This window comes from Sapajus apella, unplaced genomic scaffold (assembly GCF_009761245.1).
Source record: "Sapajus apella isolate SASKATOON/1434 unplaced genomic scaffold, GSC_monkey_1.0 scaffold142, whole genome shotgun sequence".
Taxonomy (NCBI): domain Eukaryota; kingdom Metazoa; phylum Chordata; class Mammalia; order Primates; family Cebidae; genus Sapajus; species Sapajus apella.
Window position 1 is genome coordinate 2,167,280 of NW_022437082.1, and position 72,089 is coordinate 2,239,368.

A 72,089-nucleotide genomic window follows, 5' to 3' on the forward strand; every position below is an offset into this window, starting at 1 on the left:
TGTGAGTCAATGAAACCTTTTTCTTTTGTAAATTACCCAGTTTCGGGTATGTCTTTATTAGCAGCATGAAAACAGACTAATACAGTAAATTGGTACCAGTAGAGTGGGGTGGTGCTGTAAAGATACCCGAAAATGTGGAAATGACTTGGGAATTGGGTAACAGGCAGAGATTTGAACAGTTTTGAGGGCTCAGAAGAAGACAGGAAGATGTGGGGAAGTTTGAAACTTCCTAGAGATCTGTTGAATGGCTTTGATCAAAATGCTGATAGTGATATGGACAATAAAGTCTTGGCTGAGGTGGTCTCAGATGGAGATGAGGTACTTCTTGGGAACTGAAGCAAAGGTGACTCTTGCTATGTTTCGGCAAAGAAACTGGAGGCATTTAGCCCCTGATCTAGAGATTTGTGGAACTCTGAACTTGAGAGAGATTATTTCAGTATCTGATGAAATAAACTTCTAAGCAATAAAGCATTCAAGAGGAAGCAGAGCATAGAAGTTTGGAAAATTTGCAGCCTGGCAATGCAATAGAAAATAAAAACCCATTTTCTGAAGAAAAATACACACCTTTTTACAGAAATGTTCATAAATAACAAGAAGCCAAATGTTAATCACCAAGAAAATGAAGAAAATGTCTCCAGGGCATGTCAGAGACATTCCCTGCAACTGCTCTCATCACAGGACTGGAGGCCTAGGAGGAAAAAGTGGTTTACTGGGCTGGACCCAGGGCCCTCCTGCTGTGTGTGGCCCAGGGACTTGGTGTCCTTCATCCCAGCCACTCTAGCTGTAGCTAAAAGAGGCCAAGGTACTGCTTGAGCTATGACTTGGGAAGGTACAGGCCCAAAGCCATGGCAGCTTCTACATGATATTGAGCCTATGGGTGCACAGAACAGATTTCATACTGGGGCACTGCCTAGTGGAGTTGTGAGAAGAGGGCCACCATCCTCCATATCTTGCACAATGTACCTGGAAAATGTACCTGGAAATCACCTTGCACAATGTACCTGGAAAAGATGCAGACACTCAACACCAGCCCACGAAAGCAGCCAGGAGAGAGGCTACACCTTGCAAAGCCACAGGACAGAGCTGCTGGAGTCCATGGGAGCCCATCTCTTGCCTCAGCATGACCTGGATATGAGACATGGAGTCAAAGGAGATCAAAGATTTGACTGCCCCGCTGCATTTTGTACTTGTGTGGGTCCTGTTGCTCCTTTGTTTTCACCAATTTCTCCCATTTGGAACAGGTATATTTACCCAATGCCTGTACGCTTTTGTATCTAGGAAGTAACTAACTTGCTTTTGATTTTATAGGCTCATAGGTGGAAGACACTTGCCTTATCTCAGATGAGACTTTAGACTGTGGACTTTTCAGTTAATGCTGAAATGAGTTAAGACTTTGGGAGACTGTTGGGAAGGCATGACTGATTTTGAAATGTGAGAACATGAGGCTTGGGAGATGCCGGGGTGGAATGATACTGTTTGTCTGTGTCCCCATCCAAATCTCATCTTGAATTGTCATTCCCATAATTCCCATGTGTCATGGGAGGGACCTGGTGGAAGGTAATTTAATAATGAGGGGTTGGTCCTTCCCGTGATAGTGAATAAGTAAGTCCCATGAGATCTGATGGTTTTATAAAGAGGAATCCCCCTATAGAAGCTCTCTCTTGCCTGCCACCATGTATGACATGACTATTTTCCTCATTTGCCTTTCACCATGGTTGTGAGGCCTCCCTAGCCACCTGGAGCTTTGAGTTCATTAAACCTCTTTCCTTTATAAATTACCCAGTTTTGGGTTTGTCATTATTAGCAGCATGAGAGCAGACTAATACAGTCAGTGAGAAAGATTTGTGAGAAGGGAAGGGATTTCTGTAGTTACCTCAGACTCTCAACTTGGTTTACTTTCAGATGGGATCAACAAGGGGAATTTTATGCATTCTATGCCTTTAATTTTCTTATCTCCTGGTATTCTGGAAAGAGCATCCTGGGGTCAAAGGGTAACAGCCAATTAGACAGTAGCAAAATCCAAAACCAGAAAACATCTCTACATCACTTAGGGAGAGGTGAAGGGCTGCTGCTGGATTTTGGCATAAAATAGAATGTGCCAGGCAGTGGGATCAAAATAAAAAGCAACCTCCCTGATTTTTCAAAACTCTGATGAGTGAAGATTTTTATTTAATAGGGATAAGCAGCAACCACTCCCTGTATGTATCATTCTCCGCATCATTGTGTTTCCAAGGCAACTGGATTACCAGGGAGACCTGGGGAGTGCGTGTTGCTCAGAAACTGTGTTATCAGGAGTGGCTCCTGCCCTTGCATGGCTTTTGAAACCATAAAAAATATGGAATGGGTTTGTATTTTCCCAAATGCATTCAACCAAGGTCTGTATTCTCCAGTGCTCTGACTCAAATTGTTGGTCAGAAATAAATCAGCTTGGATAATGTTGTCCCCTTTCTTACAGTTACAACTTGCATTGACACAAGATGTTAGTATTTTGGCTCAGGCTAATCTCCAGTCTTGAAGCTGGAAAAATAAATGTAAGATGAGACGAGAAGAGATCAGATGCTCCCAGATGGACCAGGATGTCATCATTCATTGTCAGACCATCTTTTTCTTCCCCTTCTCTCTTCGTCCAACTACAGGTCAAGAATTTCTGCTGTTGGATGCTTGACTGGCTGGTAATCAGGGTAGACATTGATAAATTCTTCCTCTCATGCCTTGGACCCATCACTTCCAAAACTAGTATCCCCTTCTCCTATCTCATGCCTTGGACCCGTCTCTTCCAAAACTAGTATCCCCACCTGAGCAGTAGAGGAAGTAGGGAGACACAACAGCACATTAGACAGAGTGAACCAAGTATGTGAAGACATACATTTCAGAAAACTATTCTGAAATAACAGTGTGGCAGGAGAATACAGTAGAAACAAAGAGACAGGTATGAAATTAAGCTGGAAAGATAGGCATTGGAGCTAGCCATTGAAGGGCTTTATGTATGGGAGCAAAATGATCTAATTTGTTATTAAAAAGAATTACTTGCTAGACGGAGAATGGATTGCATTAGGTAGAAGAATGGAAGCTGAGAGACCAATTGGAAGTCATTTGCAGAAGTCTAGGCAGTAGATAATGGTGGCCTGGAAAGGGATGATGTCAGTTGGCATGGTAAGAAGTGGGTGGATCAGGGAATGTTTAAGGAGTACAATTGATAGGACTTGGTGGTGTATTAGACATAGTAGGCAAGGAAGGGTGAAAAGTCTAGCATAACTGTTGTTTTTCTGGCCTAAGGAACTGGGTGGAAGGTAGTGCGGCTTACTGAGATGGCCAAAACTTGGTAAGGGGTTTGCTGAATTGTTTGGTATATTGGGAATTAACTTACAATTAACCCAAATCTTTCATGTTTGTCTTATCATCAACAAGAAACATGTGGTCAGTGTCCATGAAAATGACTTTCTAAAACCAGTTTGAAAGCTTTCTTCTGAGTCAATTATTACTAAAAACAGCAAACCTATTTTCTTCAAGTGAGGCCCGCCTTACCTACATATTCTTCCCAAGTCCTTGTTCTGCAATTTTTTCTAACCCAAAGTTTATAACTTTTTCACCACTAAAACAACAAGACCCAGTGTTTCTCATTCTGGAGATAAACTGACTTTGACATATTAGCTCATTCCTTCATCCATTCAGTCAATGTTTGAAAACCTGCTTTGTGTCAGGATATCTGCTGGGCATTAGGGATATATAAAAAGATGATATGGGCCATCATAACCATCCATCTAGCTATCCATCATTCCATCCATTTCTTCCTTCAGTCACTCTTACTTCTCCATTACATCGTGTTCTATTGCCCAGACCCACCAAAGCAGAGAAGCTGTGGCTCAAAGGCAAAAGTGGGTAATGAATGGGGTGAGGAAAAATTGGAGAGTGACACAGAAGAATGGAAGATTATCAAAACAAAATTAATTGCTTAGTAAAAAGTCATAACCTATGGGGTTCATTCCACTCCAGTGAACTAATAACATCTTGTGTTTAGACCATTGTGACAGCCACCCCATGTGTACTCTCAGCCCTTCCAATCCATTATCCTCACAGGAGCCAGAGGGATCTTTTAAATAGCTAAACCAACTTATCTTTCTCTTGTGCTTAAAAGCTTCCAGTGATTTCCCATCACACCACAAATAAAATCCACATAACTTTTCATGGTCTTGCCAGGCCCTTCCTGCCTCTACAGTTTCACCTGTCACCAAAATTCCCTGAGTCACTCTACTGAAGCCTTCAGGCCTTTTTTCTGCTCAAAGAAGCCAAGCTTTTCCCTAGTGATTGATCATGCTGTTTTTTCTGCTTCAAATCTGTTCCTCCTGATTTTTGCAGGGCTGTCTCTTTCTCATCACTTAGGTTTCAACTCAGATGCCACCTCCCTAGGGAGGCTTTCTGTGATGACATTATGTATTTGTTCATTATCTCCTCTAATAGAAAATCCAATATGATATATATTCTTTTTACTACTGTATTCCGCATTCCTCCACAGGACCTGACCCAGAGTAGGTACTCAATACATATTTGTTAAATGAATGAAGATGTAAATGAACAGATGCCCGCCCCCCTCTCCCTGCCCCTCCACAGTTCTCTCTAAGAGGTAGTTGTTTGTACTATACCTCCACTTCACTGATGTGAAGACTAAAGAAGTGAAGCAACTTGCCCAGAATTGGAACCTAGATATAAAGCTAATGGCAGGCAGGAGGTCTGCTTCCCCAGTGCTTCATGTCTGACAGAAAGATTTTTAGTAAGGCTCCACCAAGCTCCCTTCTTTTCCTTCTCCTGCCAGCTCTGCCACTCCCCGTGAGGCACAGAGGTTAGTAACCAAATTCCGTAGGCCACTATGGACAAATTACCCAGACCCAGTAATGAACCCAGAAGGTGTTAGCCAGCATCCTCACAGTCATTTAGAATGAGAGGTTGGAATAAGCAGCTCATCACTTGCCTGAGCACTTCTGGTCATGTATGATGGTTGCATTATGCTCAGAGAAATTGGACATTCGTGGAAGAGTTAATCAAGTCAGTTATGTAGCAGCATGCAGCCAATGGAAAAAAAGGATATTTGACCAAATACAACTAAATCCAATAAAATTAGTTTGTAAGTAAGGACAGAATCTTTCATCTTTGTAGGTAATTCTGTTGTTGGGGTGAAACTGAATGCCACTGGCCAAATATTCAGTGGTGATGGCAGGACCGTTCGGGCCAGCTCACTGTCACATCCATACCTCATATGCTTATGCTCCAGATGGCTGAATTCCCCAGAACAAGGCCTGATTGTAGGCTTAAAAGGGCCTAAGCTAGAAAAAAATTATTCCACTCTCCCATATATAATTAAAAGTATGGTTTTGCTATTGTATAAACCACAAATTAAGTGTAAAACACAGTTCTGATTTTGCCTATGGTAATAGCTATCTACATGCTTTGTCTTTTAAATGTCTTTTTTAAATTTAATTTTAAAATGTTATTTTTCTTCTTGTTTCCTTTCTTCCTCCCTCCCTTCCTTCTTTCCTCCATTTTTCTTTCTGTCTCTGTTTCTCTCTATCTCTGTCTCTCTGTATCTGTCTCTGTCTCTCTTTCCCCCTGCTGTCCTTACCCTCCTAAACTAGAGAAGCCTAAGAGGTTTGAGTCCCCTCGTTGTACTGATGGAACTTAGCTGTGCTATGATGGGAGTCAGTGAGAAACAGAGGCTGTAAAAATTTGTTAAAGGCCCAATTATATACAGTCTTTAAAGAAAAGTAGACAATTTATTTTCATTACATAAAACTCATAGATTTTCATAGCAAATTAGACCCAAAATAGTAGCCTGGAGCCTTGATGCTGACTCTGATGCAAAAATAAGCCCTGTTAGTAAATAGCATATTAATTTCTTTCCAATGATGGCTGTCAAAAGGCTTTGCCCTTTTGCAGGCTCTTCCTCCCAGCGTGTCAACGCTTTCCTCCCAGGGGAGCCCTAGCTCAGTCTAGGAGGCAGGAGTATTTGTGGAGGTTCCATAGGAAGTTACTGTTATTCTGAGATATCTGCCTGCCCAGCCTACTTACCTGGCCTTTTGTTTAGCTGATAAATGTAAACAGGCAAAGAAGTTTCCTGACCAATTTCTTGAAAAGATAAACAAGGCCTTCGTGACCTTTTCTCTCACTTAAAACTTAGCTGGTGAGCCTTATCTACAGCCACTCTTCACCACTAGTCACCTGGGACTTGGGTGACATTGGACTTACTGCCATTGTCCAAACATGCTGCATATTTCTAGGCCTTTGTGCAAGCTTCTCCCTTTGCTGGAAAAGTCTCTGTATCTCTTTGCTTGATGCCTTCCAACTCAGGTTTCGAGACCCATCTCAGTGTCACTTCCTCTGTTAATTCTTCTGAAAAATCTTAGTGATTAATTTCTTCTCTGTGTTCCCACAGTTCCCTGTCTATCTTTCTATTATACCCAACTGCAGTATCATCACCTATGCTGTTCTGAGTAGAAACTGTGTTTTGTTCCTTATGTATTCTCTTTATTTTCTTCTTATCCCCCCATACCCAACTCCAGTGCCTAGCACAGTGATTGGTGCATGGGAGATTTTCAGTAAATGCCCACTGACAAGGTGAGTGAAGGAATGCTCTCTTGGGGAAACTCCTGGTTGAGAGCCTTGCTTCTCAAAGTGTAGCCCCAGACCATCAGCATCAGGATACTTAACAACATCTCAGATCCAACCCCCGGCCTACTGAGTCAAAATCTGCATTGAATAAGATCCCCAGGTATTTCTTATGATGATTAAAATGTGAGAAGAACTGAGATTTGATAGAAGAAGAGTAAAAGCTAAAAGAAAACAGTGTGTTCATGATCTTCTGTTACAGGAATGAACCTAAAGGTCAGAACAGGTTCAAATACAAACAAATGGGATGCTCAGATTGTTCAGAGCAGCCTAGGAGAGCAGCGGGCTGACTGATTCCCAATGATCTCCAGATTCCTCCAGATCATATCCGTCCCATCAGGACCAAGCAGAGGGCGCCATGACTGTGAAGTTTCACAGACAGTGTACAGCCAAGTGCCCTCAGAGCTTGCTCCTTGGCTAAAGTCGGCCAGCCAGTGACCAAGGCCAGCTTGTTACATCATCAAGCCAGTCTGTCCTAGCACTTTGCATTTGACCTTGTTTTGGCCAGCTCTGAACCAAGTCATAAAGAATACAAATCATTTTCACTAAATCCTCAGGTTTCTGTTAACTCAGCCAATTTCTTTTTTATTATATGCATATATTTTTAGAAAATGGAAGCAATTTTAGCTCAATTAATGCCATTATACGTATGAAAAGCCCCAGTCATTTCGAAGAAAATGAAAAAGTCACTATGCTCCAAATCACATGCATACTTGGTCCAGGAGACAAAAAAAAAAAAAAAAGCCTTCTTTCGAATTAGTCATTTGTGGTGCCTTTTTCCATTTGAAAATATTCTTTCCATGTAATTCTCCTGGGTTCCAAGTATTAACACCCCTTTTCCATCTCAAAAGGACTTGAGATTTTCCAAGTTCACTTATCCACTCTCTGCTGTCAAATTTTACCTGAGGCAGGCCTCCTGGAAGCTGTCAGCCAATGCCAACGAGCAGACAGATGTGATGCATTGTCCAAAAGCTCAGATGCTGAAACTCCAGCTAAGATACCCCAAGAAGACCTCAGATCACATCCCCTGACCATGTGCCCCCATCCTTTTACCTCACTCCCACTGAAGTCACTTCTGTTTGACCACAGACAGATCTCTAGCCACTGGGTGTGTCCCTTTAATCTCAGTGCAGCAAGCTCTCTTCCTTTCATCACAAGCCAGTCCCCCATAAATGATGGATCAGCGGAACAACTCTGTCCCCATAACTCTTGATCCTTGTGCCTTCACCTTTTTCTTCTGCATCCACTCAACAAAATTCTATCCCTGGATGCACTAATAATCCACAATCTTATTTCTTTGCTTTTAGACCCAGTTCTGAGCCTAGCAGGGGCAAATCGCACACAACCATGATTGGCCTCATTATAAATCAGAGCTTGTCCTCAACTTAGCAATCATTACCACAAGGGAATATTCTTCCATGGCCACAGTGACCTTCTCCTCCAGTTTTCATCCAGCAGATAAGGCTGGACAGTTAGGTTGTAAATGAGCAATAAGTTCAAAAAGCCTTGTACAACTACAAAGAAACTGACCAGCAAGACTTCTTAAATGTTTACATTAACCAGTCAGTACAATAAACACTTTCTGCTTTCCTCAAGCCTCCTAAAAATTGTCATCTTTCTTGCCTATAGAAAACAACTTTGCTCTTACTTCCTTGAAAACATGGAGGCCATCAGAAATTAAATCTCTCAAATCCCTGACTCTGCCCTCCTATTGATTTATGAGTCTCCCTTCTCTGATCACTTCTTCTCCAGACTCAGAGGTGTCTATCCTTCTGTTAAAGGTAAGCATTTCTCCCGCACTTATATCCGCATGTCTTTAATCTGTTCCTTTTGTCTCCTCATTGCTTTTTCATTCTCTCTCCTGTTTGTTCATGCTCCTTTTCTCTAAGGTCTTCTCCAAACTTTAAAACACATTCAAATCGCTGCAATATAAAAGAAAAAAAGATTCTTATGATTCTTTTTTTTAAAACTCATATCTCTATGGCCTATAGTTTTTCTTTTTAAATCCAGCTTTATTGACATATAATTACTATACAGAAAAACTGCACATAATTAATGCATGCAATTTGGTGAGTTTGGATATGCATATACACTGGTGTTATCTTCCAGCCACCATATCTTTCCCCACTCCCTCCACTGTTAAATTCCTGGAAAGAGACATGTATGCTTATTGTTTCCAACCCTCACCAACCTCCCACTTGCTTATCAATCTACTCTACTGATCTGGCCTCTGATCACTACTCCATAGAAAACCACTCATGTCAAGGTCAGCAATGACATCCAGATTGTCATTGCTGACCTTGACATGAGTGGTTTTCGTATTAAATCCATTGTTAAATCCATTGTTAAGTCTCAGCCCTCTTTTTACTTGACCCCTTAGTAACACTGAAGACTGTTGTCCGTGCCGTTCTTGAAATACTCTCCTCCTTCGACATATAATTTCTCTTTGGGGTTGCCACTTCTTTAACCATCTGTCAAATGTTACACAACCCAGGGCTCCTTTCTTAAGGCTATAACTTTTTCCCTGGACAGTCTTATCCACTATCAAGTTTCCACCTACCACCTCTGAGCTTAAGATATTCCTCCCCACAAAAACTTTTATGTGTAGCTCATAGCTCTCCAGAATTTCTAATACGTGTAATAAACTATACACTCAACATCTCTAACTGCACATCCCACAGACATTTCAAAAGCAGCAAAGCCAAAATGAACTCATCACCTCTTCCTTACCCTACCCCATGTAACTTAACTCCTTCCCTGTGCTTATTTCACTGAATGATTGCATCATCCTCACAGTCACCAGTGTAGTGATTTTTGGAGTTATCCAACTAATCTCCATATCCTGCTGACTTTTGTTTGATTAACATTTCTCAAGTCTATCCCTAGCTTTTCATCCCACTGCCATTATCTTAGTCCAGGTCTTTTTATTATTTTTTCTCTTGACTATTACAACTACACCACAAGATGCAGCTTACCAAGGCATGGGTTATTGATTATAACCTACTCATTTTAGTATCAATGGCACTTTGCAGTCTGTAAGTAACTTAAAAGTAGAAAATACAACTCTGACTCACAGATTTATTGGCCATGTTATTGATTTCACTTTGTCTGGATAAATGTCACAGGAGCTTGGGCAATGTCTCCAATCTATCTCCAAAAGAGAAAATCTGTAAATAACCCATATAAGAAAGAGAAAACTTCCTTTCCCTACCATAATATTTTATAGTCTTTTCCAGGTTTAGCCTCATGCCAACACTGTAATAACTCACATTACATTTCAAAGAGAGAAGAGAAAAATCAACTGCTGCCAGAATGAACTTTACCTTTACATTGCATATGTGATTCTTCGGAGGTCCTCTCTATCTTCTTGTGAATTCTTAACATTTTGTGACATTTTTCAGAAAAGTATTGAAGGTACAAAACTTGACTGGATACCTTTGCACATACAGTGTCTCTAGGTTACCCTCTCATCTATGGCATCACTATTAATTCATTCAAAGTTATTAATTGATTGACATACAAAGGTCTTGCATAATCTGGCCCCTGATTTCCTTCCCATTTGCATCTCTTACCACTCTCCTTGCTTTACTCCTTTCCAGTTATATTGACCTGTTTCCTGTTCTTTGAATAAGCTTCTTTCAAACTCAAGGCCTTTACACTTATTGTCTCCTTTTCTTAAATCACTTTCATCCAAGAACTTTGTATGATTTCTTCCTTCAGATTATTCAAGTATGAGCTCAACTTTTAACCCTGGAGAAAGTCCTTTCCTACCCATCTTATACAAATTAGCTAGCATCCCCACACTCCAAACATTATCCCATTACCATGTTTTATTTCCTGCAAGCCATCATCATTATCTAATATTTTTGTTTATTTATTTGTTGGCTTATTTATCATCTGTCTCCCCACACTACATTTTCAATTTCATGGTGGCAGAGCTATATCAATCCTCTTCACCACTGTAGTACGGAGCCCAGTAGGTTATCTGTAAGTGGTTGCTGGATTGATGAGTAAATGTCCACATGACATAGACCTGGTATATTAATCAAGGGAGAGGCAAAGGCAAAAGAATTCTAGGTCATTACAAGTTCAGTAAGTATTACAGTGCAGGAGTCTGAGGAAACAATGGCACAAAGAATACTAAGCAAATAAACTGTAACTCCAGATCCTCTTTTCCCCACCAGCATACACATGAACTCAGGGAAATGTTCTCTAATTCTGACAGAAGACTCCCTTAGAACACTCACTTCTAAAATGTTGTTGAGGATGTTGTTCACTAGGTCCATCTTGTCCTCTTTGTGAAGATCCCTAGAAGCAATTTATTTCTCATATATTATTGGAAATAGTTTTGCTTCTATAAGCCAGTGGCTGGTTTTTGTCTTTCAAACCCTGAGGATCACGTAAAGGAGAATTTTTTTCCTAAAACTGGTTGCTAAAAAATTATGGAATTTTCTAAGCCAAAAGTTCAGGATCCCATAGCATGCATGGTTTGTACAAACTTAGCCCTGGTTCCATCTTTTTTTCCTAATTTTTATTTTCCTTGAACCCTGACACCCTGATCTTTAAAAAATCCAATTGTATGAAAGCTCTTTAAATATTTTTCCAAATTCAATTTTTAATCCAGGAGAACTATGAAAAGAAAATACTCTACTGAGCTTATTTGACAGGTAAACTTTGGTCATCTGTTGTTGTGACACAAATGTCTTGTAAATGTAGCAAGTGGATGAATCAGGAGATTCCAACTGGTTGGTCTGTATCAATTAGGGGATCTTGAAATCTTTATTACTCACACTAAGGCTATTTTTGACAGTTCACTTTCCCTTCTGTGAGGAGGAAATCTGAAAGAGCCAGCAGCTAAGGGAAATCCCTCACTTGCTGCCCTGGCCCCCATCTGGTAACCAAACACTGGCAACGGTTTCCTCTCCCACCCATCCCACCATCAGAATGCAAACTAAGGTAAGAACTATATCTACTAGGCTATGGGGAGCTCTTTAAGAGTTTTATAAAAAAGTTATCCTAAGGCATATTACTCTGTCTGCAGTGTTAGGAGCAAATTAGAGAGAAATAGAACTAGAATCAGGGTGACTTACTAAAAAGCTGTTACAATAAGCTAGGCTAAAAGTAATAAGGGCTCTATAGCAGTCAGGGTTCAACCAGAGAAACAGAAGCCATTCCAATTTTTTATATGAGGATAAATGTAATGCAGGGAACTGGTTACATAGGAGATGGAATTACTGAGGGGCCAAATTGCATAAGATCAGTCAACCCAGACATAAGCAACAGCAGGAAATCACTACCAGTCCTTGGCTGGAGAGACAAAGAATGGAGCCAGGGTTTCCAGAATCCTGGGACAGGGTCACCCGGTGGAAACTGGAATCATGGAGTGTCTGTTGGTGGGAGATGGATTCACAGGGGAGACGGACACAATTAAAAACAAAGAGAAGAACAAAATATATACCCTCCTGGATTTCTCCTTCCTTTCACCCTCCAATTTCCCTCCAGGAGGCACAAGAGATGAGAAAATGCAGTCTGAAAAACAGAGTGGAGCAGAGGAAGGGTAATGAATAGTTCCAAGGGAAAATGGACCAGCACAAGAGCCTGTATCAAGATGGTGGCAGTGGAGTTGGAGATGTAAAGATGGAGTCAGAAGTTATTTAGAAGTGAAATAAATGGAGTGGTGAGCATTTATTTCCAATTTTGATAACTGCTGTATTAAGCGTGGTACTCTAGTATGGTATCACATGAGATGAGGCTGGTTTGGGTCTTGTTGAGACTGAGATTCCTGTTAGGCCTCCAGGTAGAGGGACCTGGGAAACAACCATATACTCAGCTCTGAAGCTCAGGAGAGAGACCATACTGGAGAGAGAGAATGGGCGATATTAACAAGGGAATGTGTGGTGACAGAGAGGAGAAGCTGGGAGGGTTTGGGGCACAGTCCTGAGGAGCACCCACACTTAATGGTTGGACAGAAAACTGAGGGGCATCAGCCAGCAATAAGAAGAGAGTCAGAAGAAAGGGATCTGTGAGAACAATAGAGGAGTATTTCATGAAAGAAGGTTCTAGGTCTTCTATCTCAGTGACTTTCGACAAACCCAGGGCTCTTTCTCCTACATTCCCTTCCTCCCTACCACCAGCCTCTGCTTGTCTCTACAATGGCACTGCCAGGCCCTGCTGCCACCATGGGCAGTGCCAAACAACAAAAACTGAGCACCTCTCCTCCTCTGTGCCAAGCAGCATGCTGGATAACGTTGTCAGCCAGCAAAATTATTCTGAAGCAGTCATGAACTGATATTCTATCTGATGGGCTAAGTGAAGTATCTGCCTGCTGACAGCTACTCTTATACAGAATCACATCCTGTTATACCAGAGCATAAGAAGACAGATATGTGAGGCCTCAGAAGGAGCTGGAGAGGGGTGGAATTCTCCCAGTTGGTGAATCTCAGACAATGCTGAGAAGAAAACATGAGTCTGAGAGAGGAGGATAGAAGTGGTACAAAGAAAGCTCAAGAGGCATTGACAACAGGGAGAAATAGGGCCAAAGTTGGAGCTGGAGCAAGGGATTCAAGCCAGGGCCAGCTGGAGGCCAGGAAGTAGGAGAAGACAGCTAAGGCTGAGAATGGGATATGAGGATCTGAAGGTAAGAGGCCAACTGACCTGCCCTTCTTGCATTATGGCCTGGTGTGCTGAGCATTTCCACATGTGCTATTCTGCTATAGCCACATGCCAACCCTAAGCTCCTAGCATCCTAGCTAAAGCAGTCCCCCACCCCCAGTACTTCCCACCGCTTTTCCTAGTGAATCTCCTTTGTAGCATGGCATAATCTACTGTTGTTATTTATTTATGTATTTTAACCCTCCTCCCTCAATAGACTATGAGCTCCTTGAGACTTTATGCAACTGTCCCCTAGTGCTTGGAACAATCTAGCACAAAATCGGTAAGCACTAAACATATGTTGACTGAACGAAGTCTAGAAAGGGTTTGCAAAGTAGTCCAAACTATACAGCTGGGAAACCAAGGTCCAGAAAAATAAAGTGGCAAGGCTGCATAGGCAGCAAGGGGCCAAGCTGGAACTGGAATCACTCCAAGTATTCTGATTCTAATTTTGCCCCATCACCATGATGCCACAACTGCTTCCTCACTCCTAGAAGGAGACTCCAGGCCACCTAGAGAGGGAGGCTCATGTGTAGTGGCAGGAGCCCAGGTTCTGAAATGTAAGTTATGGTTCCAATACTGGCTTTACTCCTTAGTGGCATGTGACTTGCAAGTTACTTCACTTTTTTGAGCCTCTATTCTTGAGCACGGCAAGCTGCACCTCTCAAAACTTTTGAGAAGACTCAAGGAGTCTACAGAAACATACTGAGAAGAGGGCCCAGGCTCCCAGCTTGTGGCTTTTGGTGGTAAGGAAAGATGAGTCTAAGAGAAGAGGTTGGAAGTGCTATGAACTAATCTCCAGAGGCATAGAGGCAGGGAAAAGAGGGCCTGAGCTGGAGCTGGAGTTGGAGTTATGGATTCAAGCCAAGCCAGCGGACGGCCAGAGGCAGGAGAAGTGATGAGCGGGGCTTTCCATCAGGAAGACAAAAGCTGATCCTGGGACTTCTCAGGGTATTCCCCTTCCAGTCATTTGGGGGTGTGTGAGACCACAAGGTCCTCTGTCTGGCCACTGAACTTTAGTAACCATTGGCACTGACCCTGAAGGGGTGGAGAGAAGTTGGCAAGACAATCCACATGGCCTATGCAGAAAAATAGAGCAAGCTATTAGACTGTCATCTATAAGTGCCTCACCATATTGTGCTCCTAATCCCCATGGTGTCCAGAGAGGATCACTGTAGTTGAGCTGCAATGCGGCAGAGCATGAGACTCTTGCATCTAGCAGTGGATTTAGGGGCTTCTGGAAAAGACAGTGCCAGAGAAACTAGTGGAAAAATGTCTTCCTTCACCAGGCTTACCAAGACTTTTGTCTGCAACACCCCAGTGCTCAGAGTGTGAATACAAGATGTCAAACAGCCTGTCACTTGTGGTTCCCATGTGGCACCTGGGTGAGGAAATAAAAGGTTACTGACTTTGCTCTTGATGTGCCTTCCTCAGGAAACCTTTAGGACCAAAGTCCAGATGTCTGGTGTGTAGAGTAGACTAGGTGTTCTGCTTCAGTCAGGAAGCAGTACGTGGGTCATGCTAAGGAAGCAGCTGGGTGTTGGGCAAGGCTGAAATTCCTGGATCATAACCACAGAAGGGATGAGTCACTCATCTGAGCCAGGGAGGCCAGGAAAGCAGAGGCAGACTTGGAGGCAGGGAGTGCACAAGAAAGGGAGGGACATCCTGTGACCAAGCCAGCAAGCTGGCCTTCTATGATATTACCAATCTGGTTTTCTTCCTGCATCCTGCCTGTGTGTGAGAGTAACTGTCCCTCTCTGTGCCTACCTGCCTCTGTTGGAAGGGAAAGTGTTCATGGTTGGCAGATGCTCACTTCAGCTCACCGCAGGTCACTTTTATTGAAGGGATGGTTTGACAGCAAAATAATAGGAAGAAACTTTTGGGGATGATGAATATATTTTGCACCTTCACTGTCATTGTGGTTTCATGGGACTATGTATTTGTTAAAACTCTTAATTGTTTCTCAGTATTTCAGAGAAAAAGTAAGCAGAAAACCAGGAAGGATACAGATGACCTGAACAGCACCATTAACTACTCTGACCTAATTAAAATAGTAATAAAAAAAACACTGCATCCAACAATAGCAGAATAAGCATTCCTCTTGAGCGTGAATGAAATAGTTACCAAGATAGACGGTATTCTGGGTCATCAAACAAACTTTATAAATGGCAAGAATACAAATAATATAAAGCATCTTCTTAGACCATAAGGTAATTAAGCTCAAAAATCAAACACCAAGATGTCTGAAAAATGCCCAAATATTAGAAATTTTAAAATATACTCCTAAATAACCTATAAGCCAAAGAGATAGTCTTAGGAGAATTTAAAAAATACGTTAGGTTGAATGAAAATAAAAATATATGTACAGAAATTTGTGGGATTCAGCTAAAGTATTTCCTTGAGGAAAATTTATATCATAGTTTAAATGCTTATATTAGAAAATAAAATCTAAAATCAATCACCAAAACTTCCACCCTAGGAAACCAAAGAAAGAAAAGCAAATTGAAATTAAAGAAATCGAAAAAGACCCTACCCCACTCCCTTCCCACACCCTCACCTTTTCCCTCCTTTCTCCCTTCTCACCGTTAGAGAGCACACAGAGCCACACATAATTTTACAACAGGTTCACTTTATTTTGATCACCATGGGGTGTACCCTGTGGGGTGTAAAGTGTACTCTAGACCACACATTTGACAAAATTACTTTTTTCCAGGAGAAAACAGAAGAAAAATTTGTTACCTGGGGTTGTGTTTTAGTCAGCTTTGGCTTCCATGACAAAATGCTGTGGATTATGTAATTGAAAAAACAAATTTATTTATTTATTTAGTTTTGGAGACTAAAGGTCACAGATAAAGGACTGGAAGTGTTGGTTTCTTATTCCTGGACCCTTTCTCATTACGTCCATTCTTGGCATTTCCTCTTTGTGTGTGTATGGAGAGAGAGAGAGAGAGAGAGAGAGAGAGAGAGAGAGACAGACAAAGAGAAGGCGGGGTGGGAGAGAGAGAGAGTGCTCATACAACCACAAGAGTGCTTTATTGTGTCCCTTCTCATAAGCACACTAATTCTATGGGATCAAGGCCCTTACCCTTGTGACTTCTTTTAATATTACTTCCTTCCTTAGAGGCCCCTCCTCCAAATACAGACACTGGGGCCGAGGGCTTCAAAATATTGAATTTGGTAGAGAACATAAACATCAGCAAAGAATAGACAAATAGATTAATAAAACAGGATAGAGCTTGGAAACAGACTGGCACAAATATAGTCAGGTGACGAAGGCAATAATGATAAAAGTATAGTTTTTCCAACAAATGTTGCCTGAACAATTGGAAATTTATACACAAATAATAATAGCCTAGACCTATCCTTACATATTTCAAAAAAAGTAACTCAAAATACATCATAAACCTAATGCAAAATGCATCATAAACCTAGTGCAATATGCAAAACCATACAACTTCTATATGAAAACATAAGAGTAAAACTATGTAATTTTCAGTTTGGTGTAGAGTTTTAAAATTCAACCAAAAGCATCGTCAATGAATGAAAAATTTGCCAAGTTGGACTTTATTAAAATAAAAATCTTATGCTCTTCAAAAGACAGAGTTAAGAGAATAAAAACAGAAGCTACAGACTAGGAGACAAACATCTGTAGTACACATATGTGATGAAGAACTCGTCTCTACAATATACATGAATTCTTAAAACTCAATGATAGAAAATAAATAAAAATAGTCAAAGATCTGAATAGACACTACACCAAAAAAGATATATATATATATATATATATATATATATATATATGGCAAATAAACATGATAAAAGTGCTGAACGTCTTTTGTCATTAGAGAATTGTGTACTAAAATGAGATACCACTACACACGTAATTAGGATGTCCAACATAATTTTAAAAAATACCAATTGTTAGTGAAGAAGTGGAGCAAAGGAAACTCTCATTCATTAATGGTGGAATTGCAATATGGTACAGGAACTTTGGTAGACAGTTTGGCATTTTCTTAAAAAAATGAACATAGTCTTTTGATAACATTGAGCAATCCTACTCCTAGGTATTTACCCAACTAATTTGGAAACTTATGTCTACATTAAAAATTTGTATATGAATGTATACAATAGCTTATTTTACAATCACCAAAAACAGGCATCCAAGATGTATTACATTTAGTGAATGGATAAAAAAACACAAAGATAAAAAAACAGAATAGAGCCCAAAAATAGACCTGCACACATATAATCAGGTGATTTATAAGAAAGGCAATAATGCTGAAAGTATAATTGTTCCAACAAATGGTGCATGAAAAACTGGATATCTATACAATAATAATAACCTAGACAAATCCTTACGTATTTCACAAAAATTAACTCAAAATACATCATAGACCTAATGCAAAATGCAAAAACTATACAACTTCTATAAGAAAACATAAGATAAAATCTGCATAACTTTAAGTTTGTTAAAGAGCTTTTAAATTCAACACCAAAGACAAAAGTAGGAATGAGTACACCTACCACTCAGATGTAGATTTCTAGAACCATTTCCCATTGAAAGGAACCAGATCTTTAGAAAAATGGCTTAGTTAGGACTGGGGCAGGGTATAAACCTGATGAGCCTGAGGGATCTTGTAGCCCTAGAACTTAAGGGCTAAAGAATATGATAAAAGACATCATAGTGCTTCATTCAGCCAAATCCAGACTATGGAAAACTGAAAAGAGCACAAGATCTGTTTCTTTTCAACAACAACAAAACAATGGCAAGAAAACAGGTCACGTGGAGAGGGCCTACAGGTGATAGAAGATTTAATTACAAAAAGTCACTATGTAATACTGTATTTGGGTACTCATCCAAATAAATAAATAAAACAGTTGAACACTTGATAATCATTTATTTATTTTTTAAAAATGAGAATTATATTGGTTTTAATAGAATTTCCTTATCTTTTAAAAATGAATATTGAATTATTTAGAGATGAGGCGGTATGATGTCTTTGATTTGCTCCAAATTATTCCAGCAGCTGAGTTGCAGTTAGGTGAGTGTTTAACTGGAACCGGATTTGCCATGTAGGTAAGGTTGTTGATGCTGAGTGTCAGGTGTGCTGGATTCATTATATTAGTCTCTATTATTCTACATGTGTGAGGCTTTCCCTGATAAAAACGTTTTTTATAAAAGTGAAATTATTTTGTAGAAATAAAATAAATAAATGACCAAATTGGTCCAAAAAGAAAACTTGAATTAAATGACACAAACTGAAACTATACAATATTCAAAGCTCAAGCCACCCTCAAACATTCCAGGTTAGTCAGTTTTGGAGGCTGATTCTACCAAATGATCAGGAAAAACTAACCACCATCTTATCTCAACCCTTCCAAAGCACACAAAATATAGATAATTTTTCAATTAATTCTCCCAGACTAACCCCTCCTGGATTCAAAAACCAGGTGAGGACCATCCCCTATTTCTGATGGAAGAAACACATAAAGCAAGCTCTCTTACATGGCAGCAAATACTTTATGTAAATTATTAGAATATTAAATGTACAAACAACTCTGCCCAAGGAATGAAAATATGATTCAACATTTGAAAAAAAAGTTTCATTGTAATTTTTTACATACTAAATAGGTTAGAATAAAATTGATCACATCAATGGGAACAGGAAAAGCTTTTGAAAGAAATTCAATATGAGTTCATGATAAAAGTATTTAGTTAAGCTACATTGACAGAGAACATCCATTTCCTAAAATCAACAGCAAGCATATTTAAATGTGACAGGTTCAAAGAATTATCATTAAAGGCAGGAACCAGAAATAGATGTAGGCTATTATCTCAATGTTTAAAATCATCATGGAGAAAAAATCAGAGTTATAAGCATCATAATTAATAAGGGGCATGAATATTGGTAAAACACATAATGTTTAGTGATAATACCCTTATCAGCCTTGAAAATTCAAATAAAAAGGGACGTCGAACATTTAAGTGAATGGGTTTCAGAACCAGGTGTACAACAGATAACTTTGCAAAATCGAAATCTCTGCCACACAATAGCAATAACTATTAGAATTAATTTCCATTAGTTAGAACAATTAATAGAAAATATACCATTTGCAATAGTAACAAAATCCAAGAGTTAACAACAACAACAAAAAAAAAACCCTAAGGAAAATGTGTAAGGTCTTCCTAGAGGAAACTGTCAAAGTATACTGATAGATCCAGGTAAAGGGAGTTTGAAATAAGTAGAGGAGCATAACATATTCATTGATGGGGAGAAGAATATTTAAAAATGTCAATTCTGCTTAAATTATTTGCAATTTAGTGTCTTACGTATAGCTGCCAAAATTACAGTCAAACTTAGGCTGCTGTTCTCTGCTTCCCAAATCAATTCTGGAAAATTATGGAAGAGAAAAAGAAAGAAAAAAAAACAACAATATCAGCAATAAAATCTAAGTAACAAAACAGAGAAAGCACTAGGTGAGAATGAAGACTGTGTTGAACTGGTACTTGTGTTTGGGGCGGTGTCAATTGGAAGAGGGTTGGTGGCAGGGATGTTGAAGATGTCTATAGCCTGCCTAGACATCAGATGACAGAACGAATAGGATGAACGTTTAAAATTTCTACCTCACTGCATTGCACAATCTGAGGCAGCACCTTAAAACACGGTGCCAGAAGCCCTAGGGTAATAGCAGGACACCAGGAAAATTGGGTTGGTTAAGGCAGCATGGTTCCAGAGTTTTGCTAATGACAACCTGAAACCAACTTAGTGGGTAAGAATTGACATGTTTAAATAATTCTTTCACCAGAACATAAACAATGGAATAGAAGTTGAATAGGATGTCAGAGTGAATCATGCATACTAAGGGTAAGTATTCTTTCATAGAAATAAATATATATATAGCTACCTACATATATCCTTGGAAAATATGCAAAACATATTTCTTTGAGGAAAAAGGGTTTGCAAAGTCCACCTCTGGCTGGGGAGGAGCCTCCGGGGTAAGGTATGTATATTCTCCCAGAAGTCACTACAATCACAGGTGCTGCAGCAACCCAGGGAACACCTCGCCTGGTACCAGCAGCCATCTTCTGCAAGGGGTACTGCTGGAGATAAATGCTCAGATGAGATAAACAGAGCACGTCCAACCTATCACTTCAACAAAGAGCTAGGACCCAGGAAGAGGACCCTCTTGAGTGAGGACGTAGGGTCCACCCTCCCCCACATAGAGAAGCCACAGAATCCAGCTTAGCTCTTCCTGTCAGTCCCCGAAGACCCCAGCAGCCTTGTCGCCCAAGGACACCTGTCACCCCACTGCCACCTCAGGAGACTTGGAGTCAAAACCTTGGTCTGAAGGGAGCAGACACCACCGGCAGAGAACAGGGGTCCACGCTATGCCAGGAATCAAGGTCAGAACTCTGAGGGAGGACTGAGGGGCACCCCCACCCCAGGGGCACCCCTACCCCAACCCCTACCCCCAGGATCCCTTGTCTCAACCCCACCCCAACTCCCACCCTGGCAGAATCTGGTTCCCCTCCTGCTGTCAACCCAGGTGTGACATCACTGACCCGGATGTGATGTCGTGACTTGTGCATTGGGGATCAGAGAGAAACGAGGTTGTCAGTTTGACCAGAGCAGCTCGAGATGCGCGAAGGGAAGCGGGCACACGCTCTGTGACGAGGCAAGGGGGGTGGCAGGCTCTGCCATGCATCAAGTCAGGACCCTAAAAGAGGGTTGAGGGTCCTCCACCCGCATCCCCATCCCCAACCGCATTCCCATTCCCTTCCACACTCTCAACGCCATCCACACCGCCATCCTCCAGCAGCACCCGTATCCTCCCCAACCCCCCACCACCGTCATACCCTCATCCCTCACTCAAAAACCCCATCCCCCCACCACCCTAGGGCAGCATCCAGTTCCACCCCCGCTTTCAACCTAGGGAAGCTCCAGGTGCCCAGATGTGACGCCACTGACTTGCGCGTTGGGGGTCAGAAGCAAGATTCCTGGTCTGGTCTGACCAGCAGCTTCGGATTGGCAGAGGGAAGGCGGCCCAGGCTCTGTGAGGAGGCAAGGTGAGACGCTGACGGAGGACTCAGGAGGCCCTCACCCCAGGTAGATGATCCTAAATAATCTGGCACCACTTCTGCTTCTAGCTCTGGGCCACTTATGGGCGGACTTCTGAGTCTGGGAGGGGACCCACTACCTCACTGCCCCTTAAGCTGCAGGGGACTCTGGAGTCAGAGCTTGGTGTCATCAGTGCAAGACTGGTGGGGGCAGGTTCTGCAGTTATCAATGTCAGGACCCTAGGAGAGGGCTGAGGGTCTACCACCCACATTACCATCCCCTACCCCGTTTCCATTCCCATCTGCACTCCCAACCCCATCCACACCCCCATCCCCACCGGCACCCCTATCCTCCCCAATCCCCCACACACTCATATTCCCAATCCCCACCCTATAAAAACCAAGCCCCCGTGAACCTAAACCCACCCCCACATCCAAGCAGAATCCGGTTCCGACCCCACTTTCAACCCAGGGAAACCTCAGGTGCCCGGATGTGACGCCACTGACTTGCCCATTGGGGGTTAGAGAGAAGGGAAATTCTCCGGCTGACTGGCAGCTTGGGATTGGCGGAGAGAATAGGGTCAGGCTCTGTGAGTAGGCAAGGTGAGACGCTGACAACCCCAGATGGACGACCCAAAATAATCCAGCACCACTCCTCCTGCCAACCCTGGGCCACCTGTGCGCGGACTTCTGAGTCTGGGAGGGGCCCACCACCCACTGCCTCTTAAGCCCCAGGGAACTCTGGAGTCAGAGCTTTGCAAGACTGGTGGGGGTAGGATCTTTCAGTACCCTAGGAGAGGGCTGAGCAATCCCCACTCCCCATTCCCATCCCCAACCCCATTCTCATTCCCATCTGCATTTCCAGCCCCATCCACATCCCCATCCCCCACCAGCATCCCTATCCTCCCCAACCCCCTTCATCCTCATATCCCCATCCCCCACTCAAAAACCCCATCCCCCACCTCCACAGAAGCAGCATCCGGTTCAGCCCCCACTGTCAACCCAGGGAAGTCCCAGGTGCCCGGATGTGACGCCACTGAGTTGCGCACTGGAGTTAGAATTGAGATTCTCGGACTGACCCACAGCTTGGGATTGGCAGAGAGAAGGCAGGCCAGGCTGTGTGAGGAGGCAAGGTGAGACGCTGACAGAGGATTCAGTAGGCCTCCACCCAGATAGACAACCCCAAATAATTCAGCACTAATCCTGCTGCCAGCCTTGGGCCACTCGGGGGGGAACTTCCCAGTGTAGGGGGACCCACCTCCCCACTGCCACTTAAGTTGAAGGAGAATGTGGAGTCAGAGCTTGGTGTGGTCAATGTAAGACTGGTAGGGGCAGGTTCTGCCAGGCATCAACATCAGGACCCCAGGAGAGGGCTCAGCAACCCCCATCCCCATTCCCATCCCCTACCCCGTTCCCATTCCCATCCACCCTCACATCCCCCACCAGCACCCCATTCTCTCCAGCCCCCTACCACCCTCATAACCCCAATCCCCCACCCCAAGACCCCCACCCCCATCCACGCAGCATCCGGTTCCACCCCGTCACACCCACGTGCCCGGATGTGACGCCACTGACTTGCGCATTAGGGGGTTAGAGAGAAGCGCACTTCTTGCTCCGACCAGCAGCTTGGGATTGGCGGAGGGAAGGCAGCCCAGGCTCTGTGAGGAGGCAAGGTGAGACTCTGAGGGAGGACTCAAGAGGTCCCCACCCCAGATAGACGACCCCAAATAATCCTTTACGACTCCTGCTGTCAGCCCTGGGCCCCTCGTGGGTGGACTTCTCAATGTCGGGGGGGCCCACCACCCCACTGCCTCTTAAGATGCAGGGGCCTCTGGAGCCTCAGTTTGGTGTGATCAATGCAAGACTGGTGGGGGCAGATTACCAGGAATCAATGTCAGGACCCTAGGAGAGGGCTGAGTGTCCCCCATTCCCATCCCCCACTCTATTCCCATTCCCATCCCCATGCCCCACCAGCACCCCTACCCTCCCCAATTCACCACTACCGTCATACCCTCATTCTCTGCCCTCATCGCCATCCCTGTGGAATCTGGTTCCACCCTTGCTTTAAATACAGGCAGGCCCTGGGTACCCGCATGTGATGCCACTGACTTGCACATTGAGGGTTAGAGGGCAGTGAGGTTCTGGGTCTGAGGGGTGGCTTGAGATAGGCGGAGCTCAGTGAAGAAGCAAGATGAGACACTGAGGGAGGACTCAGGACACCCGCATCCCAGGTAGAGAGTCCCAGCTCTGGACCACCCTTCGAGGGCTGACTTCTCAGGCTGGGCCACCAACAGCTTCCTGCCTCCCTTCTACCGGTACCCCAACACCATCCATGCAAGTGACTCTGGAGTCAGAGTGTGGTGTGGTGTGACCGGGGAAGGGCTGCTTAGGAGAGGGCAGCATCCAGGCTCTGCCACACATCAAGGTCAGGAATTTCAGGGAGGGCTGAAGGCCCCTAAGAGCCCATTGTAATCCCCACTCCCACGAACTAAATGCCACTTCATTGCCATTCCCACCCCTATTCCTCAACCTAGATCCTCATCCGCTCTGCCTTTCCACCCACATCCCTCTCACCGAACCCCCACCCTCACCCTGGACGATTACGGCTGCTGCCCTTGCTGTCAATCCAGGGAAGCCCGCTGTACCCGGTTGTGATGCCACTGGACACTGACTTGCTTATTGGGGATTAGAGAAAAGCGAGGTTCTCCTTAGGGGCAGCTTGAGATCAGCAGAGGAAAGTGAGCCCAGGCTCTGAGGAGGCAAGGTGAGAGGCTGAGGGAGGTCTCAGGAGGCCCCCGCCCCAGATGGAGGGCCCCAAGTAATCCAGCACCACCCCTGCTGCCAGTCCTGGACCACCCAGGGGCAGACTTCTCCGGCTGAGCTCCCTCCCCGGCCCCCACCACAACGCCTTTGTTTAAGCCACAGGGGACTTTGGAGTCCTGGAGTCAGAGGTGGGTGTGATCAGGGAAGGCTTGGTTAGGAGAGGGCATGGCCCAGGTTGTCAAGAACCAAGGTCAGAAACCTGAGAGGCAACTGAGGTCCCCCAAGATCCCACTCTAACCCCCACTCCCACAAATCCGCCACTGCCTCGCTGTCCCATTCCCCATCTGTTGCTCCTCACCCACACTGGGCAGAATCGAGTTCCACTTCTGCTGTCAATGCAGGGAACCTCCAACGCTGTTGGGATGTCACATTGTGGGCCAGAGAGTATTGAGGGCATGGTTCTGAAAGGCCAGTTGAGATCGGCCGAGGGGAGTGAGCCGAGGCTCTGCGAGGAGGCAAGGTGAGACCCAGAGGAAGGACTGAGGAGGCTCCCATCCCAGATACAGGGCCCAAAATAATCTAGTGCAGCCCCTGCTGCCAGCCCTGGACCACCTTTCAGGGTAGGCTTTCCCACTCCCAGTGTCACTAAAGCCACAGGGGAATCTGGAGTCAGAGCTTGGTCTGCCTAGGGCAGGGCCGCTTAGGAAAGGGCAAGGCCCAGGCTCTGCCTGGTATAAAGATCAGGACGCTGAGAGGGAAATGAGGGCCCTATACCCACACCTCAACCCAACATCCCCACCTTCATTCACATCCCCAGGCCCATCCTCAACTGCATTTTGCAGAATCCATTTTTGCTCCCTTAGTCAACCCCTCGGAAAACCTGGGAATGGTGGTCAGGAACTCGGAGCCTGACATCTAGATCCAGGACTAAAGGAGGGAAGGGGCTTGGTATTGTGAGCAGAGCCTCAGGGGAGCAGACAGAGGGCCCTGGCCCTCCTGGGAGATGAGGGAGGCCTCAGGAGACCCAGCACCTCATGGCAGGGAGCCCTCCCCCCTGCTGTCTGAGAATGAGGTGCCTCCTCTTTCAGCCTCGGGAATTGGAGGGTTGGAGAATCAGGTCAGCAAAGGGGTGGGTTCCAGCCCTGCCAGGATCAAGGAAAGGAAGAGGAGGGAGGACTCAGGGGACCTTGGAGTCCAGATCAATGGGGACCTGAGCCCTGGGAGGTCCTGGGCATGGTAGCAACATGTAGCCTATGCTTCTTGCACCTTGGAGGTCACAGAGAGGAGAGGAATATGGTCTGATGAGTGGTACTTTAGTCAGCAGAGGGAGGAGTCCCAGGATCTACAGGACCCAAGGTGTGTCCAACTTAGGACTGGGAACACCCTGGCTCAGAAAGAATGGATTCCACAGAGTCTGGCTGTCCCGTGTTCTTAGCTCAGGAGGGACCAGGGCAGGGATGGCCCTAGGTGCCAAGCTCACTTGTACCACAGGCAGGAAGTTGGGAAACCTTCAGAGAAATTAGGTCTTGGAGTAAAGGGACAATATCCACTCATCTCAGGGGGTTTGGGGGTTAAGGAAGGGCAGGCCCCATCAGGAGTAAAGATGAGTAACTCACAGGCAGCCGTCAGAACCCTCACCCCAGAACCAAAGGGGTCAGCATGCAGGGGTGACAGGATATGGCTACTTCTCACTTCTGATTGCAGATTTCAGCTAGATGAGGACCTTGTTCTCAGAGAGTGATTCAGGTCAACACAGGGACCCTTGTCTGGTCGACAGACACAGTGGTCCCAGGATCTGCCAAGAGTCCTGGTGAGGAATGTGAGGGAGGATTGAGGGTACCCCAGGACCAGAATGTAGATGGTGACCCCACAGAAATCAGCCCTGCTCCTGTTGTCACCCCAAAGAGCATGGAATTGGCTGTCTGCAGAGGTCCCTCTCTTATCCTGGGATCATTGATGTCATGGAGGGGGAGGCCTTGCTCTGAGGGGCTGGACCCAGGTCAGTAGAGGGAGGGTCCCAGGCCCTGCCAGGAATTGAGGTGAAGATCAAGCAGGTGCCTCACCCAGGACACATGGGTTCCAATGAATTTTGATGTCTCTTGCTGTCCTTCCTCAGAGGACCTAGGCACATGTGGCTAGTTATGGGATCCCTGGTGTCCTGTTCCCTATCAGGCATGTGAGGTCTTGATCGGAGTTTCTCAAGCCAGCAAAAGAGTGAGATCCAGGCCCTGCCTGGAGAAAGGTGAAGTCCCAGAGTGTGTACAGAGGGGACCATCCACCCCATAAGAGTGGGGATGTCACAGAGTCCAGCCTACCCTCTTGATAGCACTGAGGGGCCAGGGCTGTGCTTGCAGTCTGCACCATAAGGGCCCATGGATTCCTCTCCCAGAAGCTTCAGGAACCAGGCAGTGAGGCTTTGGTCTGAGGCAGTGGCCTCATGTCACAGAGCAGAGGATGCACAGGCCGTGACAGCAGTGAATGTTTCCCCTGAATGCACATCAAGTGTCCCACCTGCCCCAGGACACATGGACTACAGAGTCTGGTTTCACCCTCCCTACTTTCAGTCCTGTAGGATTGATCTCTGCTGGCTGGCTGTACCCTGAGGTGCCTCCTCATTTCCTCCTTCAGGTTCTCAGGGGACAGGCCAACCAGGAGGACAGGATTCCCTGGAGGTCCCAGAAGAGCACCAAGGAGAAGATCTGTAAGTAAGCCTTTGTTAGTGTCTCCAAGGTTCGGTTCTCAGCTGAGGCCTCTCACACGGTTCCTCTCTCTCCAGGTTTGTGGGTCTCCATTGCCCAGCTCCTGCCCACACTCCCACCTACTGCCCTGACCAGTGTCATCATGTCTCTTGAGCAGAAGAGTCAACACTGCCAGCCTGAGGAAGGTCTTGAGGCCCAAGAAGAAGCCCTGGGCCTGGTGGGTGCACAGGCTCCCACTACCGAGGAGCAGGAGGCTGCCACCTCCTCCTCTGCTACTCTGATCGCAGGTACGGTGGAGGAGGTGCTTGCTGCTGGGTCAACAGGTCCTCCCCAGAGTCCTCAGGGAGACACTGCCTTCCCGACTACTGTCAACTTCACTCGCTGGAGGCAACCCAATGAGGGTTCCAGCAGCACCAGCCGAGAAGAGGAGGGGCCAAGCACCTCTCCTGACCCAGAGTCTGCGTTCCAAGCGGCACTCAGTAAGAAGGTGGATGAGCTGGCTCATTTTCTGCTCCTCAAGTATCGAGCCAAGGAGCCGGTCACAGAGGCAGAAATGCTGGAGAAGGTCATCAAAAATTACAAGCACTACTTTCCTGTCATCTTTGGCAAAGCCTCCGAGTCCCTGAAGATGATCTTTGGCATCGATGTGAAGGAATTGGACCCCACCGACCAGTCCTATATCCTTGTCACCTGCCTGGGCCTCTCCTACGATGGCCTCGGGGGTGATAATCAGATCTTGCCCAAGACAGGCCTCCTGATACTCGTGCTGGGCACGATCGCAATGGAGGGCTACAGCGCCCCTGAGGAGGAAATCTGGGAGGAGCTGAGTGTGATGGAGGTGTATGATGGGAAGGAGCACAGTGTCTATGGGGAGCCCAGGAAGCTGCTCACCCAAGATTGGGTGCAGGAAAACTACCTGGAGTACCGGCGGGTGCCCGGCAGTGATCCCGCACGCTATGAGTTCCTGTGGGGCCCAAGGGCCCTTGCTGAAACCAGCTACGTGAAGGTCCTGGAGCATGTTGTCAAGGTCAATGCGCGAGTTCGTATTCCCTACCCATCCCTGCGTGATGCAGCTTTGAGAGAGGAGGAAGAGGGGGTCTGAGGATGAGTTGCAGCCAGGGCCGGGGGAAGGGGGCTGGGCCAGTTCACTTTCCAGGGCCCTGTCCAGCAGCTTCCCCTGCCTCGTGTGCCTTGAGGCCCATTCTTCTCTCTGAGTAGAGTAGTCAGCGCTCTTAGTAGTGGGTTTCTGTTTCATTGAGTGACTTGAAGATGTATCTCTGTTTCTTTTAGAATTGTTCAAATGTTCCTTTAATGGATGGTTGAACTTCAGCATGCAAGTTTATAAATAGTAGTCAACTATATTGCTGTTTATGTAGTTAAGGAGTAAAAGTCTTGTTTTCTATTCAGATTGGGAAATCCATTCTATTTTGTGAATTGAGACATAGTAACAGCAGTGGAGTAAGCATTAAAAATGTGATTGAATTCACAGTAAAATACGTGAGATAAAGAAATTAAAAGATACTTAATTCTTGCCTTATATCTCAGTGTATTCTGTAAAATTTAAAAAATATATATGCATACCTGGATTGCCTTTAGCTTCTTTGTGAATGTAACAGAATTTAAATCTGAATAAACAATTCTCCCTGTTCACTGGCTCATTTCTTCTCTATGCACTGAGTATCTGCTCTGTGGAAGGCCCTGGGTTGGTAGTGGGGATGCTAAGGTAAGCCAGACTCACCCTACCCACAGGGTGGTAGAATCTAGGAGCTGAAGTCACATAATCAAGGTGGCGATAAGTCCTCTAAGATGTAGAGGAAAAGTAAGAGAGGGGTGTGGGTGTGGGGCTCCAGGTGAGAGTGGTGGAGTGTAAATGCCCTGTGTGGGGCCTTTTGAGCTTTGGGAAACTACATTTTCTTTTGAAGGAGTTGATTCTAATGAAGCTTGGTGAGTCCAGGGCCAGATTCTCAGAGGGTGAGAGAAAAGCCTGGTTTAGAAAGCTGCTCTGAGCAGTTCCTTTTCGACAGTGGATGAACAGAGAGGAGCCTCTATATGGGGCAGGAGTGGAAGGTGTCTTGCACTTTTGTCCCAGTATTGCTGAACACAGTGCATGAGCTAGGTGATGGACACCCATTATTTGCAAGGGTTTTCTGTGACATAAGGGTGTGTTTCCCCAGAAGCGAGACCCAGAAACCACTGGCCAGTTGCTTTTCCATCTGGCTGGGAGAACCAGAAATATTAAAAAGGTGTTCTAATTAGGTTATCTCAAGTGCAATTTGACCAATTTTAAGCATGGGCTAGATTTTAGATGGTAACAGAATGAATGAAAATAGTGGCATGGATGGAAAAGCAGCTAGGAGCAAGGGAAGGAGTTGGTCTTTGACTCAAATTCTAGGAACTTTGAGCTGCATCTGGCTGGGGAAACCTCCCACACACCTAAATTTTGAAGCACATTCTCTATGAGGCATTTCTTACTGAATTTTATTGATGAGACTTCCTTTTTTGGTTTATTATTCTGTGCCCTATTTAGTTGTATATTCTCTGATAAGTCCTAGAGAACAACGACAACAAAATCTCAGAATGCTAGGGTCTGGGGTCAAATAATATTAGAGATAACAGCCATCTGCCATTCCTTAAACTTCTAATTTAATTCCAGGCCCTGAGCCAGGTGCTTCACCTACATTACACACACTCCAACAGTCCTACTAGACAGGGCTTATCATATCTGCTTACAGATGAAGAATTCAAGGCTCACGGGGCTTGTGAATTGGGACATAATAACAGTATTTCCTGGGTATTCCCAGGATTATGTGGCTAGTAAGGAACAGGGCTGGAACCAGACCCCTGTTCTGAATCCCTTGAAAGCCCATGCTGTTCCCATTTCCACCAGACTCAGGCTGACCTCCTGACTTGTACTTCACTTCTCTGCTCAGCACTGTACCATGTCTCAGGTGACAAAAAGAAAGACCTCAAGGTCTTTCTTACTAAAAGTAGGCTTGGAGAAGGTGGCAATGAGAATCAAACACCATTTGGGCCTGGGGTGCACTGTGTTCCTTGAGAGCTGAGTCTGCCCATGGGCATTTCCCCTGGTCACTTCCATGTGTCCTGTCTCACTCTGGAACCTTACCTACTGATCAGCTTGTTACTGGTCACCACAGAACAGCTCAGAATCACCTGCTTACCTCCTGACAGGAAGCATTCCTTCTTTCAAAAGTCCTCTGGCTGTCCCATCTCTCACCTAGGAAGTCTTATGATATCAATAACCTTTTTGATATAAAATTTCACACAGGGACAGTGACTTTTGGACAACTGTGTACCACTCTGGTTGTCTTCAACACATTCATCCAAGTGTTTTCCAAATGGGTTGAGTAGAGTCTGATTTGCCATATTATCCATCAGTTTTTGGCATGTCACCCTGAAGTTAGAAGGCGTTTGGAACCACCTTGAAACTTGAAATTGGAGTTGAACAGGGTGTGTTATTTGGATTTCACCTCTGAACACATACACAGGTGAAATGTTTAAAACCAAAGCCTCCCTCATGAATATTAGATAGGGAAAACTTTGGAAGTCCCAGTGGAACAAACATCTACTTACTGAGGCTGAATTCCTAAATCCCTGAGGTACCCTAGGAGGTGAAAAATGATTCCTTGGAATACATGTCAGCTATGATGAAAAAGCAATAATTAAGCAGCCTTCTATTACCTCTTATCTGCTTAGCTGCCCCACAGGAAAATACTGGCTTTCAGTGTGCCTAGAGGCACCTGACAGAAGTTTAGGCATGTGGTGGAATCAAATGGAAGAGAATGTTTTCAGCCTACTTAGAGGGAGCTAAATGATAAGAACTTAGGAACACAAAAAAGGAAATAACAGACACTGTTGTCTACTTGAGGCTGGGAGGGTAGCAGGATGGAGAGGATCAGAAAAGATAGCTATTGGGTACTGGGCTTAATACCTGGATGATGAAATAATATGTCTAACAAACTCCTGTGACACTTGTTTATCTATGTAACAAACCTTCACATGCACCCCCAAACCTAAAATAAAAGTTAAAAATGTAAAGGGTATTGCAAAGGGAAGCCTTCCTGCTGAGACTTTCAAGATTCTGGGACAGTTGTGATCCTACATTTGAAAGCATCAGTCACATATTAGGCACTTGAATAAGCTGAATAACTTCAAGGCAAACAAGCTGGAGAACTTCAAGGCAAATCTGACCTTCTCAGAAACTCCTCCTGAAAATGGGGTGGATTGTGTAGCACAAAATTATAGCTTTTTATTGAGCACTTACTATGTAACAGTTTATGGGGGAGACTATAGTACTCGCCCACACCTTGTCTTCCTCTCCTTCCTTGACACATAGGAACAGCACAGTTCACTTGCAGTTAGGAGGAGAAAAGTGAGAATACCTTACTGCTGAAACATGAACAGAAACACTGTATGTCACATCCAGGCATGTGAGAGCCAATGTGCCATTTCCATGCTTTCTCCTTCCTTTAAATGGCAAAAATGGCAGCTTCAGGTTGAAATGATGGAATCACAAGGTGGAAGTAACTCGGATCCCTGGGTCATGTGGGAATGGAGAGCCTCTGCCAAACCGCATCAGAACTTAGGCGTGCATAAAATAAACTTCTGTTGTGTCAAGCCATTCAAATTTCAGGGTTTGTTGTATCAGCTAGCAGTTACTTTAACTGACACAGCTGCTATTTCTGTTGTTAGGTGTAAATATTTTTTATTTAAAAGGTAATAGTTTGTATATTTTTATTGCAAACATAGAAATGTAGATAATTTACAATTTTAATATTTGCAAAACTTCTCCATGGTTTAGCCCCCTCCTCAGGGGTCCCCACAATTAACTATCTAGTGTGTATTATTTTAAAGCTGACTGTAGGCTCTTCATTGACACATAAACTATAACAATATATTATTTTTATTTAATATAAGAGAATAATGATGTGGATATTGATCTGCCACTAGTGTTTGTCACTTCATAAAATGGATATGGGCTATTCCCACAACATTACATATATACAACTCTTTTGAAACTATTTTTTTTCCCTAGGGAAAAAAGAAAGAAAGAAAAAGAAAGAAAAAAAAGAAAGAAACAAAGAGAGAAAGAAAGAAAAAAAAGAATGAAAGAGAGAAAGAAAGAGGAAGAGAAAGAGGGAGAGAGAACGGGAGTCTTGTTTTATTGCCCAGGCTAGAATGCAGTCTAAAAATGGGTATTGAAAACCTCTTTTATGCCAATAATTGTGCTTAACAATGGAGACAGGAAGGAAGAAGGGAGGAAAATAACAAACAAGCAGCCAACCAATATTTCATTGAAACCTGTGAAATGCTATACAATTACTGAGGAGTGATTTATTTCCAATTATGTAGTCACTTTTAAAGTAGGTGTGATGTGGTACTGATAAGAATGTATGTTTCGTAGATTTGGGGTGGAGAGTTCTATAAACGTTTATTAAGTTTACTTGTTCCAGGCCTGAGTTCAAGTCCTGGATATCCTTGTTAATTTTCTGTCTCGTTAATCTGTCTAATAATAGCAATGTGATGTTAAAGTCTCCCACTATTATTGTGTGGGAGTCTAAGTCTCTTTATAAGTCATTAAGAACTTGCCTTATGTATATGGGTGCCCCTGTATTGGGTGCGTATATATTTAGGACCATTAGCTCTTCTTGTTGCATTGATCGTTTTACCATTATGTAATGTCCTTCTTTGTCTCTTTTGATCTTTGTTGCTTTAAAGTCTATTTTACCAGAGGCGAGAATTGCAACTCCTGCTTTTTTTGGCTCTCCATTTGCTTGGTGAATCTTCTTCCATCCCTTTATTTTGAGCCTTCGTGTATCCTTGCATGTGAGATGGGTTTCCTGAATACAGCACACTGATGAGTTTTGGCTTTTTATCCATTTTGCCAGTCTGTGTCTTTTGATTGGGGCATTTAGTCCATTTAAATTTAGGATTAATATTAATATATGTGAGTTTAATATTGCCATTAATGCTAGCTGGCTGTTTTGCCCATTAGTTGATATAGATTCTTCATTATGTTGATGCTCTTTACCTTTTGGTATATTTTTGGAATGGCTGATACTGGTTGTTCCTTTCTATGTGTAGTGCTTCTTTCAGGGGCTCTTGTAAAGCGGGCCTGGTGGTGATGAGGTCTCTGAGTACTTGCTTGTTCACAAAGGATTTTATTTTTCCTTCACTTATGAAGCTGAGTTTGGCTGGATATGGAATTCTGGGTTGAAAGTTCTTTTCTTTAAGGATGTTGAATATTAGCCCCCACTCTCTTCTGGCTTGTAGGGTTTCTGCTGAGAGATCTGCTGTGAGTCTGATGGGCTTCCCTTTGTGGGTAACCTGACCTTTCTCTCTGGCTGCCCTTAGCATTTTCTCCTTCATTTCAACCCTGGTGAATCTGACGATTATGTGCCTTGGGGTTGCTCTTCTTGAGGAATATCTTTGTGGTGTTCTCTATATTACCTGGAGTTGAATATTGTCCTGCCTTGCTAAGTTGGGAAAGTTTTCCTGAATAATATCCTGAAGAATATTTTCCAGCTTGGATGCATTCTCTTCTTCACATTCAGGTACACCTATCAGACGTAGATTAGGTCTTTTCACATAGTCCCATATTTCTTGGAGACTTTGCTCATTCCTTTTTACCCTTTATTCTCTAATCTTGTCTTCTCGTTTTATTTCATTGAGTTGGTCTTTGACCTCTGATATCCTTTCTTCTGCTTGGTCAATTTGACTGTTAACACTTGTGCATACTTTGCAAAGTTCTTGTATTGTGTTTTTCAGCTCCATTAATTCACTTATATTCCTCTCTAAATTGTCTTTTCTCATTAGCATTTCGTCAAACCTTTTTTCAAGGTTCTTAGTTTCTTTGCATTGGGTTAGAACATGTTCTTTTAGCTCACAGAAGTTTCTTATTAGCCACCTTCTGAAGCCTGATTCTGACAATTCATCACACTCATTCTCCGTGAGGCCTTGTTCCCTTGCTGATGAGGAGCTGTGATCCCCTGAAGGAGGAGAGGCATTCTGATTTTGGATGTTTTCAGCCTTTTTGCTCTGGTTTCTTCCCATCTTTGTGGATTTATCCACCTGTCATCTTTGTATTTGCTGACTTTCAGATTGGGTCTCTGAGTGGACGTCCAGCTTGTTGGTGATGATGTTATTTCTGTTTCTTTGTTTTCCTTCAGCAGACGCCCCTCCCCCACAGAGCTGGACCTTCCCGGGTTCAGCTGTGCTTGCTGTGAAACTCTCAACCATCAGCATTTCCAATTGCTGTTTTTTTGTGGGAGTGGGACAAGCCAAGTCCGATCACCTGGCTCCCTGCCTTGGAGCCCCCTTTTTTTCTTTTCCTAATTGAATGGTCGACTCTCTCCCAGGTGCCCCAGTCGCCTGCTGAAAAGGTGCCGGGGTCTATGCAATTTTCCGTGCAGCTACCATGCTGGCTGAAACAGCAGCGCTGAGATTCGTGGCACTTTTCTGCCCGGGAATCTCCTGGTCTGGCTCCCCGCTTCAGTGCCCTCTTCAATCAGCTGAATGGGTGACTCTGCCTTCCTGGAGCTCCAAATGCCAATTAAAAGGGCACTCAGTCCTGCATACTCTGCACTGAGAACTGCAGCGCCAGAACACGGCAAAACAGCCACGCCGGCCAAAAGAGTCCCACTGGCGACCAGTGGGGCTCCTCCGCTGGGAATGTCCTGGTCCGTGGGCAACAAAAATTCATCTGGAAGTCTGGCGTCCACTCACTCCCTGCGCCTTCACTGGGAGCTGCAATCCTGAGCTGCTGCTAATCGGCCGTCTTGGATCTCTCTCTGAAACTACTTCCTATAATTTTAAAGCAGGCATGCACCACAATTAATTAAACTCTTTCTTCCTAATAAACACATACATTGTTTACCATTTGCTGCATGATGAACTGAATAAAATAAACATCTTTAAATATGAATTATCAGGCAAACATGAATGTTTTCTTATAAGAAATGTATTAACATGGACATTGGGTTAAAATGAAAAGGTTGTAAATAGTTTAACACTTTATAAATATTTTAAAATTTCATTACAAAAAATGCTGTACCAATTCACATTCTAATAAAAATCACAGATTACTTAAAATTCTGAAAAGTGGACAGGACATTTCTACACTGCTTTGAGAATAATTTGGTCAGACTCATCAGGAGCCAAGGAAGTGGAGCAGAAAGAACACCCTCAGCCTATGAGGTGCAGTGGGAGGATCCAGGGGAGAGCAATTGCCAGAGTCTATCAGAGAGACCACATGTGAAATCAAGACCACAGAGCCCCTGGCAAGCTGGCACTCAGCACTCTGAATCCAGAGTTCAGCCCAGTGGGATCAGGGACCTGAGGAAAAGAAGGGAGGAGGGAGAATAGGACAATATGCAGGAATAGATTTGGGAAATCTGGGACCATCATCACCAATTGGACTGGGTTCTGTGATCTGAATGTGCAGGCGTGTTGGCTGAATGCATCGGCAGCATGCAGAACACCACACCCTCCCTCAGAATTTCCTTCCCTCTTTCAGGAAGAGTATGGCTGGCTTCCTTCATCTTTCTGGGCAAGCTGCCTCTCTTGACCATTCCAGCAGTCCTGTGCAACGTCTCCAGCATTCCAGATCTGGGAGCTGTCTTCATGTCTGCTAGGGGCTGGTGTTTTATCCCTTGGGGACCCTCCACAGAGGCTGGCCTATGGCAATGGGTTGCTGACTGATGAGCGATAGCCTCTTGCCAATGAGCAGTGGAAGACGGTAGTGTGGCTGCATGGAGGGGAAACTGGAGGAAGAGTGCCCTGGGACTAATCAGCTCAGACTCTGCACATTAAGCACAGTGTGTGGATATACAATAAAAATGATACAGGTGGTGACCATGTCTCAAATGGTCTTCTGTATCTTCTGAACTCTTGGACCACAAGGGGGCAGGTGTCCTGAAGCTGTAATCACTGGCCTATGTTGCCACCAGACACTGCCTAGCGTTGAGGGCTGGCCCAAGGTGTGGACATGGGCAGGTTGGATGGAAACCCAGTAGAGATGGCACTTTTTCTTGTTAAACTGACAGGGATGTGCACGGTCCAATGCAGGAAGCATCATGCACTGTCCTGTTGGGAGCATCCTTATCTCCATGATGGTGTTTGGGCTTGGGTAGGAGGCATCCACAGTGACCCTCTCAGTGGTAGTTTCCAGGGAAATTGTGAACTCAAGTGATCACAGGTGAGGGAAGTGTAGGTTTCCTCATGGAGGCAGGAGGCCCAGGTGGGGGCAGGCTCTAAAATTTAAATCAGTTATTTCCCATGCCTGGTAATTTCATTCATTCATTCATTTCTTCATCCAGCAAACATTTATTGAACACATGCTAAGGAAACACCAGGTCAACAAAACAAACGAAAGTGGCAAGCCCCTTAATTCATTCTGTGTGGGGTGTGGAGAAGATTGTGAGGTGGAAAGACATGTGAGCATTTTAGAAAGTGAGGGACTATGAACTGATGGAGAGAATTGCTATTGATCTGACTTCTGAGGTTGTGACTAGGTGATGCTGTTCCTTTAGTTGAGTGTGAGGGTGAAGGAGGAAGAGTTGGTATTCATTTGGTGAGGCAGAGTGTGGAAAATGAGGTCTATGTGCACTATGTAGTCAGAGAGGTGCTGTAGTGTGTCCAGGTGGTGCTGTGGAGTAGGCAGTAGGAAAAGGGGGGTCTGTCTATCTGGTTGGGGGCCATGACTGGATATTAGGTTGGCTGCATCATGAGAGGTAATTTGAGGCTGTAGGCTTAGGTAAAATCAAGTGATTATTATGTAGATACTGGTCTACATGCTACATGATGCCATTCCGTTTCTTGCAAACACATTTATTTGGTAATCAAAGTTACACAAAGCTTAATAAAGGATAAAAGCGTATAGGAGGCTTGAAAGGGAGAGCGAACATTTCCAGAAATCCAAATAGAGAATGTTTTCTAGATATGTGTGTATACATTTGTTTATATACATATTTGTGTATATATACAAATATATGTATATCTTCATGTATACGTGTGTGTATATGTATAAATATATGTATGTATTTATGTATATAAACGTACATTTGTATAAACAAATACATATGCATATATACATTTGTGTGACTATATATAGTTGCATATATATTTCAGCTGTCTCATACTGTATATAGATTTATCACTATTTTCTTTCTTTCTCTCTCTCTCTTTCTTTCTTAGACACTTTCTGTTGCCCCAGCTGGAGTGCAATAGCGTGATCTCAGCTCACTGCAACCTCCTTCAGCTGTCTCATGTTGTATATAGATTTATCACTATTTTCTTTCTTTCTTTCTTTCTCTCTCTCTCTCTCTTTCTTTCTTTCTCTTTCTTTCTCTCTCTCTCTCTCCCTCTTTCTTTCTTTCCTTCTTTCTTTCTTTCTTTCTTTCTTTCTTTCTTTCTTTCTTTCTTTCTTTCTTTCTTTCTTTCTTTCTTTCTTTCTTTCCTTTCTTTTTGAGACACTTTCTGTTGCCCCAGCTGGAGTGCAATGGCATGATCTCAGCTCACTGCAACCTCCTCCTCCCGGGTTCAAGAGATTCTCATGCCTCTGACTCCTGAGTAGCTGGGATTACAGGCATGTGCCACCCCACCCAGCTAATTTTTGTATTTTCAGTAGAGATGGGGTTTCATCATGTTGGTCAGGCTGGTCTCAATCTCCCAACCTCAGGTGATCTGCCCATTTTGATCTCCGAAAGTGCTTGGATTTTAGGCATGAGCCACTGTGCCTGGCCAGATTTATATATCATCCATTTTCAATGTTGGATCTGCTACATCATGTTACTTTAAGCGCTCTTGGCATCTGCTGTCCGAGATTAAGTGTATAACTTCCCAGACACTTATCTCCTCTAATGTAGTGTGCTGTTTTTGGCAGCTGGTAGCTCTACGGTAACTAAATAAAGAGTATCATAACAAACAGAACAAGGGGCAAGAAACAATCTGGGGTCCAAGTACCTGGGGGTCAGTACTTCATGATGTATTTTGTATCTAGTTGGTAGAAAGTGGTTGTCAAAATTTTAGATGTGGAAAATCTTATTTCAACAGAAGCCTTCCACAGAACTTCAGTCCATGAACATGGGGAAGACTGAGCGATGTGGATGAATTGAGGACTATAATCCCATAGTCCTGTCCACCCAGCACCTTTTCTTCCTTTAGAGCATTGGGCCACCCTGACACCCCTGAGCACTACTAGGGAAGTTCTGTGCAAAAGGCCCTTCCCAGACATGGACTTTCTCATCCCCTGGCACAGGCATCTATCTATGTGGTTGCCATTCTGTCTACTGCACAGAATTTCAACTTCATTCCTACGCATTGCCAAAAGCTTGTGACCTCCCAAACTCTCAATTCTCTGGATATGCTACAATTTCATTTCTGGTTTCCCGAGCTCCTCATTGTGTGCCCCCACCCCATCCCCTGACCTAACCACATAGATACACACTGTCCTCCTGCTCACTAGTGTATTTTTTATTTTCAGCATGCGACTCACTCCCTCCCTCCAATGCACCATTCTTCTTTGGAATTTGCATAGGCTCTTCCTTCCTCTTGACTTCAATCCCTATCTTCACCTTTATTCCTAGCCCTGCTTCAAACTGTCTGGGAAAGGAAGTCTTAGTGCTGCACCAAATAACATGATGGGCATTTTCACTTTATTTTGAAAGTATTCTTAGATCACATTCAACCATCCTGAACAAGAGTAGAGAGCTTGGTATATTTTACTTATGTATGTTGCCTCTACTCCCCCAGCACAGCACATAACACAAAACCCCCTTTACTGATATTCAGATTGCCTAATCTCAACTAAAGTCTGTTAAAGATGTATAACTTCATTCCCTTTAAGAACACAAGGTGAAGTGATTCCTATGAGTTCCTTATTCAACAAAGAAGAGTAATTTGGGTCTGGAGTTCACAGATCCCCTCCAGTCACACTGTGTTCACACTTTAAATGAGGAGTGGTACTTAAATGCCTGACATATGTAGGCCCACCTGGTTACTGTGCTAGGGCCTTGGGTACAAAAAGGAAGTGAGCTGACCACTGGAATTCAGAAGAGTCAAACACATGAAAACCACAATTTACTTCCATTTCTCCCCTCTTAGCTTTTCATCTATTGTTGAGACACATTTTATTCCTAAAAATGTTATATACTTCACAATACAGTACTTTTTTTGCTTTAACCAGTCATTCTAAAGACATTTACATAATAGAGAAATTATATTATCTATGAAGTTGCAATTCCTGATGATTTTCATTCCTTTGTGTTTGTCCAGATTTCTATCAGTATCATTTTCTGCCTGCCTGGACGACTTGCTTTAACATTTCCTGTATTGAGCTTCTGTTGGTGATTGATTCTGAAAAATACTTTATTTCACCTTTGATTTGAAACATATTTTCACTGTGATGCCAGTGAATGTCAGACATTATTAATTTTAGGTTCACTTTTTTTATTTTAATGCTTTAACGACATTGTTCTGCTCTTCTCTGGCTTTCATTGTTTCTGACAAGAAATATGCTGTTGTCTTTAACTTCATCCCTATGTAGGTAAATGCCTTTTTGCCTCTTTCTACTTTTAAGATTTTCCCTTTATCACTGGTTTTAAGTGATTTTATTAGGAGGTACTGTACAGTTTTCTTCATATTTCCTGTTATTGGAATTCTTTTAGTTTCTTGGATCTGTAGATTTATGGTTTTCATCAAATTTGGATAATTTACATTCAGTGTTTCTTCAAATGATTTTTATCCTCCATATTTCCTCTCTTTTATGAGGTCTCCAAATGCATCTACATTAGGTTATTTTAAGTTGCCTCATAGCTCACTGATGGTCTACTCATTATTTCCAGTGGGTTTTTTTTTTTCTGTTTACATTCTAGAGAGTATCTATCACTATATCTTCAAGTTCACTAATCTTTTCTTCTTTTATGATTCATCTCCTATTAATCCACATGGTTATATTTTTTAACCCAGACATTATAGTGTTCATATATCAACGATGATGTAGAGTTTTAAAAATATTGTCTATATCTCTATTTTACCTGTTTAATTTTTCCTTTTATTTCTTGAACATATGTAATTTGGTTTTAATAAGTGTTTTTATTGCCCTTATCTATGTTACCTGTCTCATTTGTATGTTAGTGTTATCAATTGATTTTTTTTTGCTATCATTCATCCTACAGTCATTTTTTTATGAATGCCTGATAATTTTGATTGGATTCTGGACATTGTGAACTTTACCTTGATGTGTGATAGGTATTTTTGTATGTCTATAAATTCATATTCTTGAGATTTGTTCTGGGCCGTAGTTAAGTTTCTTGGAAATAATATGATTCTTTTGGGTCATGCTTTAATTTTGTTATGTGAGATAAGAGTAGTATTTAGTCTATGGTCAGCATTTCTTCATTACTAAGATGAAACCATTTTGATGCCCTATCAATTGTGAGATTCTGCACTTTACCTGTTGGGAATGAGAATTATGCCCAGCTTTCTGTGAGCTCAGAAGATCTCCCTGTGTACCTTTCTCTTTTCTAAAATTTTTGCATTGCAAGTTCTAGCCACTTTGGCCTTTCTAGGCTGCCCACTCCAGATCCTCAGCCCAAGGATACAATCAGGCTCCTGCTTTGTGCACTACCACTTGCCATCTCTCTTCAGGCAATGAGCTTGTTTCCAGTATTTATCAACCTCTTGCTTGATTCTTCTATTCAGCCTCTGAAGTGCTTACCATTTTTGTAACCAGAAAGAAACAAATACTTTGAAACACAATTAGTAGGCTATATGTTGTCACCCAGTTTTTTTCACACTTTCAAATACAATGCTACAGAGATAAGAATCTACCTTGTTTTTAAAATCGTCCCTCTAGAAAAAGTATTAACTTATATTTTTAAAGGAAAATCATATTTATATTTAAACTATATTCTACATGATATGGTTGAATCAAATATCTGTATAAAGGACTGTGTATAGGCAATCTTGGCAGAAGGAATTATTATGGTTATATTCATTACTGTGAAGGTCATTTATGTTTCTTCCCTAGGCTCATAATAAACAAATTATGTTTTTAAAAAAGTGCTTCAGTCATTTCTGTCATTAATTCCAAGCAATGTCTAAAAGTGCACCTTTCTTTAAACATTCCTTTATTTTCATAAGAATAATGCAAGATTTTAATAGTAATGATCAACGATTTTCTTCCCAGATGATTATACATCACAGCTTCTTCAGTTAGCATATGATTGTCTTTCACAAAATCAGTACCATGTAAACAGAACTGTAATTTATGATTTTATTAATATTTCTTCTGTACTGGAGGTGTTATGTGCTCATCTCACATATTTATTTTCTGTAGTCATAATTTCTCCATTTTAATGTTTATATGCCCACACTGTCCTAACCTCACCACTAGTGGTCTCTCACATTGATTTGATTCTGTATTGCTTTTGTGCCTCAGAATTTCCTTGCCACCATCTTGTTTGTTCCTTTTTTTCCCTTTTAGAAGAAATACACATCCTTTTTCTTCCTGTGAGTACTTCTTTTACTATTTGTTCCACAGCTTTTTTTCTAAAACTCATAAGTCTCTGAATTTTAACAAATTGTTTTGATCTAAATGTATGTCTATAGATTTTCAGATATAAAATATATATACAAAATTTATTTATTTGCAATGGGATAATCTCATAGTATTTTTATTTTTTCTTCTTTTAAAATATGGGTTCACATTCTTAAAAAAAAATGAAATGCGTAAATACTAGTATCTTTGCCAATACTTTTTCTTGCCAACATCATTTTATATTCAGCCAGCATCTTTCGCTTTGCAATATAAAAATGGTTTCTTATTTTTCCATGTTCTCACCTTGTTTACTTTATGTGCTTTTGCTGTATATTTAAATGATTTGTGGGCTACTCCACACTGTTAAATGATTAAACATTACTACTAGGTAATAAGAGATTTATTAATTTTATGGTTATACTACATGTTCTGTCATTTTTGCCCTTTCTTAAAACTCTTGTATCCCTCACTTTATATGTACAGTCCCCTAGACTTTTAGCTGCACTCTTTAGCCATAGCTTCTCAACAATCCTGTTTTAAATATTTATCATTCTGACATTCAGTATTTCAGCTTCTCTGGTCTTTTCAAAGAAACCAGAATAATTGATATTAGTCATTGTTTTTCCAATTTTAGTTTTATTAGTTTCTACCCTTATCCATATTATCCCCATCTCTCTCCTTGCCTTAGATTTGTTTGATTTTCTTTTTATAGTTTCTTAAGAGAGAAAGCTTAGATTATTGCTTAGAACCCTGTCTTTCTTTTTAATATGAGCATGTAAGAATATAAAGTTCCCTTTAAGTATGGCTTTGGCTGAATCTCACAGATTCTTATGTTATAATTTTAATTTAATTTGAAAATATTTTCTAATTTCCCTGAATTGCTTCTTCTGAAACATGGGTTGTAAAAATGTGTTATATAATTTGCAAATATTTGAGGACTTTACAGACCTTTCTTTTGTTATATTATTTAGTTTGATTTCATTATGATTGGAGAACATACTGCCCTACCCTGTTTTTGCTGCTATAACAGAGTACCACAGACTGGGTACTTTATAATGAACAGAAGTTATTGGATCACAGTTCTGGAGGCTCTAAAGTCCAAGATTGAGGAGCCCAACATCTGGTAAAGGACTTCTTGTTGTGTCTTCCCATGGCAGAAGGATGAAAAGAAAAAATACTCTATGTTCATCGCAGCATTATACTGTGGTAGCCAAGATATGGAAAAAACTTAGGTGTCCATCAAAAAATGGATAGATAAACAAAAGGTGATACACACACATACACATGTGCAATGTAATATTACTCACCTTCATTATCGAAGTATATTTTTTTCTGGATATAGAATTCTAAAGCAGCAGCCATATTTTTTCTGTTCTTTGAACACATCATACTGTTGTATTGTGCCTTCTATAGTTTCTGTTGAGAATTCAGCTGTCAATCTAATTATTTCTTTTTTGAAAGATGGTAGGCTGAGTAATAGCCTCCCCAAAAGTTATCTACTTCCTAATCCCTCTAATCTGTTAATATTACCTTATATGACAATCTGTTATAAAGGTCTGTATGAGAAAGTGGCAGAAAGAGACTTGACACAGACAAAAGAGAAAAAGTAATGTGACCACAGAGGCAAAGATTGGAGTGATATATCTACAAGCCTAGAAATGCTGGTTGCCAGGTGGAAGAGGCAAAGAACAACTTCTGGAGAGAACGTAACCCTGCTAGATTTTGGCCCAGTGATACTGATTTCAGACTTCTAACCTCCAGAACTGTGAGGGAATAACTTGCTTTTAAGGTACCACGGTGGTGGTAGCTTGTTAAAGAAGCCATAGGAAACTAATACCTGATGATAATCTATGGAATATTTGTAGATTATTTGAATAGGTATTTATTCACTTGCTGCCCATCCTTATGACCATTTATAGAGGCTTTAAACGGTTGTTTTTAAATAGTTTTTACTAGTTTCACTAGGCAGTGGGTCAACAGAATTCCTCATACTGTCATGCAGGAAGATTTCTCCTCTTCAGTTTTTAATTAGCAAAACTCTACAGAGTCCTACTGCCCAAAACTCTTTCCCCAGACTTCCCCAAAACTTATGCGCATGAAAGCTCTTCCTTCTATGAACTTTTCTCTTTAACTTTTATTTTAGATTCAGGGATACACATGCAGGTTTGTTATATAGGTAAATTGCATGTCACAGGAATTTAGTGTACATATTATTTTGTCACCTAGAATATAGGTAGTTTTTCCATCCTCATCCTCCTCTCACCCTTCACCCTCAAGTAGGTCCTGGTATCTGTTGTTCTCTTCTTTGAGTCCATATATAATCCATGTTTAGTTCCCACTTACAAGTGAGAACATGCAGTATTTGGTTTTCTGTTCCCATATTACTTAGGATAATGCCCCTAGCTGCATCCATGTTACTGCAAAGGACATGATCTCCTCCTTTTTTAGAGCTACATAGTATTCCATGGTATATATCTACCACATTTTCTTTATCTAGTGTACTATTGATAGACATTTAGGTTCATTCCCTATCTTTCCTATTGTGAATAGTGCTTCTATGAACATGCATGTACATGTGTCTTTATGACAGAATAACTTCTGTTCCTTTAGGTACATACCCAACAATGAGATTGCCAGATTGAATGATAATTCTGCTTCAAGTTATTTCAGAAACTGCCAAACTGTTTTCTACAGCGGGTTGACTAATTTACATTCCCACTGACAGTGTATAAGCGTTCTCTTTCCCCTGAAACCTTGGCAGCATCTGTTATTTTTTTAGTTTTAATTAACAACCATTCTGACTGGTGTGAGAAGGTATCTCACTGTAGTTTTGATTTGCATTTCTCTAATGATGTATGATGTTGAACAAGTTTTCATATTCTTGTTGGCTGCGTGTATGTCTTCTTTTGAAAACTGTTAATGCCCTTTATTCACTTTTTAATGGGGCTGTTTGACTTTTGCTTATACATTTGTTTAAGTTCCTTATAGGTTCTGGATTTTAGACCTTTTTTGGATGCATATTTTACAAATATTTTCTCCTAGTCTGTAGGTTGTCTGTTTACTCTGTTGATAGTTTCATTTGCTGTGTAGAAGCTGCTTAGTTTAGTTAGGTCCAACTTGTTAATTTTTGTTTTGGTTGCAATTGCTTTTGGTGTCTTCGTCATGAAGTCTTTGCCCATTCCTATGCTGATTTTCCAGATTATCTTCCAGGGATTTTATAGTTTTAGGTTTTACACTGAAGTCTTTAATTCATCTTGAGTTGATTTTTGTATATGGTGTAATGAAGGGGTCAAATTTCAATCTTCTGTATATGGCTATCCGGTTATCCCAGTACCATTTTATTGAATAGGAATTCCTTTCCCAATTGCTTGTTTTTGTCATCTTTGTTAAAGATTAGATGGTTGTAGGTATGTGGCATTAGCTCTGGGTTCTCTCTTCTGTTCCATTATTTTACGTGTCTGTTTTTGTACCAGTGCCATACTGTTTTGGTTACTGTAGGCTAGCATATTTTGAAGTCGAGTAATATGATGTGCTCAGCTTTGTCTTTTTTGTTGAGGATTGCCTTGGTTATTTGAGCTCATTTTTTGGTCCCATATGAATTTTAAAAGAAATTTTTTCTAATTCTGTGAAGAATTTCATAGTTTGATAGGAATAGCACAGAATCTGTAAATTGCTTTGGGCAATATGACCATTTTAACAATATTGATTCTTTCTATCTGTGAGCATTAAATGTTTTTCCGTTTGTTTGTATCATTTTTAATTTCTATTGGCTACTACCTAAAGTGTTTGTCTCTTCTTACTTTCTCTTGGGCTGGGATCTAATCTAAATATAAAAATAGAACATAATTGCTTTTCTCATGAAGGGCCAATATTTCCTGGCATGGCATTAATACTGCATTGCCCCTAACAGACTATATTTAAATTTTGACTACCACATGAATGGCTGCTAGTATTTCCCTTTTTGTCAGTCAGACTTGGTGATAAAAATAAGAAACACCAAACTGACCTCCCTATAGGCTGCTATTATTGAGTTATTAAAATATAAAGCAGGTTTGAAATACATACCACACTGGATATCTAATTTTGAGGCACTCATTTTACTTTGAGTACTTTGAGACAAGCTCATAAAACTTTTTTTTTTTTTTTTTTTTTTTGAGACGGAGTTTTGCTCTTGTTACCCAGGCTGGAGTGCAATGGCACGATCTCGGCTCACCGCAACCTCTGCCTCCTGGGTTCAGGCAATTCTCCTGCCTCAGCCTCCTGAGTAGCTGGGATTACAGGCACGCACCACCATGCCCAGTTAATTTTTTGTAGTTTTAGTAGAGACGGGATTTCACCTTGTTGACCAGGATGGTCTCGATCTCTTGACCTCGTGATCCACCCACCTCGGCCTCCCAAAGTGCTGGGATTACAGGCGTGAGCCACCGCGCCCGGAAAGCTCATAAAACTTTTAGAAGTCCATCCTTTTGGCTAATGAAGCATCTACTGTGTTATTATCACTGTGCTGGGGTCCTTGCTGGGCTGATTCCAACATTTTTGAAATGCTACATGGGACAATCATGTGCTTCAGACCACACTTTTTGTCCCTTTTATGACTCCCCCCCCCCCCGCAATTTCAAATCCTTTACTTGAAACATGTATATTTGATCTTGGAGAAGTCATAATGCTACATTTTCCCTCATGAGCTTATATTTATTCTAGTAGGAATTATCTGTCTGAGGATTTTATTTGTCTGACCTTACCAGATCCCTATCAGCTTCACTGTGGCCCAGGCAAAACTGCATTTATCAAAGAATTAAACATGCCACATGGTTACTGAGCTCAAACTAAGAGTGTGTAAGTTGTACTAGATTGAATGTGCCCCAAGGGATAAAGCAAACATCAGTTTCAGTATCCATTATTAGATCTTATGTTTTCAAATGCATAAATCAAGATGTACAGGACCCCTTGGATTCTCTTTCTGACTTGGAACTCCAGGTGTGCTCCTTTGTACAAAGACTGAGAATTTAAATTATTCACTGGAGGGAGAGAAAAGTCTCACTTGAAAGAATTTTATCCACTTCATACAGGAATATTAGTCACTAAACCCTTACAATATTCCCATTATTTTTCTATTTAACCATCATGAACTCTCACATAGACTCTTGCAGTAGTTTTACAGATAATATCACAGACTAATTTTAACGGTGTAGCTTGAGTGATTCTTTTGAAAACTAAGTCAGATTAGATCATTTCTCTGATCAAGGGCCTTCACTCTCAGAGGAATAGTCAATGTACTTACAAATTACCAACAGATTGTGATGGTTAATTGTATGTGTCAACTTGACTGGGCTAAGGGATACCCAGATAGATGGTAAAATGTTATTTCTGGGTGTGTCTGTGAGGGATTTTCCAGAAAAGGTTAGCATATGAATAGGTAGACTGAATAAAGATCACCCTCACCAATGACGGCTGGCATTACCCAGTCTGACTGTGACCTCAAATAGAACAAAAAAGTAGAGGAAGGTCACATTGGTGCTCCTGGTTTTCAGCCCTTTGGACTTGGACCAGGACTTATACCCACACCCCATAGTTACTAGGGGCTTCAGATTCAAACTGTAACATACACCATTGGCTCCTCTGGTTTTCAGTCTTTCATCTTGGGCTGGAACTGCACCTGATCTTCCTGGGTATCCAGCTTGCAGGTGGCATATTTTGGGACTTCTCAGTCTCCAAAATCACATGAGCAAATCCCTCATAATAAATCTATTTTCATCTATCTATCTATCTATCTATCTATCCTATTAGTTCTGTTTCTTCAGAAAACTCTGAGTAATATGAAGACCTTACATGATCTGGCTCCTCTGCCTCCCTCAACCCTCTGATTTTACTTATCCTAGAGTTCAGTCCTGTCCAGCTACCTAGATACTCATGCTATACTTCTTTCACATCATGCATGTTCCTGTCTCAGGGCTTTTGCACTTCCTGTTTCTCAAGCCTGAAATACTTGCCCCCCAAGTAGCCACATAGCACACTTTTTCACATCAGTCAGGCGCCCCATCATTGAGTCTTTCTCTGAGGTTTCAGTATAAAGGAGGTTTACTCAGTTCCCAGAAACTCCTTAACTCCATTACTCTGCTTTATTTTTCTCCATAAAATGTATGCATCGTTTCTGGCACACAGTAGGAGCTCAAATAAATATCTCTTCAATGACAAAATTAATTATCTTATTTGAAACAAAGACATATTTAAGAAACGAGATAAATCTGTGAGCAATAATGTTGCAAAGCTAGGCTAGCCTTTGTACTGCTTATACTCAAGGCATGAGACCTAGAGGTGTAGACCATTGGTATGGCTCTGGCTTTACTCCTACTCTCCAGCCAACTGCAGGGAAAGCCTGTCCTGAATGCACATGATGATCTGTCCTCTTTTGAGATGTAGTATTGCCAATTATATAGAGGTCTAATATTCAAATGAAATTGGAAATAAAGTCAGGCTTGAAACTCCAAATGTGCTACCCTGCCTCCAAACTCTTCGAGACAGGATAGGTAAAGGTGGCCAGGCATCTTCATTCTGGCTTCCCTGAGCCATGCTTCCCAGGTGGCTAAGTCAGGATCCCTCAAGTAATTTAACTTGTCTTCAGATCCTGGTTCCAGTTATTTCCCCCATTCTTTGTAAAAAAACTTATGTGTAGAAAAGAAGAACATATATTCTATTTATTTGATATAAATGTTGAAGATTTGGGCAATTTAGCATCAGGCACTCAGGAGTCTGCTCATGGCTCATTTGCAGTATCAGAAGAGGGCAAAAGTTGTAGCAGCTACCGGTCCAAGTTTCACTCCACATCAATTTATCCCAATGGCCAGCCACACTTTTCCCATAGCATTTGGTTGTGGGTGACTATTATGCCAGGAGGATGGAACTATTGAAGGGAAGATGACAAGTGATTTTTTAATTTTGTAGCTTATAAAATCTGTGGGAAAACCTCTTTCTCTGAGAGTCAGCCTAGGAAAGGGCTTTTTCTGGGCTTCAATTCTGATGATACCTGTTTTAGCCAATAAAATCACCTATATCTATCAGTCAAGTGGTCTCATTTCTCAATTGCATTATTCTTGGAGCCTGGAGTCCTCAACTTCAGGAGCAGGGTGGGTCCTGGAAGTCATTACATTCTTCCTTTTGTGAGTGACCCCAACACTTTTTCCGCCCATTCCCATTTTCTGGGGCTTTTCTGTTTCTTAGCAATCCACAAGATAATAAAAACTTGAGGGACACTATAGTGCCATATTTGTCATCGTGTTTCTCACAATGCTTAGCACAATCGTAGGCAGTTATTAAATATTTGGAGTTGACTAATTTTGGGGACCCTGTGTGATAGGCTGGGGGTAGAGCAGATCCTTACCCTGAGAAGAATGGGGTTATGAATGTGAAACAGGTAAGTGTTTTTCCTTGTCCCCTCAATGTTTTCTTATGCAGCTCTCTCCTGAGGGAAAGAGTATCTCATTTGTTTATACAAATAATGGCAGCCTCATAGAAGGTGTCATGGGCTGAGTTGTGTCCCTCTCTCCCAACTCATACATTGAAGTCCTAACCCCCAGAAGCTCAGAATGTGATTGTAATTGGAGATAAGGCCTTTAAAGATGTGATTAAGTTAAATTATATCATTAGGATGGACCCAAATCCAGTAGGACTGATGTCTTTATGAAAGCAGATGAGGACGCAGACAGGTAGAGATGGAAGACCATATTAAGACACAGTGAGAGGGTGGTTATCTACAAGCCAGTGAGAGAGAGTCAGGAGGAACCAACCCTGCCCACACCTTGATCTCAGACTTTTGGCCTCTAGAGTCATGGAAAATTTTATTCCTGTTGCTTAAGCCCCCCAGTCTGTGGTACTTTCTTTTGGCAGCCCTTGCAAACTAATAAAGATGGCTTCTGGAGATCATTAATGACTAATTTTTTTTACAAATATAAGAGGCAGATCACATTTGATTTTATGAAATGCAAAAGTCACAATGTCTCACTTATCCATGATGGTGCTGAGTTCTTCAAGACTTCCCTTTGCACAGTTCTGTGCCAACTCAGATTTTTCAAGTAGGCTCAATTCTCTACTGTTTGCATCTCTCGTATCTATTGTAGGTTGTGGTGCCAGAATCCATACAAGACTGGCATGAATCCAGAACAGCCTTCTTTGCCACCCACATGGATGTACTGAAGTAGTCTTTACTTCCTCAGTCTAGGCGTGTGTATCTCCCCTCATTCCCAGCCAACTTTTGGAAGCTCCCAGATTGCTGGGCTTCTGGGGAAAATAGAAGAAATTGAGCCTGTACAATCATAAGCAAGAGAGAAGCCCTGGGAGGCACTTAGTGATCCTTAGGCATTCACTAGGGAGGGACAAATATCACCCCTCCAAGGGACTTACTGTTCCAATCTATACTATGAAGGAGGTGATTTTCCCTTTCTCTAGTAGGCTGGCCACTATATTTTTTTTCTCTTCTCACAATGCCTGTAGTTCGAAGCTATCTTTCGATACATTTTCTTATTTGTTTTATGGTTATGCTAATGATGAGATCAATTTATTTCTCGTTCTAAAGAAAGTATATGCCTATGTAGAAAATAAAAATAATACAGAAAATTACAAATAATAAAATAAAAAGTATATATATTTATAATTTATAGCAATAGCTTGTTTCAGTGAGATAATAATAAATCTGGTACATTGCAATCTGATTTTTTCACTCAGTAATACTGAGTGGACATCTTTCATGTCAATACAGACATATTTTAGACTTTTTAAATAACTGCAGATTATTCTTTTGTATGGATGTACCATAAATGGATTCAAATTACTAACCTCTTCATGGACAATTAAGTCATTTTTAATAGCTCTCTGTTATACACAAGGCTGTGATACATAGTCTCTATATGTATATCTTTGCTCATTTGTCCTATAATCCCTATGAGATAATTTTAGTGTAATAAAGTAGATAAAACTATGCATATTTTATATATTTATACATATTACTAGATAACCTTCCAGAAATGTTGCCACAATTTACATGACTATATGGAGAATGTCAATTTCTTCACACCTCTCTGTATTAGTTTGTTCTCACATTGCCATAAAGAACTGCCCTAGACTAGGTAATTTATAAAGGAAAGAAATTTAATCGACTCACAGTTCCACACGGCTGGGAAGGCCTCAGGAAACATGATCATAGTGGAAGGCGAAGGGGAAGCAAGTACCTTGTTCATATGGCAGCAGAAGAGAAAATAATGTGAGCAGCACAGGAAAAACTGCCACTTTGAGAACAGCATGGAGGAAACCCACTCCCATAATCCAATCACTTCCCTCCCTCAACCTGTAGAGATTGCAGGTCCCTCCTTTGACCTGGGGATTACAATTTAAGATGAGAATGCGGTGGGGACACAGAGGCAAACCATATTACTCTCTAACATTGTATACCATTAATCTTTTTCATTTTCATCCTTGCTAACTGCACATATGTTTGTGTGTGTGTATCTGTATCTTATATTGCTGGCAAAGTTGAATATCTTTTTATATATTTCTTCATATATTTTTGTCATTTATGCTTTGAATTTTCTTTACATATCCTTTTCTCAGTTTCCTATTGTGACCTTTGCTTTTTGTTTTGGTTTTAATTTGTTTAAAGCACTGGTAGTTTAAAGTCATTAACCCTTAGTGCAAATAACTTTCACAAGTTACTTGTGTCTCCAATGTGTTAACAGAGCATCGAATAGATGCTGTAGCACTGATGTCCATCCTCTTAAGACCAAAGCACGTATTACTCCAGATGTCAAGAGTGTTTGTGGCTGAAGGGTCTTACCTGAGTCTCTCTCCAGAGATTGCACAGTTAGTCACTTAGCTCAAGGCACACTCCTTTTTTGGGGGCAACTTGCATCCAATAAGTGGTTGATGTAGGGATATAAAGGCCTGGCTCCCTTGCCCCAGTTTAGGAGACTCTAAAGAGTCCTTTCAGCTTCAATCCTCCCCCATGAAATTGGCTGAGGCCTTTGTAATAAATGTATCATAGTTTAACTTCTCTTCTGTCCAATTCTGCTTCTTTTCCTTCCCCACCCAAATGTTGATCTGGAGAGTACTCTCCAATGCACTTCTCACATGCAGCTCTTTATCTCAGAGTCTGCTCCCTGGACAATCCAAATAGCAAAAGTTGGTGCCTGGAGTGGTTAGAGAAAGCCAACTCTAAAATGGGATTTTGAGTTAATTGGAGGCTGGTAATGAGAACCCCATCACTGATGATAAGTAGAGCACTCGATGACAGTGCAATTGATAACATTTACTCAGTGATTAACTGAGATGGTATATCGATGGAAGAGAATGTATGGCAGGTGCAAAATGTCAAGTGTTTGAGAACTGCAGATGAATTAATATAAGAAAAATAGGATGGGTGAATGATGCTGGGAGCAATAAAAATATTGAAGAAAGACAATCAAAGGCTGAGGGTGATTAGTCACCTATTAGAGGCTGTGTGTAAAATAGAAGACCTCCTTGGCAACATATAGAGACTTTTCTTACAGCCAGAAGGTAAGAAGGAAATGCTGACTCTGAGACCAAGGGCGGGTGTCTCTTCTATGAGGAGAGCAGGATAAATTCTAAATTTCTGGAGGTCAACTACATAAAGGTCAGTACCCTGATTGGTACTGTGAGACAAGAAGGAGGAAATTCTGGGTTGATGTGCTCTAGCATCTTGATTCCCCAAATTTATCAGAACCTTCTAGGTTTTCAAAGGGGACCATTTCTCCCTATTAAACACAGTACTCCATGCTCACTAAAAGGCCATGCAACCTTTACAGACAATATGTATCCCCCTAAAGATCAGCTTCCACTCACCCTCCCATATACCAGAGCAATAACTAGGACTAAGTTACTGTATAACTTGGTTAGGGAAGTGTGAAGCTTGGTAGAAGATGAGACAAACTGTTTTCCAAAGGAGCTACAAGATCTAGGAAATATATTCTACCAGGCTGTGACAGTAATCATGGGACTAGGTTCTGAGAAGTTTGGATCAATAGAGGCGGAGCATAACATTGGATAGGAGAGATATTATAGGTGTAGGAGTACTCTCCTGTAACAAAAGATGTAACAGCCTTGCCAGGCCCCTGATAAACAGTGTTAATGCACTGCTTACATGGTTCTTAGAAGCAAGAGGAAAGTGATGGGCCACACTAAGTGAAGGTAAAATGCCAAAACCGTCAAGATCGGCAGTGGAAGAAGGAATCAAAACACTCATAGACATGAATACGGAAGAGTGGATATCCTGCATCAGACCAGAAAACCCACCTGAATGGCCATGGGAGAGCCAGGAGGATGCTCGGTTTACATAGCAGTAAGTAAATAAGTAAGTACCAGTAACATCAAGAAGTTCGGTGATGGCTATCTGAAGGTCAAGGTAGCCAGAATTGGGTTCCCTATTAACAATAATAGGATGCTTCAATAATGAAGATCAGGTGATGGTGATTAACCACTACAAGGAAGGTGAGCACAACTATCAGAATGAGCAACAAGGCCGAAGTAACAGCCAGAGGTCTTACTTGAAGAGGATCATGGAGATAATTATTAGAAAATAAATTTTCTAGTGGTAGATACCAAGCCTGTTGCTCCATCTGTACCACCAAATTAAATCAAATATGGATAACCAGGGGGCAGATGAGGGACACTCCAATAAAAAGTCATGATTCCATGCCTGGTTTCTGGATGTGGGCCATTCTTCACACTCAGAATCCACTCAACGAATGTGTGTGCGTGCGTGTGTGTGTGTCTATGCACATAAACACACTATTCATTATGTATAATATGTACACCATTCATTATATAAATGCTATGTATATAGTATTGTATATATGTGTGTGTGTGTGTGTGTGTGTGTGTGTGTGTGTGTATTTTTTTCTCATCCTGGGCCATGTCTCCTTCCACACAAAGTTAATGACTATGCAACTAAGTGTACTGCTTGCAGCTCCACTCATTGGGGAGATTTTTCCCCTCTACTGACTTTTAATATGAGTAACTGGGGCAGCTGTAACACAGGTGTCTGGGGTACTGCTCTGGCGCTGACTCTTGCCTTCTAGTGATGCTCAGGCTCAATTTAGGAAGGATTACTACTGGCTATGTCTTTATAATTTGTTGGTTCTGATGGCAACTAGCTTGCAGACACATAATCACTTAGTGTGCCACGGTCAAGCATCATCTCTCTCAGGGCCCAAAAGCACAACAGAAGCTATTTGTCTTACGTGGATGGCATGGCCCTGCTCCAGAACTGTAGGGGCCTGTGTGGAAATCCTCCCATGGGGACTAGCCTTAAACCCTGCCCTGCCTCCTTTCTCACCACTGACACCTCTGACACTGCAGGGTCTGTCAGATGAGATGGTCCAAGAGTTGCTTGCACTGCAGCCAGGACGTGCTGCAGATCCCTCTCTTGCTCCCAGCCTCTCTCAAATCTCTCAGCCCTCTGTGTCACCCAGTGTGTGAACTGGAGAAGTTATCCTATAGGTGGAATGTTTTCTCCCCCAAACCCAAAGAAGTCTACCAGGTGCACTACTTTTTTCTTTGCAGTGGGAGATTCAAGAGGCAGTAATTTGTCTTCCTTTGGAGGGGACATCCTGGCATGCCTCTGACCCTCAGTGATGTAGAAGAACACTGAATCCCCATGGCCTTTTTCTCCCAATCCTCTACTGTGCATGTGTCTTACTAAGGACTCCAGTGTGCAAGCTGCCTCTTAACCTGTCCTGTCCATTCAGAATGATGGTGTCAGTATAACTGATCAAAGTGATGTTTTTCATGATACCCTGACAGCCTAGATCTTGTATGACAATATTATGACTGGAGGTGTGAAAATTAACATAGCCTTTGGAAAACTGTAAGTAAATGTTCTTATCTTGGCCACTATTTTTGATCCTCTCTTCTAATTGGAAAGGAAAAACACACATTTGCCAAATCTGTTGTATATCATGTACTTGAGGTTTTATTAACCCACTCTAGTGACAATATTTGCTAGCAACAATCACAGCAGCTGTGATCTAGGAGACTACTTAGTGAAACCTGAGGCTTCACTAAGTGATTATCCAGGATCCATCCAGTTTCTACAGGGACCAGACTGATGAATTAAATGGAGATACAATAGGAACATCCTTAGGATATTTAATGGTGGCATTAATTTCCTATATTTGGTTTGAAAAATTGTGTTTGATTTACTATATGGCAGGGGGAAGGTATTTTAAGAGGTTTCCACTTGGCCTTTCCCACTACAGTAGCTCTATAACAGATTAGATACTTGATGTGGGTGTTACTCCAACTTCCAGGTATAGGAAATTCAATTATGCATTACAGAACTGGGAAGTTGACTGGATAGGTCTGTGAATCTGGTTGGCTCAGTAAGAACTGAACTCTGGCCAGGACTCAATTTATTTATTGGTTTCCATAAGCCTGCAACTCTAACAGAGAAGCCGAATAATACTTTGGTCTTCTGGTATCGATGTTAATTTAGACCTATATCCAATAGTCCTTGAAATGTCTGAGCGTTCCCTTCTCTCCCAAGTGTACAATCACCTGAGTAAATGACTGGAAAACCCATTGGAAAGGAGTGGGTGATATAATCACAGTATATGCTTGCCATGGTGTTGCAGTGTACTTCCTCCTTCAGACCTAGCCACTTGTTCTGTCAGTAGGTTACAGTTCTGAAAATTGTCTCAGGTGCAAGAACTGAGGAAAGCATCATGCCTTTCTAATCTGAGAAATCAGCCTTAGCTTTCTGTTCCTGCATCCTTGCCTTTTGATTGTAGATTTTAAGCAAAACCTTTGTTTACTATTCATCTATTCTTACCTGCTTTGTTGACCATCTCTACAATTTCCTGTAGGTCAAGTTTCTGTGGATTCCCCTGCAACTTAACTAGTTAACATAATAACAGACCCTGGTTTCTGGTGGTTAAGCTCTGCTGCTTGGTTTCTATTGCTTCAGGGCACTATCGTCCCCATTGCTAATAGCCATCTACTGTAGACGGAATGTACACTGAATGTTTATTTCTTATGTTGAAATCATAACCCTTAATGTGATAGTATTTGGAAATGGGGCCATTGGGAAGTGATTAGGTTATGAGGGTGGAGGCTTCACGAATGGAATCAGTATTCTTATAAAACAAACTCCAGAGAACACAGTGAGAAGATGACTGTCTATAAACCAGGAAGCAGGCCCTCACCAGACATGGAATTTGCCAGCACCTTAATTGTGGACATCCCAGCCTCCAGAACTGTGAGAAATATTTTTTTGTTGTTTATATGCAACCCAATCCATGGCATTTTGTTATAGCAGCCCAAACAGACCAAGACATCATCCAAGGTAATATTTCTGCTATGGTCAGTCTTGGCCTGCAGAGAACCACTACTTAATTTCTTAGTGGTGTTGGTGCTTCTCTAATCAATGCATTCCTCATGGTTTTGGGAAATTGCATGCCCTCTGGGTCCTCCCATGGAACAATTGTCTTTGGGCCTCACCAAGTAGATGATAGTTCTAATAATATATTGTAGCATGTAGATTTCCCTCAGCCTTTGAATCCTTTCTTTACTGTCTGCTGAGGCAATTCAGATATTTCCACCTCACTCAGTGTTGATTATCACTTTCTTCAAGCTTCTAGGAGCCACTCTAGCAGAGATTTTTGACCCATACCTTGGGTTTCTTGCCAGGTTTTAATCTCATATCTTGAAAAACTGTTCCATGTCAATGCATTTCTGTTTATCCATTTTTTTGTCTCAGCTATCTTAATAAGGCATCCTGAAACCAAGTCCCTGTGCTACCACCTGACATCTTCTAGACAGTTAATTCTTATAGCTTATTGAGGGTATAATCTCTTATCTTTTTATTAGACCTAGGACTGTCCTAATGGATTATGCCTGTATTTGATTCCGATTATTGGCTTAACAGCCAGGAAAGGAAGTTAAGCTGCTCTTGAAGCAAACACCTGTTATCTTGATGGAGAATGATCTTCAAAGTGTCTTCCAGTACTGAGAAGCACTAACTCTTATAGGAGGGGTGGACCACCTCTACAGGTTTTGAGGGTTCGGGGAAGTCTACAAAGCCTCAACCTTGATATCACAAATCCAGACGACCTCATCCAGTGCTTTGGAGTTCCGAGTTTTCCCAAACAGAGCCCTCATTCTAGCCTAATAGATATGGCTTGATTGGACATCTAGTCATATCTGGGGATTTGCAAGTCTAATTCTTAAGTTCTGCATTTGATCCTCATGTATGCCTAGTTTCCCACTGAAGGAAATGAAGTCCCTCTCTGTAAGTTTCCCAAAGGGCCCTCTGACTCTCTTCCTTAAATTTTAGCTGTTGTTGACTATATCCTCAGTTTCTCCTTATTTCTGTGTAGAGCATCAGTACAATCTAGTAATAACTGGCCAACTCTACCCTTGTTGTATATACAATGTCCCCTTCACAGCCTTCAAATGCTTTAATCAGCAATGGGGTCTCCCCTCAACTGGGATGTTTTCCCAGGTAACCAACAGTGAAATCTTCAGAATTTGGACTGTCACAGTTTGCCAGGTTCGCGATATGCCCTATATACTACTCAAGATGGTGGTGAGTAATCCAGTCTGAGAACCCCCTTTAATTGCATGTTTTCTTGTATTATTGCAATTGGTAGACACGTCCATACTCTAGTACCCCTGCTATATTCAGTCCTGGGCTAGGAGTAGCCCAAGAACAGCATTACCTCATATGAAGCACATTTATGCTGAAATTTGTCATTTATCAAAAATTCAAATTTAACTGTATTTTGGAAATCCTATATTTTATTTGCCAAATCTAGCAACCCTTCCACAGTGGCAGGGTTAGAGGTCACATGTAGGCACAACAGCATGGTTACCTACACACTAAAGCTCATTTAGCTATTGTCCTTGCCTATAAAAGAGGCCAATGGTGAGTCCCCAATGTGTCACTATTCTTGAAGGAAACCAATAAGCAACTTGTGGGCAAATATGGAGTCTCTTCAAAACTGGATGGAGCAATAATTCAGCTTGACTGCAATTGACACAAATTCTAGATATGATTTTTTTCCTGGAGATGTTTAGCCAGTTGCCATTCAATAGTGTTTGATCCACAAAGACAAGATTTTATATAACATTAGATTGGACCCAGAGGTTCCCTTGCCAGAAAAAGGTGTGCAATATTGGACACATGACCTGGAATTTGATTACATACAATACTACCCATAAATTGCCATCCAGATAGAGTGATGAAATGGTGTGTTAAAGACAGAGGTAAAGTGTGAGCTTAGGAATGATACTCTAAGAGGATGGGAAGCCATCCACCAGGAAGCATTTTGCACCCTAAATCATTTTGCACCCTATGCGGTAGAAAGTACAGGTTTGGGAACTGAGGAGCAGAAGTAGAAGTTGTTTTGCTTATCCACTCCTGGTGACCCACTTAAGGGAATCTGTGACTCCAGTTTTCATAATTCTGGGTCCTACAGGTTTAAAGCTCTTGGCTTCAAGATTGTCAATGCATTGACCAGGGAACACAAGAGTTCCATCAAATTTTATCCATAGCCACTGCTTGGTCATGTTTGACACCAGCCAAAAGAAAACAAGTCACCATCCTGACAGTGGTAATTGATTCTAATCACCATAAGGATATCATGCCACTTCTATACAGTTGGGGCAGGGAAGAATAAGTTTGACATCCAGAGGACCCACTTAGATGTCCCTTAGAAATGATGAACAAGTCCACCAACCATGGGCAGAAAAGGACATGGTGTCCAGAGGCTCAGACCCTCCAAGAGTGAAGGTTTCAGTCAGTCCACAAGGTAAGTTACCTAGATAAGTATATACTAGCTAAGGGTGAGAGGAGTTCTGAAATGTTTTGTATGGCAGGGATGATGAGCATCAGTTAAGGCCACCAAGACTAGCTCCTGTAACAGATGTGCAATGTGTTTCATTAGTCTTATAAATCCTCCCAAGGAAAAGAAGCTCAACATAACCATGGGAGCATGACTGTGGTGTGTATTTGTATGAAGCAAATGGGTCTCAGCAAAGTAAGGGGCAAATAATCGTGGATGTTGTAGTGTCCCACCAAGTCCTTCCCCCACCACTGCTGAGACTGTTGGAGGCTGACAGCTTTTAATGGAGACCCTCTTAGGCATACCCATGTTCATGCTCACATTCAGTGAGGGAGTATAAGGGCCCATCCACCTTGCCCTGATTTTCGACCACTCAGAACCATCCCAGCTTGAGAACTTCTAATTTGTTAATCTGAGGTTCTTATTTATTTATTTATTATACCTTAAGTTCAGAGGTACATGTGCAGGTTGTGCAGATTTGTTACGTAGGTATACTTGTTACATAGGTATGTATTTGTTACATAGGTACCTATTTGTTACATAGATATATTTGTTACATAGGTGCTATGGTAGTGGTTTGCTGCATCCATCACTCTGTCATCTACATTAGGTATTTCTCCTAATGTTATCCCTCTCCAATCCCCCAACCCCCTGCTATTCCTCCCCAGCCCCCACCCCCCAGGCCCCAGTGTGTGATGTTCCCCTCCCTGTATCCTTGTGTTCTCATTGTTCAACATCCACTTATGAGTGAGAACATGCAGTGTTTGGTGTTCTGTTCTTGTGTCAGTTTGCTAAGAATAATGGTTTCCGGTTTCATCCATGTTCCTGCAAAGGACATGTACTCATCCTTTTTTATGGCTGCATAGTATTCCATTGTGTATATGTGCCACATTTTTTTTATCCAGTCTATCATTGGTGGGCATTTGAGTTGGTTCCAGGTCTTTGCTATTGTGAACAATGCCACAATAAACATATGTGTGCATGCATCTTTATAATATAATGATTTATAATCCTTCGTGTATATACCCAGTAATGGGATTGCTGGGTCAAATAGAGTGAACCAGCAACCAACAGAATGGGAAAAAGTTTTTGCAATCTACCCATCAGATAAAGGGATAATATCCAGAATCTACGGAGAACTTAAACAAATTTACAAGAAAAAAAAACCCCATCAAAAAGTGGGCAAATGATATGAACAGACACTTTTCAAAACAAGACATTTATGCAGCCAACAAACATATGAAAAAAAGCTCATCATCACTGGTCATTAGAGTAATGCAAATCAAAACCACATTGACATATCACCTCATGCCAATTAGAATGACAATCATTAAAAAATCAGGAGACAAGTGCTGGAGAGGATGTGGAGAAGTAGGAAAGCTTTTTACACAGTTGGTGGGATTGTAAACTAATTCAACCATTGTGGAAGACAATGTGGCGATTTCTCAAAGATATAGAAATACCATTTGACTCAGCAATCTGAGGCTCTTAACAGCCAGTGCATCATAGCTCAATTTCTTCTCCACCGGGCGTTGCTCCTAGCACTCCTCCCAAAGGCAGGGATCCAAAGAGCACTCCCCAGTCAACTTCCTGCATTCTAATCTCAGTCTCAAAGACTGCTTCCTAGAAAAATTGACCTTTGAAAGTGTGAAAGTATGGTGAAAGTGTGTTTTGCCCTACGTCTTTTCCTTTTGTTTTAGTTATTATTATTTCTTAGTACGGGCACTGTTCTCAATCTTTTCTTTTCTTTTTTTCTGATATTTTATGTCATGCTTAGAAGGGCCTTTCCCATCCCAGGAATATAAACATATTCATGTATATTGTCTTATAGCACCTTTATGGTTTCCTTTCAAAAAGTTTTTAAATATTTGATTCATCAGTAATTTGGATGAGAAGAGACATAGGAAGATAACTTTATTTCTTGTTTTTCAAATGCTTAATTGGTTCCCTGTACTATTTAATTTTAAAATTCCTTTAGCCCTCCAAATGTTTCTGAGGTATAGTGTGTTTTTATCTTTTTTCCAGTTTCTAGTTATCAATGCCTAACTCATTTTTTCCCATGGTATTTAGTAATTGAAACATTTAAATTATGAATTTTTCTCTAAGAGCAGTGTTGGCTGCAACTCATTCATTAATTTTTTTTTTAGATATTATGCACTTAATTACGATTTCAATTTCTTTGTTTTAAAATAACTGTTTATGTGAGCATCTAAACATTTATAGATGGTAGAGATTTTATGTGTTTGTAGATTTATTACAGTGAGATTAAAAAATCTGTTTTGCACTATTTCTATGTATCAAATCTATTTAAATATGACTGCTTACAAACTCACACGTCTACATTGCCCAAGAACCACACTGCCTTTTTTCCTCCCTATGTCTTTAGTGACAAAATATTTTCCTAGTTCTAAAATTGTTCCTTGTATTTTCTGTGAATTTCTTGCATGCAAGTTTGAGCATCATTCTAAAGACTTTATTGCAAAAATGGCTGTTCAGATATAGCCTTTTTGTCTCCTCTTTGGTTCTCATTATTGTTTCTGAGTTTCTTTAGAGTTGGAAGTGTCACAGGATGCCAGGGCCACACTTCCCAACATACCTTTAGAGGTATAAAATAACATACCTTATTTTGAAAGGTGAATCAACCAAGGTGTCCAGGCTTGTTCCAAGCCAAGCCAGGGTATTACCATTTCTAAAATCCAGTCCCACTCCACTATTAACTCCTTGTGTGACAGGAGACAAATCTCCCATTTTTTTCTGTGCATCAGAATCTTCATCTTTATGTGGTAGAGGAGGGGAATGTTTTGAGTCTAGTGGTCCCTAGGAACCGTCTAGTTTTGATTAGGAGAGCTAGAGTGATAGGCAAGGCAAAAGGGACACGGAGCCAGCAGAGGCATGGGAGCAACAAAGGGAATCTGTAAAGGGTGCCACACACCCAGGCACACTACTCCCTTCGTTCCTGTTCTCTACTAATGAGAAAAGGGTAAAACGGTCCATGCGTGGCAGGTATGGAAATTACGGAAGGAAGAGAGGAGCAAAGATGTGGGTCATGGATTTCAGATTTAAAACCTGGACTGAGAACAAACTTGAACTCCACAGATACCAGCCACACTTTGAATGCTTCACTGATATATTTATTAGCATATTTCCCCATTTCAGATGATGGTGACAAAAAGTAGATGGAGATCCCACCCTATCCACCCCCCAATAAATTACAGAATTACAAACACAGATTGACTTAGCATATACAAGCATTGGGGCATATCAAAATTCATTCTACTGGGTTACTAGAGCCAGGAGAGATCTGATCTTGGGGGCAGTCTGAGCACCTAAGGTTCAGAAATTGAGCTAAAGAGACGGCGCCATTGTGGGCCCTGCCACTGCAGTACCAGCAGAGGTGACAGAGTAGAATCATGGTGAACTGAGCTGCCTACCCCTGTCATGTGGTCTAGAAGGCAACAGTAGGCTCTTGGGTAGCTTCCAGTGAGATCCACAGTCCCATAGAAATCTGTGCCTCAGGGTTTCCATCTGCACAATGGGGATAATAATCCTGTCCTAAAGATGTCACAGGGCTATCATGAAGCTCCAAATAGACACAATTTGTCAAAAATGCTTTGCCAAAGTTCCAGTGCCAGACAAATTTAAGGGAATTCAATTGATTGACTGTAATTGTTAGAGTGCCCCAGGTATAACGGTGGACTGGCTCATGGGTCCAGGGGCCATGCAACTGATAGAACTCCTATGGTGTGCCTTAGGTGGGCACAAATCAATGGTGAGTAATGCCTGCTGCAAAGCCAAGTTTCTTTAGTTTCTTGGCCCCAGGAAGTCACCAAGGCCAAGTACCTGGGTCAGGGCTAGGGAAAGTCACTGGGGAAGTTACAGAAAAGTCACAGGGGTCAAAGAGAAGGAAGAAGGTGGCATATAAAGCAGGGAGTAGTTACTATCATCACACACAAAAATAGATACCCATTGGATGAAGGGCATTGAATTAGTAGTAAGGATGAAAGACAGAGCCAGCAGGGAGAGGGAGATGTCACAGCAGCAGAGAGAGGAATGCTGTCCCAAATAGGCTGTCTTGCTGCCACCCTCATTCTAAAAGGATAATGCCATAATGCCAGTGTCTATCTATCTGTAGAGAAAGGGATAGCAGGGAGAGAGAACCAATAACATAATAATCTGACCAAAGGGTAGGGATCCCTTCCTCCTGCTACACTGCTGCCCAGCATCTTAATGAGGTGTCAGGTATAGAGAAGCAACTAGTTGGTGCACTTTGAGGCTGAGGCCAGAGCTGGGCCCAAAGCACTACAAAGGCAATAGTGGGCTTCTGGAAAAATGCAGTGGTTGTCAGCACTGTTGAAAGATAGTTAATCCGCCTGTACATAGGCATGGTTTTGGGGAGCTGATCACTAGGTGCCTATGATTTTTAAGACTGAGGATCACAGACGGTCCCTAAAGAAGAGGAAGGTGGCCCATTTATTAATAATTTGAAACGGGCTACCAAGGAGACTCAGTGAATGAGCCAGATTGGGGAGAGGCGCAGCAAAGACAAACCCTCTATAGGCTTCCGTTTAGGGAAGGGGGCAGGAAAATCTCTAGTTGCTCCTGCTGCTGCTGCTTTCGCCTAAGTCCCTTGGCAAGGGGCTTGGGCCTCCTGGGGAACTGGGGAGGTTGCCTCACAGGGTACCAGCTGGCACCTACAAGTTAAGGCAAACAAGCCAATAGAGCACATTGAAGATGAAGAAGGTCACTGGGAAAACAACTCGCGAGTAGTTATCCAGGCGGTAGACGTGGATGCAGAGGCGGCCCTGCTGCCAGGTACTGCCCTCACAATCAGGAACCATGCAGAAGTACTTCTTAAAACGCTTGCACCACTCACAGATGGCCAGCTTGGAGTAGAGTCTGCGGGGACCCTCAGGGCTACCTGGGCTAGGGGACTGCTGGGCTGAGCAAGACGGGCGGTCCTCTCCATCACTTCCCTCAGTGGTGACAATCTGGCACACAAAAGCTTCCTGATGTTGTCGGGTACAGGCTCGGGCACGTGCACGGGCACGGGTATGGGCACGGCTATCGATACAAGGCTAAAATGGACAAGGAAAGAAGTGGGGAAAAGTCAAGGGAAGAAAAGCCAAGTCTAGGTGCTGCCTCTGGATTTTCTGGAAACTGTCTTTGGCACACCATGTCTTGGCTTGTCACCTCCAACTTCTCACCATTACATCGGGAAGTTGATTCAACTCCCCCCACAACCCTGGTTAATACCCCATCACTCAGCAAGCTGACCACCCATGTGCCATAACCCTAATGCCCTTGCTAGAATGTCTTCACACTCCAAATCCTTGCCACCACTCCCATACCCAGTTCATACATGGCGGAGTTTTGGAGAAGCATGGGCTTTGGTCTGGTTGTAGATCAGGAAGTTGAGCACAGCAAACTCCAACAGAGCGCAGAAGCAGAAGACGAAGCAGATGGCGATATAGAAATCCAAGGCTGTGATATAGGAGACACGCGGGAAATTTTTACGAGAAAAGGTGCCCAACGTGGTCATGGTAACAACAGAGGTGACCCCTGCAAGAGCACAGGAGTGGAGGTGGACTCAGCTTCTGACCTATATGCTACATTGGTTGAAGGACTCCATGACAAGGCAACTCTGCTGTGGCCCAGCCAACTCCCAGCCATGTGCTTATGTGTATGCCTCTTTCCCCTCTTACCTACAGAAGTCCGGGCAGGAGCAGACTCTGTCTTGATCCAAAAGGAAACCCAGGAGAGCATCGTGGTCATGGAAGAAGGGACATAGTTTTGAAAGGCAACATAGCCAAACTGTCTGCTCACATTGAAGAAAATCGTCATGACCATGAAGTCACCTGAAAGACAGAAAAAACGCCACTGCATTACATGAAGGTCTCCCTTAAGCAGGACATGCACAGTAAGGGTTTCACCATTCATCTCACAGTATTCCCTAGGATACAGGCATGATGTTACAATGCAATATATGCAAATAGGATCAGAAGAAGTACAGAAAAAAGACTTACTGCAAGACCCATGGCCAGTAAACAGCTAAGTCAAGGCCAGAATCTTAATAGCTTCTTTCTCAGTTCACTCTCCCACACTCAATGTCTGTCTCTGCAGGGTGGCAAGAGAGCCCAGTGAAAGTGAAAAAAACAGCCTTTTAGATATCATGCCCATGCAGCTGATATCCAGATGGCTGACTGAGGACTTCACACCCACTAAGCCCACTGAGACATGTCATATCTGGACTGCTGGCCCTCAGAATGTCTACTCTCAGCAAATGAGACCAGGGATGTCTGTGCTGTGGTGGGGAAGCACAGAATGCTTTCAGCCTCCTTTCTACACATTCGTATGATGGCAAAATGCCTTAGTGAGGGAGCACTGCTCCACTGATGGTCAAAACCGGGACTAGCGTGCTCCCTAAACTTTTGGTGGCTCCCTATTCCACATGAGCTATAGACTCAATCTGCACTCTGGACTCTGATGCTAAAGGCCCACAATGACCCATCTCCAACTGACATTTTACACTCACACTCTCACGCATCTTACCCAAAGCCAATCCCATCTGCTCACAGATTTCCTGAGATAGCCTGCAAATTTATACCAATAATCTAACCCTGGACTCTCTGGTCTTAGTCTAGGACCTCTAACCCAAATTGAATGTTTCAGGAAAATAGAAGAATGAGCTTAAAAGGAACATTTCAGTCAGCCCTCCAGATGTCAGATCTGTGGAGTACATATCCACAGGGCAGACTAAGGTCCTCATAGTCACTTGGACACTGTGTCCCTGGTCATGGCTTTCAGCTAGACAGTCATGGCTCCTCCAGGACCTGATGACAAAGTATATGTTTAGTTGGCATCTTTTTAAATACCATTCATGCTGCTTTATGCTCTGATGAACCTTCTCCATGATAGCAGGAGGCATGTTATCATGACTCCTGGGCTTGTGTGGGCTTTTCTCTGAACCCAGGACATCATTTTCCACTCTCAGCATCACATTGGAATTGTGATACTATAGAACTCCTAGGCCTATAATTAGGTGTGCTTTTAAGTCCCTTCAAGGCAGGGCTCATGTGGGCCCTGTGGCTTAGCCACTGCCCATCCAAGCTCAGAACAGTCTGGAACCCAGCAGACACTCAGCAACTCTTGCTCTTGCCAGGCAACATCTTTGTAAAGCACAGCAGAACACTAACCTGTCTTTGTGTCCTGTTTTGGAAAGTAGATCACCTGCCCAGCAGGTCAGGGTGGGTTGGAGCTGAATGAGAAGAGCTGAATTACTACTCACCTTGCTTGGCAGCACTGAAACTCAAGGAACAAGGTTTCTCAGATTCGTCTGGAAAAAGGCAAGGGAGTGACCTGTTTTCAGTGGGAAACCTGTGTGTTGAGTATAGCTTTGCGATCGAACTCCTCCAGAGCTTATGCACAGACCACCCTCACACTTGCCTACTGGCCAGAATGTATTTATCAAAAGTCCTCTTGCCCTGGGATCTTGACTGCAATTTAAGGCACTTCTAATTGCTGGGTTTATTTAATATATGGCCAAAAAAAGAAGCTTCTCCATTCATCAAGAGGTGGCAATTTGTCTTGAAGGACAAGAGAAAGATGCTAACACACGCTTTTTTCTTCCTGAGGAATTAGAGAAGCACAGGTAAGAAAAGCATATATATCTGGGGCTGAGGAACCAAAGCAAAAAATACATGCTAAAGACGGTTTTATGCTCAAACTCTTATCCTCTTTGAACAGACCGTCGTTGGTCACTGCAATGTCAGAGGGACACAATTAAAAAGATCATGGCCAGAGGACTGGGACTAGAAGGATGAATGGACCCAAGGCTTTGAAGAATAAGGGAAGAAAAAAAATCCTAGGGCTATGTAGACTACAACAGACTATGATCCATGCCGGGAATGATAATGCTGATCCTTTCATCTCGGCCCTGTGAAACAGTGGCTGGACTAATGTAAGCTGGATAGTTCCAAGGAAAAATAACTAGACCCAATGTGTGGAACTTCCAGAGACTCCAATTTCAGATGAACAGGAAGAGTCTTCTGATGGACAGAACTGTCTAGAGAAGAAAGAAACCTCCTTGTAAGACAGTGAATTCCTGACCAGCAATAATATTCCATTGGAGGGTCCACAGTCATCAGTGAAGGACAAGCCACTCCCTGGGGCAGGGCTGGACTCTCTTTGAACCTCCTGAAGCAGAGATTCTCTGGCCGAAAGTCCAAGATGGCCAGAGTAGCAGGCTACCACTGAATTCTGAACCCTTAGGAGATGACCACATAAGTATGCTCCAGATGGAGAGATCTGTCCTAGGGTCCAGCTGGAAGAGTTTGGACTCTGAAGTCCAAAGATAACTCTGACACTGAAGGAACCATGTCTCAAGATCAACTAGTCTCTAGCAGAGGAGAAAGAAGACCTCTTTTCTCCTCAACAATCCTCCTCACTCCCAAGGAGGTCTGGTGCTTACCTACTGTCACTGCTTTGGTGATGATACTGGCTCTGGGGCTTTGTAGTCACTAGGGCACCATTTTGAAACAATGCACAATCATCTACTAAATGGAACCACGAGTGACTTAAAAGCCCCTGGGCCTTATCTCCTCTGTCACTTTTGATGATAGGTCCCCACCTATCTGGGAAAAACTGACTTGTGGAAAGCCAAGAGGCAGGCCTATGGTTAGCTGGCAGAAGAGCAATGCTCCCAAGTCAAAGGTAGTAATACTGCTTCCCCAGAGTTCCTAAGAAAAAAGGCAAGTATTTGTAACACATTCCAGCCCTTCTTCCCCTTCCTAGTACTGTGCAAGCAAAGCTCTGGCCACATGAGCATGAGCTTTCCCTCACTCAGAGAATGACTCAATAATGACTCAACAAATGAAACAAAAGCAGATTTTTCTGCCTAGTCACATGGTAGCAGAACAAGATGCCTCTCACGACAAATGGCTGGTTGGGTGACTGGCTCCATCCACACTCTGGAAACGATGAGGGCAGTGCCTTCACTGCCCTGAACTTGGTTAGGACGCGTGGAGAGTGTTTCCAGGGCTGCTCTGGGAGCTACCCTGGGGAGGTACCTTAGCTCCTCATTCAGATCACCTAGGAACATAAGTGAAGATGCTCACATCTAATCGCAAGCTGAAGTGTAAGAGGCCCAGGGCCTTCCCTTTTAGTCTTTGTTAGAGAAAAGGTCAGAAAACCAGTGGTCACTATGCTTATGTTAAATCCACCATGAACTCTGACAAGAATTTGTGCTTTTTAGACCAGTTCCTTTAAGATAAATGCCAATGCAGCAGCCACTGTAGCTGCTGTAACTTCCTCCAGACTATCCCAGCCTTAAACTTGCCGACATTAGAGCTCCAGCCTCCACCTCCCACTATAATGGACTTTGCTTCCCGTTCAGCCAGCTTGGATTGGTTCTGGGCATGGAGAACTCATATGAGCTCCATTCCCCAAAGTCATCCAAGTAGGTCAGTGTTGTAACCTTGAAACTGAAGAGTCCCCATGAAAAAGCCAGCTGCACATTCTGACAGCAACAGAACTTTATCTACTTACCTAATGTCTCAAGGGGCTTGGCAAAGCACTTACTTCTTTGCAGATAAGACTGAGACATAGTTACAAAGTCTCAGTTTCCTCTGCAAACAGTTGTAAGTGCTTAGCAATTATGAGACAGGAGCCGTGTCTTACAATATTTCCATGGGATTACTGCAAAGCATTTGTATGGATGGCCATCTCCAATCATCCCTACCACCTTCCTGGACTTCCGCCAAGCCCTGGTTTCCATGGCACACTTACCAGCTGGGGTTGAGATTATTTCAGTTTTGTTGCTCACTCCTGTAAAATAAAACTGGAAGAGCTTCCAGGAGTTCTTCTCATTGATTTCAAGCTTGAAATTTTCCCACTTGTAGGTCATCTCATTCTCAGGATAAGAAACTGTAAAGCAATGTAAGAAAGAGGGTCATATGAGACTTGGAAGGCCATCTGGGTCTCCAATAGCATGGAGTCAGCCTGCACAATGCCTTGGAGTCCTGTCTGTGGTCTCACCAGCTGTGGGATCTTGCCTCTCTTACCTCATTGTTGAAGTCCATTCAATAAGAGCATTACTGAGCATTCCTCAGTATCAGGCCGTGGGCTGGAAATACAGAGATGAGCAAGGCATGAACCTATCCTCAAAAATTTACATATAATTTTGTAAGACAGTGAGTATATTACTGTGATTTTTGGAGGTGCTCTGAAAAACCTATGCCTGTGGAACAGTGGGGAAACAAAGCAGATAAAGATCATTTGCAGACATAGTCAGAAAAGACTTCATAAAGCAGGTGATATAGCCCCATTAATCTTGAAACTCAAGAAAATATTCTCAATAAGAATGAGATTGAAGTGACTAAGGGGCAGCATAGAAAGGTGAAACACTTTGTGTATTGTGGAAAAGCCAAAAGTTCAGGATGGCTAGCTCACAGAGGATGAGGAACACAGGAGTGGGTGGCAGAGTACAGTTCATGAATGGTTCTGAGGATCATCCTAAGGAATTTCAAATTAATTCATGACAGTTAAGGGCAGATTTGAAAGTGAGAAGTGATCTGGTCTAGGTGACCTTTCAGCTAGGTCGCTTTGGTCCTTCCGTGAGGATAGCATGTTGGCGAAACAGGCCAGCGTAGTAATCCAGTCACAATTAAATTAATGCAAGTGGAAGTCAAAGCTGTGACAAAGTGCATACAAATAGACAGCATTGATAGAGACTGGGAGGAAACACCAATAAGATGTGCAGATTGATTAGATACAGGAAGTGAGGGAGACGGAACACCAAAGTTCTTGATTTGGGCAACTGGGTTGGGTGATGGTACTCTTCAATGAGACAAATGGGAACACAGAAGCAGCACTCCTGTTTTGGTGATAGAGGTTTGGAGGAGACAATGAATTTTGTTTCGGGCATGTGCAGTTTCAAAGTGAAGATATGGCAAAAGTCCAAGCGAAAGATGACAAAGGCCTAAACCAAGGCAGTGCCAGATGGAGAGGAGCACACATACTTGAGGTACATTTCAGAGGCACGTGGACGGGTTGAGTAACACAGTATTGTTGGCAGGAAAGGAAATGAGGGTGGAAGATGGAAGCCCTGCACAACCTTGGCACCGTTTTAGGAGAAAAGCAGAGGCAGAAAAATGTAAACGGCAAGGATGAGAAAAAGAAGGAGCCCAGCATGTCTCTGGGGCCCCAGAAACCTAAGAAGGTACTCACAGCTAGAGAAAGACAGAGGGCAAGAGTGAGAATCCATTGGAAATCTCAGCATGTGGAGTGAGCATCCAGCATCAATGGTCATCCTGGAAGGGAGAAAGGAGCCTCATTAGGCTGATCCTAAGCACTTTCATATCCACCCAACTTTGGTCTAGGGACCAACACCAATGAATAGCCAGAGTTGATTTTGTTTGTTTGTTTGTTTGAGACAGAGTCTCACTCTGTCACCCAGGCTAGAGTTCAGTGACATGATCTCAGCTCACTGCAGTCTCTTGCCTCCCAGGCTCAAACAGTTCTCGTGCTTCAGCCTCCCAAGTAGCTGGAATTAGCGCCATCATGCCGCACTAATTTTTGCATTTTTAGTAGAGACAGGGTTTTTCCATGATGGCCAGGCTTGTCTAGAACTCCTGATCTCAAGTGATCTGCCCGCTGCAGCCTCCAAAGGGGTTGTTGGGCTCACAGGCATGAGCCACCGCACCCGGCCCTCAGTAGAATTTAAGACAAAAAGCTCAAAGGAGAGATAACAAAAGAAAAAACAAAACAAAACAAATAGGCAAATAGCTTAGAAGTATCTGGCTACTCTGGGCTCCATCATTAGAGAAACATATGGACCAACTTTGATAGGCTTTTTTTTTTTTTCCTCACCCAGCCCAGTTTCCAGGACCTGCCAACATCCTCCCACTCTTCCCCACCTTCCTGCCCCCAACACACAATCTTCCCCTGTTGGGAATTCAAGTATCCAACCTGATCTTAGGTACCTTTGCCACTGCTGTGCTGCTGCACCTCCTGAACAACTCCACCACTGTGGACGTATCTTTATAACCAGTGCCCACTTGGGATGGAATTGTCTAGGTAATGCAGTCATACTGACACATCCTAGTTGGGGGAGTTCTGGACTTGGAGCCAAGTAACTGGGTACCAGTTCCAGCTCTGTCACAAACTTGGTGTGTGGCTTGAAGCAGTATCTTCCTATTTTGAGGCCTCCATATCTGTTACATGAGGGAGCTGAGCTCATGGTCTAGGAAAGCTGGACAGGCCCTTAGAGGTATCATTCAGAATGAGATCTCTGCCCATGGATCTTTAGCTAAAATTATCAGAATGGGAGAGAGAATCCCAGAAGGTGAGACTCCAGAGGCTCGACATACCTAATTGTGTACAGCACCTTGCCATCCTTGTAGATGCGGACCATCTGGTTGGGCATCGTGATCTCATGCTCTTGGGTTCTCTTAGAATTTCTAAAAAAGGTGTCTGGGATCCATAGCTGGCTCACCACGTTGCCACTCATAACAAGAGACTCAAAGGTGTCATTGTAACAGAGGCGTTCATCATACCAGGTCTGGGAGAACATGATGTCAATGGTGTATTCCTGGCGGGAAGGACAGAAAAGCAGACACTTGGGGATAAGCAGAAAAAGGACACTGACATGTTAACATATTGTTTGCCACTCCCTAACCTAGAATCCTAAAGGCAATGTGGTGGAATTCATAGAGCACTGGGCCAGTAAGCAAGTCAACACTCTCTCAGTCCCCACATTTCCACAGTAAATCAAAGATCCCAGCTCAAAATTGTTTTAAAAATTTACAAGCACAACACACACCATTGATTGCATACAGTGAAGTTTCCCCTTTCAATTTTTATTTAGGGAGGACAAATATTAATTAACCCCAATCCTTCATTCTCCAGAATTAAAATAAAAATAAAGTGTTTTGGATGTCTGGTGCTATGGCTCATGCCTGTAATCCCAGAAGTTTGGGAGGCCAAGGCAGGAGGATCACAAGGTGAGGAGTTCGAGACTAGCCTTGCTAACATGGTGAAACCCCATCTCTACTAAAAATACAAAAATTAGCGGGGCATGGTGGCGGATGTCTGTAATTCCAGCTATTGGGGAGGATGAGGCAGCAATATCCCTTGAACCTGGGAAAAGGGCATTACAGTGAGCTGAGATTGTGCCACTGCGCTACAGATTGGGTGACAGAGCAAGACTCCATCTCAAAAAAAAAAAAAAAGAAGTGTTTTGAGTCACAAGAGAAATGTCTATTTAGTCTCATGTTTTTTAAACAAGAAGAAACTTTTTTTCCCCTTGTTTTGTTTTTGCTTTCAAATAAGTGCCTGTAACCTCTGAATGTGTGTGTGCATGTGCATAGATATATCCATGATTATTTGGTCTCCAGATATTCTCTGTCCCATAAAATATCTGTTAAACATAAACAATGATATTTAATAGGAAGAAGCTAGAAATGTGCACCACTGGTGTTGAAGGGAGGAAAAAACCCGACAGCTATAGAACTGCAAGCAGCTCGAGCAGCAAGTACCACAACTAGGCCAAGGTAGAACTCCGACGGCTAGCCCAACATCCTTTATTTTAGAGATAAGGAAACTGTGAGGCTCCATGAGAAAGGGGTCAATCCAAAGTCACACAAATAGTCAATAGCAGCCTTGCCCTGGACGGATTTCACTTGCAACAACAATCCTTTTAGGTACCAAGGTCCAGTTTTCTCTGCAGAATCCCTAGGTCTTTCCCCTGAGTTCTGCATCCAACAATGAATACACACAACTATGGAGGTAGGTAGGGCCCTTAGGGAAGAAATAAAGAAAATCCCTAATTGTCTTTGCTGCCAAGCCACCAAACTGCTGGG

General features: G+C 42.6%; 2 protein-coding genes across 4 annotated transcripts in view; one reads left to right on the forward strand and one right to left on the reverse strand.

The window, feature by feature from the left end:
* Window positions 1–22,955: 22,955 nt before the first annotated feature.
* MAGEA4 (MAGE family member A4) lies at window positions 22,956–28,479 on the forward strand. 3 transcript variants are annotated; one of them, XM_032264112.1, is made up of 3 exons: window positions 22,956–23,040; window positions 26,759–26,831; window positions 26,907–28,479. In XM_032264112.1, exon 3 carries the CDS (start codon window positions 26,972–26,974, stop codon window positions 27,929–27,931), a length of 960 nt encoding a protein of 319 aa, XP_032120003.1. In that variant the 5' UTR covers window positions 22,956–23,040; window positions 26,759–26,831; window positions 26,907–26,971; the 3' UTR covers window positions 27,932–28,479. The 3 variants fall into 3 exon arrangements, with proteins under 3 accessions (XP_032120003.1, XP_032120004.1, XP_032120005.1); XM_032264113.1 differs by having other exon boundaries at window positions 22,978–23,040; window positions 26,759–28,479; XM_032264114.1 differs by lacking the exon at window positions 22,956–23,040 and having other exon boundaries at window positions 26,683–26,831.
* A 32,869-nt stretch (window positions 28,480–61,348) lies between these two features.
* Window positions 61,349–72,089, reverse strand: part of GABRE (gamma-aminobutyric acid type A receptor subunit epsilon) — a 19,340-nt gene continuing 8,599 nt past the window's right edge. Inside the window, exons 4-9 of the mRNA XM_032264080.1 lie at window positions 70,599–70,819; window positions 69,457–69,539; window positions 68,017–68,154; window positions 63,936–64,088; window positions 63,593–63,792; window positions 61,349–63,308 (exon numbers count right to left, since the gene is read on the reverse strand). Of these exons, the coding sequence (XP_032119971.1) occupies window positions 62,925–63,308; window positions 63,593–63,792; window positions 63,936–64,088; window positions 68,017–68,154; window positions 69,457–69,539; window positions 70,599–70,819 (1,179 nt within the window). The 3' untranslated portion in view covers window positions 61,349–62,924. The remainder of the gene's footprint in view (window positions 63,309–63,592; window positions 63,793–63,935; window positions 64,089–68,016; window positions 68,155–69,456; window positions 69,540–70,598; window positions 70,820–72,089) is intronic.

What these genes read in the sequence shown, in the direction of transcription:
- MAGEA4 (XM_032264112.1), top strand. Translation starts at nt 26,972, where the DNA reads ATGTCTCTTGAGCAGAAGAGTCAACACTGCCAGCCTGAGGAAGGTCTT.